The sequence below is a fragment of the Sipha flava genome, unplaced genomic scaffold (genome assembly GCF_003268045.1).
Source record: "Sipha flava isolate LNK unplaced genomic scaffold, YSA_version1 176_pilon_pilon, whole genome shotgun sequence".
Taxonomy (NCBI): domain Eukaryota; kingdom Metazoa; phylum Arthropoda; class Insecta; order Hemiptera; family Aphididae; genus Sipha; species Sipha flava.
The window spans coordinates 590164-647675 of record NW_020272062.1 but is presented as its reverse complement, the minus strand read 5'-3'; the positions used below and the strand labels follow the sequence as shown (position 1 = coordinate 647675).

Genomic DNA, 57512 nt, shown 5'->3' with positions numbered 1-57512 from the left:
CAATTGATTCGAATGTATATTGAGTTGCCGCAGTCGCCATAGTTACAGCCCGAGGCGTCGCAGCGAGCGAGCTTATGAGCATGTGTATGTGTGTATGCGCGCGCGCCCGCGTGTGTGTGTGTGTGTGTGTGTGTGCGTGTGTGTGCGTGTGTGCGTGTGTGCGTGTGTGTATTGCCTTGTGCACCCCGAGGCTATGCACCGCGCCGCCACCCGTTATGTTTTTCTACTCGTTTACGCACACCACTATGTGTATATGTATACGAATATATACACACACACACGTATATGGGTACGTTATGTACGACACAATCGACATTCCTCGAAAATAAACCGTTTTTGATTGCTTTTCGATTGTTTTCACGTTATTTTTTCTTCTTCCGAAAATGAACGTATTCTTTATCGCATTTCTTTTTTAAAATCGTAAAAACAATAATGACGAAGATACGTTCAAGCCTAGAAAAAAAATCACTTTATATTCAGAATTAATAATATATGCCACTCGTGTAGTTTTACGCGACTCCGATTGATCCATCCTATAATCATGTTATTCGAAAACGCAAATACTTAATATTATACACACATACATGTACAGTATATATATATATATTATACTTTCCATTCATTTCTATGTTGCAAAATTATTCATAAAACTGCAAATATAAATAAACATATATACATTAAAATATTGAAATTGTAGTCGACCTTGAGTCAGTTAGAGATGCGTTCAGCTTTTATGGGTATTATGGTCCCTAGTGACATAATAATGTATATAGTACATAAGTGTTATACTTTACATGTGTGTTTGCGATTTAATATAGGTGATAATCCTATATTATACTCTGTTTATCACGTCACGTACATCGCTGTAAATTATCATTAAAATACCATTTAAACAAAATACATTTAGATTGTTAGATAATAAATAGTAAAATCTGATGCATTTAATTTTTTCGAAATACTAGAAAAGTCGAATTTCTATTGGGTGTTAAAAATTAAGAATATACCTATAATACAAACATTAGATAATATAAACACTCATAAAACTTTAATTTAGGTAAAATCTGAAGCCTTTTGTACTATATACAAATTATATTTATATAACATCATAGGTACCTACTCAAATTCTAAACTATATATATATATATATATATATATATAATTTTATCGTATTTTCGTATAATTATAACCAGTGCTAAATCTAGCGGAGAGTATGCTTGCCGCAGTCGCTGTTGATATCTGTCAGGGCGCTTTTAGATTTATGAAAAATAAAATAAATCATGAACATACATACATATATACATACATAACTGTTCCTACACTAACCTAATCTGTGAATTACACAGTACTTCCATCTACTTATGGTCAATGCATTTTTATTAGCCCCTAGGTGTCAAATTTCCTAGATCAGCATTGAATAGAACAGAGATACAATTTTTATACTCTTATGATAATTGAAAATTTAACATTTTAACCGAAATCTGCGAAAACTAAAAACAATGCAGCATGGAGATGATCTGCATGATAGACACTTTGACCGTGAACTGAGTGATCCACATTAGTATATTACTAAAAAGCCAATCATAAATAATGTCCTATGTTTATATATTTTACTGAAATGAGACATGAGTAGATCTTTATGTGATCTTTATATTTATGTGTAATAATTAAATATTCATAATCTATTTATTAATAGACCTTTTTTTTTAATGGCCATCCAACATTTTAAAACCGTTATAATATTATACTATATTTTTAGAAACCTAACAAATCTGAGTTTATAGGAAGATTGAGTATAGGCTGCAACCTTACTGGAGTGCTTAAAAATGTGTGATTGTTTAACGATAAATTTAAAAAAAAAATCATAAAATCGAATTCAATAAAACTCAATATTGTATAATATAAGGGAAATCCGGAAAACAATTATTAACAAACTTTGCTACTGTTTTTTAAAACTTTTTTAAGAATCTTACAATTAATGAAATTATATTTTTTAATAAAAAGATTATAAAACAGATACAAATTTAATTTTGACCATTTTATAGTGATTTATAAAAAAATGTATGATGACACCCCTTTTTTCACGCAAAAAATTGTTTGTAAATACGTCACTGGATATAGGTACACTGTAAATCTATATTTTTTATTCATTCCAGATTTGCTAAATCCGAAATTTATGCGGGAAAAGTGTATTAAGCAAGCTCTATCTTGTGTATCATAACATTTTACACAACCATGCAGATTTTAACTGCATGACCTCACATAATTATTGTTAATTATTTCTCTATTTTTCTATTATCAATAAAAATAATGACACCTTTCGTTTTTCAAAAATATTAGTAGGACAAATTATAAATGAGAATATTAATTAAGTATAATGACTTGGAATTTACTGACAAAATATTCACTTCCTCTAAAATACACAATAAAAATAAAATTCCATGAAACAAAAATAATTTCAAAATTCGACAAATCTAAACAATGCAGAATATCCTAGGTTTAGCCGATCAAACTGTTAGGATCGATCGGGAATCGAGTTATAAATATCTAACGGCATAATACAATTATTTGAACATAAATATATATTATATTAAATTTTATTATATACCCGCTTAGCGATAATCGATTGATTATATTTGAAATTATGTCATCATGCAATCATAAATTCACAACAAGCGTTATAAGCAGGTGTGTATTGGTAAGTAAACGAGGATATATGCTGTATACCCGTCAGCAGATTTTCGATTTTCGGCGTACAGCTAATGTAAAATATTATTATATTATAAGCCTCTAAAATAACTCGAGAACAAAAAAATATATATATAAATAAATAATTTAATAGTTCGTTGGAAAAAATTGGTATGAGCTAGTTGAATGTAGAAATTGAATGAAATATTCATCTGTTGAAGATTAAATGTACGCTGTGTTTAATGTATCTTAAGTTAAATTTAGTGAATAACATTGAATAAAATAATATGGAGTATGGAAATTCACCCCATGGTTCTTAAATCAGCATAATGCAATTTATAACTCGTGGTAAATGTATATTTTGTGGTGTTATATTTTATTGTCCTATTAGAAGTTATAAGCATGTATAAATGATTAATTTAATTTATTTAAACGCAGCAAGAAAAAAATTTTCGAGCAAAGCAATACAATTTTTTTAAGATAAATATCCATATTTATTTAGTGCGTTTACCCATAAATATATTCACCAATACACCACTGATTAAAAGTATAAATTTATTTAAATGCAGAATTTAATACTTCATAACATAATCAGGGCTATATATTATTGATAGGATGGAAAGGGTTATAGATATACAAATTTCACGACTTCTTTCTAAAACAAAATTCTACAATACGAATATTACTTAATTTTTTGATGATTGTAGACTATATCAATTGGTCATTCATAGGTAGAAGTATGTTTAGGTATAATTTCAGAGTTACAATACAATGTCGAAACAAAAGTATTGTATTTGGTTAGTTTTGTTTCAAGTGTATTACAGATAAACGAATGTAGGTACCTATAATCGATGTCACAATTATTGTTATAAAAGTCAGTAGTTATCGGATTGCGTTCAAATTGTCCCGTTGCGAACTTGGATAGCTAGGTCAATGGCTGAAGTATAGTTTATAATGTTTGAGGAGAGTTTAAAATCAAAACTTTCACGAGGCTAAGTCGCGTGTACCTATAATGGCCACCGACAAACATTTTAATCATGAAAACTGACAGAATGTTAATTAAGCTCGCTTGCCTCCAGGCTCCGTGAGTACAAATCGGACCCCGTCCGATTTAAAAACTATACTCATTTTCGAGAAGCATGTTTTGCTCCAGTAACTGTCAAAACCACACAGCTTAATATTAGTCTTGGAATTAAAAATCGCTTATCAAATCTAATCATCAATTAAATACCAAGAACAATAAAATACAATATTTTGCATTTGACATGGTTACATACAAGTATGTAAATGAACGTGCACTTAAGTCTGTATACTGTAAATATAGTGTACCAGTATACGACTGACTGCCAAAATAATTTCCATGCGTGGTAAATACACTTCTAACAAATATTTTGTTGCATAAATATGAATTTTAATAAAATTCATTAAAAATGTTCACATCTAATCACATAAGTTACGTATAATTATTATCTTTGCTTTTTCCATTTATAAAATACATATAATGTGGAATTCTCTCTAATTAAAAAAAAAAAGTAATAAAAAATAAGTTGAAAAAAATTAAGTATAAGTAAAATACAGTACATTTATATTCCCACAGCAATAATAGTGTCATCTCAGCGCAAGTCATAGATTATATCAAATTGTACATAATATTAATTGTAATTATATACATAATTGTCTACTTTATATTTTAATGTATACTAAAAAATAATTACATAATATATGTAATATAACGAATTTGTCTCATGAGACAAAGGTTGTCAAGTTTTCATAAAAACAAATACGGCATAAATCTTATATTTCTAGCTGTTTTATGATACACACTGTATGTTTCATAAAATAACAAAAATATAAAACTATTAAGTATTACATATTAGAAAAAATACTTCTTTAAACTTTATTCAATTTTACAATATACGTTAGAGATGAATAATTGATGGTAGACATTTAGACCCTTATAAAAACGTTATCTAGAATAAATACAATTTAGGGAAAAATAATGTATATCATTATAAAAAATGTTTAGTTATCTCGTTTCTCTCGGACTCTATTATAAATACGGACTACTACATAGATATAATACGTATATATTGCGTACCTTATATTTCACTATATTTCACAGATATAGTAACTTATAAATTATAATAAAATATATTTTATTGTCAAGTATATTAAAGTATGAAACTTTGAATTTATGTTAATATTTATTTTCATGAAACCTAATGTTTTATTATGTGTAATAATATTTTAGTATTAATTTAAAATAATTTACACAAACATGTGACGAATAAATACTAAGTGACAAACTGACAACAATATAATAATTAATAATCACAATCTATCCAAAACATCGTAGACAGATCTGTTAATATTGTGATAAATTTATAAACAGAACTTTTTGACTGTTGAAGTATTTTTAAAAATTATAATATCCGATCGACAATACAATATCGCACGCGTCCACCGGTATTGTTTAAATTCTGATATGTAAACAGTATGTAAACGCTCAGCAGTTTCCGACCGTCTCCGCAAATACCTGAAGTGGGGAAAATTTAATCGAAGTTTATTCGGGCACGAAGCTATTTTTAGATAGTGGCTATAGTATATAATAATAATAAATTCTATACTGTTGTTATATAATATATGCCTTGTGGTGATGAAAAATTAGAAGCTTGCGTATATCCATGATAGACGAATTTTCTTAAAGGTATACGCATAAATCCAAAAATAGGGATCCGGGTATATAGCGTATACTCGCATATACCCTCCAATACACCACTGACCATATGTTCATAGGTCCTGTGAGTCATATTTTAAAGTTATTTTTAAAGGTTATCCATAAAAGAATATACAAAAAGTGCGAAGAGCAAATTTTGCCAACTCAGTTTGATTTCATTAAAGCAGTGGACACAAGAAAGGCATTATTTGGAAAGCAATCTTGATACAAAGATGCAGACACGTAAATTGTGACGTTTACGCATATCTGATTGATTATGAGAAAGCCTTCGATAGATTCAAACATGATATAACTATGAATATACTTAAAGAAGTCGGTCTTGATAGCAAATATTTAAGGATAATAGGCAACCTAATTAAGAATTAGGTTGTCTATTATTAATTTAGAATCAGAGAGCTTGCTTGAGACTGTATAGAGATACAACCGAGGTTGTAAAAATATTACGACTTGTTAGACAGATTGTATCTTTTTACCCATAATTTTCAATCTCTATTCTGAGAAAATATTCAATGAGGCTCTATAATTTTAGCCAAAAGTTTTATCGGACTACAAACCTTAATGGATCACATAGCACAACAGAGTCAACGGTTTGAATTCAACATAAATGTACATAAAAATAAACAAATGGTCATTAGCAAGAACATTATAATTGAAGTTCCCCTTTATGTCAATCAAATCAAAATAAGTTAGTTTTTCTTAAGTTATAATTATATAAATTTTTTATTTATATTTATATTTATATATATCTTCTTCTTTATCTTCTTTAGTTTCAGCCCTTAAGACCATCCTGAAAACGATTAACTTTGCCACCTATCCCTGTCCTCCGCTACTTCTCTCCATTAGACACCAGGCTCTATCCTTTCCACTTCTCTTTTCACACCATCTTTCCATCTCAGCCTAGGTCTACCTAGTGGTCTTTTTCCTATAGGGTCTTCTTCGATTACCCGTTTTACTTAAGTACCCTGTTTGCGCCAAGCATGTCCTGCCCAACTTAGTTTTCGTTTGGCAATCTCCCTAACTATACTTGGCCTCTGAAAAATTCTTTGGAGTTCCACATTATGAAATTTTCTTCATTCGATTGTCTATCGAATATGGGGCCGAAAATTTTCCGTAGAACTTTTCTTTCGAATATCATTAATCTTGATTCTTCTGTTTGTCTCAATGCCCATGTTTCCGAGTCGTTTAGAACAATTGGTTTTAGTAGAGTCATGTACATTTTGATTTTTAAGTTTTTGGATAAGACCTTCGATTTCAAAACTTTTTCAAGCTCATAATATCCTCTATTCGTTAGTTGCATCCTTGTTGACACCTCTGTCTTGATGTCATTATCCTTCGTTTTCATTGACCCTAGATACTTAAATTGTGACGCTCTTTTGAACTTGAGCTCATCAATTTTGATATATTATTCTAGACCGCCATTTCTATTTCTTCGGCTAGCAACAAGGTACTCTGTTTTTTCCTCATTGACGGTTAGGCCCACTTTTTTTTGCCGTATTTATTAGTTTGTTTCCTAATCTCTTTATCATATCTAGATCTTCACCAAGGAGAGCGACATCATCCGCATATGCTAGCATTCCAATTGTGATCTGTCCTAATATAACTCCCTCTGAAATGTTCATCTCGCGTATTACCCTCTCTAGTACTAAATTAAACAGCACTGGAGACAGAGCATTCCCTTGCCGAAGTCCTGTCGTTATTCTTGTAGGTTGTGATGTTACGTTACCTATCTTGACCTGTAATCAGTATGATTGAGACTGGCTCCAATGAGATTAATAATTTTCTTGGGGAATTTGAAATCTTTGAGAATGTTTAAAAAACTTTCTCTGTGGATAGAGTCGTATGCCTTTCTTAACAACCTTGTTCAGGATACAATAATAAACTTGCCTCGGACATGTGGAGCAATGAAAAACAAGATTGGAAAACGGAAACCTGGCTAGGCTTGCAGGAGCTTAGATGGAACGACAAAGGTACCTTGGATCTTCAAGACCCGACTATATTCTACGGAGAATGTAATGATCGAAGATAATTTGGAACGGGTTTTGAGGTACGCAAAAGTATAGTCTCTTTGGTAACAGAATTTAAAAGTACTAACCCTTGGATATCAACATTGACAATTAAAGGGCAATATTTTGATATCACTTTTCTGAATGGTCACGCACCTACGGAGGAAAAATCACCATAGGAAAAGGACGAATTGTATGAGAATCTGAAACAAATCCTAAATGAAACCCCTGGTAATAGGATTAGGATAGTCTTAGGCTATTTTAATGCCAAATTGGGAACGGAAAACATATTCAGAGCAACCATTGGTAATCATAGCATGCATGACATAACTAGTGAGAACGGACTTAGGCTTATTGACTTTGCAAGTGGTGGTGGACTTTTTGTGAAAAGTACAATGTTCCCACGCAAAGATATCTACAAGGGTACTTGGAAAGCGCCTAATGGTAGATATACCAATCAAATAGACCATGTCATAATTAACACAAGATTAAAAACTATATACATGATGTCAAAACAGTCAGAGGAGCTGACTGTGATTCAGACCACTACCTGGTAAAAGGAAAGCTAAACGTGAAACTTAAAAAATTGGCAGTTAAAAAAGGTGCAATTGTGAACAGTTATAAAGTAAGTAAATAAATAAAACTGTTAGCGGTTAATGTTAATATATTTAATTATAGTAAAGGCCGTGGCACTGTGTGGCCCAGATTGGTTACACCGTACCACAGCCCTTCCCCCCTTTTTGCTCCGGCACGCCGAGCACGGCGTGCGGGTCGGCATTTTCACTTTTTCCCGAATCAGTCGAGTGATCAGATGTATTTGTGACCGTTCCGCAGCAACCGACGCTGATCAACTTATTATTCTTTTTATTTTTTATATATATATATATATATATATATATATATAGTTATATTCTGTTTAATATACACCTATATTCCTGACCGAGCGTTTATTTAATTTAAATGCTAACAAAACTATATGTGAATTTTTTCAAACAATGGATGGATGAAGCAATGTCTAACATACAATTAATCAATTAGTTACAATAGATTGCAAATGGAAGACAATTAAGGAAACCTTAAAAGTAGTTACAGATACGACGATAGGTAAACAAAAAAAAAGTGAAGAAACTTGGTTCAACACTTCTTGTGAGGAGACACTTAACAGAAGGAAAGACGCTAGATTACAATGGATCAATGACCCCTCCAATAGAGAGAAGGAATCTACTTATAAAGAACGCCAAAAAGATGCAAATAATATATTTAGATTTGAAAAACGTAAATTCACGAAAGATATATTGTGGGAAGCCGAGACCAACCACAGAGTTAACAAAAATCGTGAACTGCATCAGAAGATTAATTCAATTTGGACTGGGTATAAAAAACATGAATGATTCTTAAAAAATGACGATGGCTCTATAATTACGGAACAAGACAAAATTCTAGAAAAATGGAGAAAGTATTTTAACCAATTGCTTAACTGTGAGAACCCATCTGAAATATTTACGTGGATAACATCAAACTTTAACGACGTTGAATGCCCACCTCCTAGTAGAATATAAATAATAAATCAACTAAATAGACTAAAAAACAATAAAACACCAGGAGAAAATGGAATTCAGGGAGAAATTCTAAAAAATCTGAATGAGGTGGTAATAAATAGAATACATGATATCATCGAAAATATAAGGTCTGAGAAACATCTATCGAAAGACTGGGGTGCATCTTTGATTTGTCCTATTTATAAAAAAGGAGACCCGCAAAAATGCAGTATTTACAGAGGTATTGCTTTGTAAGATACGACATATAAAGTCTTAACATATTGTTTACTAGACAGAGTAGTACCCAGAGCTGAAAATATAATAAGTGACTATCAAGGTGGGTTTAGGCCCAATAGATTCACAACTGACCAAATTTTCATTCTAAGACAAACTATCCAAAAACGCTTAGAATTCGACAAAGATGTACACGTATTATTTGTGGATTTTAGAAAGGCATATTTATATATATATAATTAAGTGTGAAACAATATAGTTACTTAGGCACCATGATAAATGAAAATTGGAAAAAAACTCAAGAAATAAAGAGCCGTAAAGGTAAAGCTAGGACAACATTTAAAAAATGAGTGCTTTCTTCAAAAGTCATAAGTTTTTTCTTAAAACAAAAATGAGACACATAAGATGCTATGTTCTCTGTGCTGCTCTACAGTGTGAAATCGTAGACACTGAATGATGCCTTTAAAAAAAATAAATAAATGCATTTGAGTTATAGCTGTATAGAAGGGCTATTGTAAACTCCGTCAGAATATCGGTTAAGATAAATAAGTAATAAAAGATCTAATGTAAACGCCACCAGTTTTTTTTTCTTACCCGTAATGAGTATATGTAATTGCTGTCAGTTTTTTTTTTGAGTTTTGCATGTGGATCCTTTCATAATCATCTATGAAATTCATTTTATAAAAGTCAATCGAATGTTCATATTTTTAGTAAAGTTTTTACCGAATTTCAAACCCATACTTAAATAAAACTAAATGGTATATCTTAAGTAAATAGGTACATTAATGGAGTGATACAAGACTTAGAATATTTACAAATTGTATCACATCATTTTCATCAGTTTTCTGTTCAGGATCTAATAAACATAAACATGCTCGGATACATGGAGCTTTGGATAATAAGACTGGAAATCAAAAACATAGCTTATTGTTTGGGACATGGAACGTACGTATTCTTTTCAAACCTGGAGCGGCCCAAAACATTGTTAAAAAAATCAAGAAATACAAGTTAAAAATAGTGGCTCTACAAGAAATTAGATGGGATGATACTGGAACGATAGATATACAAGAAACAACAATACTTTATGGTAAATCTAATGATCAACGCCAGGTTGGAACTGGTTTTGCGTTACACAAAAGCTTAATACCAAATATAAGAGAATTCGAAGATATCAATCCAAGAATCTCATTGTTGACAATGAAAGCGCATTTCTTCGACATAACTTTCATAAATGTGCATGCGCCTTCCGAAGACAAGCCGCAAGAAGAGAAGGATGATTTTTATGTGTGCTTGGACTTAACATTAAATGCATTACCTCAGTACAGAAAAAAAAATAATCTTAGGTGACCTAAATACAAAAATTGGTAAAGAGGCTGTATTCAGACCAATAATTGGTAATCACAGCTTCCACGAAACTACAAATGATAATGGATTAAGACTTATCGATTTTGTGATTGGAAATGATCTTGCAGCGAAAAGTACAATGATTCCACATAAAAATATTTATAAGGGAACATGGATGTCACCTGATGGAAGGTATGTTATTCAAATCGACCATATCCTAGTAAGCGCAAGATTCAAAAACTGTATTCAAGACATAAGAACGATGAGAAAAGCCGATGGTGATTCGGATCACTATCTGGTTAAAAGAAAAATTAAAGTCAAAATAAAAAAGGTTACTCGGAAAAAAGGAACAGTGGTAGACAAATATGACACAGCTAAACTAAACAATGTGAATACACGTAAAAGATTCAAGTATCTGATGTCGGAAAAAATCAGAAGGATAGATACAGGTATAAATAACTCAAATGATGCAAAATGGAAGAAAATTAAAGTTACTATAAAGGTAGTGATAGAGTCAGAAATCGGAAAATTAAAAAACTGTAAGAAAACCATGGTTCAACGATATGTGTGAAAATGCTCTAAATCGGAGAAAAGAAGCTAGAAACCAGTGGCTCAATGACTAACATAATATAGAAAAAGAAATTGCGTATAAAGAATGTCAGAAAAGCACAAGTAGAGTATTTAGAAATTAAAAACGAAAATATACTCGGAATTTATTGGAAGAAGCAAAAGTAGATTCTAGAATGAATAGAACGAGACAGTTGTACCAAAAAATAAACAGTATAAGAGGAGGATACAAAAAACATAATAAGTTCTTGAAAAATGAAGATGGTTCACTGACAACAGGACAGTAAGATATATTGGAAAAATGGACGCAATATTTTGGCCAACTGCTCAACTGCGAAAATCCAGAAGAAACTTTTGAATGGGAACTAGTAGAAACCAACGATTGCAAATGTCTACCTCCTACTAGAAATGAAATAAACAACAAATATTAAGGTTAAAAAACCAAAAATCTCCCGGAGAAGATGGGATTCAGGGAGAAATATTAAAAAAATTAAATGAGGAAACAGTATCAAGAATACATAGTGTTATTGAAATGGTATGGCAGAAGGAAAGACTCCCGGAGGAGTGGAATACTACGCTAGTATACCCTATCCACAAAAATAATGACCCCCAGATATGCAATTATAAGGGAATTGCACTATTAAACGTAACCTAAAAAATTCTTGCATATTGCTTATTTGATAGAATACTACCGATTGCGGAAGAAATAATAGGGGATTACCAAGGAGGTTTCAGACCAAACAGATCGACAACAGATCAAATATTTGTAATTAGGCAGATTCTTCAAAAAATGTGGGAGTTCAATAAAGACGCGTATATATTATTTGTGGACTTCAAGAAAGCATATGACTCTATTTACACAATGATAAACTACAATCCCTTTTTCAGCGACCGGATATACTGAGAGATAAAAAAAAGGAGGCTAGTTTGGGCAAGACATGTCTGGAGAAAGCATGACTCATTAATAAGAAGAGTAATAGAGGAAAACCCAGTAGGAAGGAGACCTCTTGGAAGACCGCGTTTAAGATGAGATGATTGCGTTAAGAAAGACGCTGAAACAGTGGAGCCGGAGAGTCATTGGCAGGAAGTAGCAGAGGATAGAGATAGGTGGCAGTATGTTTATCTAGAGGTATGGTCTTGAATGGTCAAAACCAAGGAAGAAGAAGAAGGAGAATCACATCATTTTAGTTTACATATATGACATAACTATATATTTTTGAATTATTAGGTATAACGGTTATTTATTATGATTTTTTTTTTTACTGTGATTCAAATATTTAATGAGGAGAATTTTTAATTATTATTATGAAAAATATGATTTTATTTTATTAGTTATAACGATTATTCATTATGATATTTTTATTATGATTTAAATATTTAATATGAACGATGTGATATGATATCATACTATAATTTTTTTTTAATAATCTTGTAATCTATTATATTAATTTTATACAACTACTTGATTTTCTTCACTGGCGGAATTTACATGAATCCAATTTTACCTGTTTTTTTTTCTGGCGGAGTTTACATGCACCTGTATAGAAGAATACTGAAAATATCGTGAACAGTTCGGATTACAAACGTTGAAGTTCTTAGAAAAATGAACAAGGACACTAAGCTAGTAAACACCATAAAGATAAGAAAGCTTCAATACCTATAAAATATAACGCGGAATTGAGAGTAAGTATTCAACACTCCAATTCATTTTGCAAGAGAAAATATTTAGAAAAAGAATAAAATTATGGCTTCATAATCTAAGGGAATCGTTTTGAAAGAGCTCATCAGAGTTGTTTCGCAATGCAATCAACAGAGAGAGCATTACTAGAATGCTAACATTTGAAACCGGATAGGCACCTGAAGAAAAAGAAAAGGTTGTTTATTTTAATATAATATAATATAATGTTACTTTTAAATACGTAGTTTCTTGAAAATTAATTTGTTCACAAGTCACACTGTTTTACAGAGATTTTCATTCAAATGGAATGTGCAAGTAAACTTAAAAGTGATTTTAAGATCCAAAAAAAATTAAGAAACATTGCTCTAATATGTTTATTTTATAAAAATGGTTTTAATTAAGTATATTCTAATCAATAAAAAAAAATGCATGGTTTAAAAGTGTTAAATGATCATAGAGTTACCATATATCCATAAGCGTGAGCATGGGGTAGTTAGAGTAAGCACTTGACTACTCTATAAACCTTCACTCCCTCACCAAAATATTCAATATTATCCACAATCAGTGCCGGATTACCAATTAGGCGGAGTAGGCGCCCTGTGAAAACAGAAAACTATATTTTTTTTTTATTTAATACATGTATTTTATTTACAAACAAGGGCGTATTTGAGGGGCCGAAGGGGGCATTGTCCCCTCCATGGCTCGTATTTTTTTTAATATAATACATTGATTTATTTAAAAAAATGTAATGTATTTGTTATATAATGTAATGTAATGTAATATTTAGGAATATAAATTACTAGTCTATCATTATAATATAATAATAAATTCAATATGTCAATTTGGTTACGGGTATCAATTTTTGTTTATCTTCTTATATCATAACATTTTTGGTTCTGGAACGAACAGTAGTATTATCTTCCACGGATATTGCCACGGTTATAGATATTTACAACCATAATCGAGGTATTTATCAGATAATACAAAGTAATTTAAAGTAACATTTTTTTTACCATATATTTACTAGTTAGTCTTTTTTTGGTGCATTTATGCATATTGTATATTTTTGTATTTATTAGAGCAAGAAGCCCCTAACCCTAATAATAATCGTTATAACTAGGAACCGAATTTATATGCTAATGCATATACAAGGTCTAATCAAAAATTATCGAGACTGATACGATTAATCGTAAACCGGTTTGAGTATGAACTTGCACGTGCTATATTAATCTAACTTTATATGTTGGGAAAATATATTAGACATAGATTAGATTAAAATTGTCTCAGTCGGCTTCTAGATGCGATTAAGTCAATTGTGTTTTTACATCCCGTCGGATTTCATAATGAGCGAAAATACAGAACAACGAGTGTGCATTAAATTTTGCCATAAACTGGGAAAAACGGCTACTGAAACCTACCAAATGTTATTATTAGCTTATTGAGATGAAACCATGTCCCGTGCTCGCGTTTTTGAATGGTTTAAACGATTTAAAGAGGGTAGAACAACTGTTGAAAGTGATGAACGTGAAGGGTAGCTCCATGTGATTTTTTTTATTCCCAAAAATAAAAATGGCACTTAAGGATAAACGTTTTCAAGATGTAGATGAAATAAAAAAAAAATGCGACGGAAGAGCTACGAAGAGTTTCTAAAAATGACTTCCACAGGTGTTTTCAAAAAATGGCAGGAACGTTGGAGAACATGTGTGGACTCAGAAGGAGCATACTTTGAAGGAGATTGAATGTAAATAACTTTATCTAATAAATATTTTTTTTTTTTTTTTAAAAGTTGATACTTTTTGATTAGACCTTGTATGTATTGGAATAAGCTTTTTGAAATCTGATGAGCATTTTCCCCGATTGAGATTTTTCTTATTAAAATAACACTAATTTTATTTTGCATATTTTGCATATTTCAACGTTTTTACCTATTAAATGCATATTCGATGCATATTTGGTAGTTGTATAGTGCATATTATTATTAATAGCACATATATTCGTTTTCGTCGTATTTTTTACGATCACAACCACATAATATCAATAAAATTGCGACCGGTCGTTATTTCCAAAGATAAGATTATATACTCATATCATCCATTGCAATAAGGTAAAATATGAATTCAATTTTTGTTTTCACTTTTTATTAATGTGGGTATTTATACTTTATAGATTGAAGATAAAGAATGTTAAATGGCGACAAAGACGACAAAATATTTTAAAATCTTTTTTATACTTTTTTTAATACCATATTAATTAATGATTATTTTTACATTTATAATACGTTTCACATATTCGTACATAATTTTAAACAACAATTTAATTGAATATTTAAGTATATATTTAAAAATAAATACATATTTTATAGCATATTACAGCATTTTTAGAAGCATATTTTGAGGATTTTTTGTGCATATAAATCCGGTCCCTAATTATAACTGACAATATTTGTTTCCATATTCTTTAACTTGAAAATATTGGCCAAAAATACATTTTTATAAATTGAAAACATGATTAAGATCAAGAATAGGCCAGCATAGACTAACAGATTTGACTTTGCTGCATGTGCATAAAAATATTATTGTATCCATTGATGAAACAATCAACAAATTTGCCAAAATGAAAAAAAAGGAAATTTGGAATTTATTATTTGATTAATTACCAACCTTATGTTTTCTACTTAGATATTTGTTAAATTAAGTTACATATCTTAATTGTTTTTTAAAGTTTATAAAAATAAATTAATAGGTACTATTACAACGATAATTATTTGTTTTTTTTTTTCATATAGGATTCAGGCTAAAGGTACAATTTTAATATAAGAACTATTTGTGTTGTCATTATTATTATTTATTTTATACGCAGTAGGTTTTAAATAAATTTTTAAATAAATATTTGATTCAATTTGGTACTTGTATTTTTATTTATTCACTCGAATGAACAACAGGAACATGAGCTGTAGGTAATGAACCAGGGGCGTACCCAGGAATATTTTAGGGAATATCCAAAATTTTTATTTTATCTGTTCTCTAATTATAATTATAGTTTAATTCAATACCAAAAAATTACAATTCATAACTATAGTAATAGTCACAATAGTTATACACACATTACACATATTCTTCACAAAGGTTTACTATAATAGGTAGGTACTATAATTTGAAATCAATTTTTATTTGGTAGTAAGATGTTATAAAAAAATACATTATTAAATTAACAATAATAAATAATATTAAAAAATCAGTATAAATTAAACATGGTTTATACATTATAGGTATATTATATAATCTATAAACTTTTTATATTGAAGATAATGGGAAATTAAAATACACTATGTACTATTAAACCATTGAATATGTAGAAATTTCAATGGGGGGTCCGGACCCGAGTCCCTCCTTTGGGTACGCCTCTATAATGAACTATAAATTATTTTTAAGTTTGTATTGAAGAAAAATTAGTTTCGCCCCCTCCATGGCCTCAATATAATGTGTTGTAATAAATTAATTTTTTTTTTAAGTATTATACTAAGGAAGAGAGGAGAAGAATCCCTCAATCAAATTTGTTTTAAAAATTAGCTGAACCCCCCTACAAGAAATTCCTAAATACACCACTATCCTCTAATGCAGGGATTCTCAACCGCTGTGCCGCGGCACATAAATGTGCCGCGAAATTATTCAGGTGTGCCGTATAATTTTTGTAATTTTATAATTTTTTAAGCATAACTAAATATGATAATAAAAATTATAATTTTTATTTATGATAGCATTGACTTCAAAATTCCCTTGAAAATAAAAAAATGATAAAATGTCCTGATAAAACGTTTATAATATTATATGGGATCCTATACTACCCGATACGGGTATTACAAGCAGTTGCGTTGACTTTTACCACATACTAAAATTACTACATGAAAACATAGCCGGTACTCATTATAATGAAAATTGAGCGCGTGTAATTTGTTAAGCAATATACTGTATAGGTATTTTGATCAAGAAATATTGTAAGTTAAATTTAAAAATGGATAGATGTTTAAAAAAACATAAATTAACAGATGACAGTGATGTTAGTGTAAATTACAACAATTTAAATATTGAAATTAATATTAAACAATCAGCTTTAATAAGTGATAAAAGTTTAAATTTAAAAATTAAATGTAAATATGTTGATAATTATTTATGTTTTGGATTTACGTGGAATGGTGACATTGATTATCCTTTAACAGTTTGTATCGTTTCAACTGTTTCACCCGTAATAGAGGAATTATGTAAAAAACACCAGTCTCAAATGTCAAATTAAATTTGTATTATATATATTATATTAATATAATTATTTTATAGTACATTATATATAATTATGATATTATGTATATTCATTATTATTTATTTAAGTGTGCTGTGGAAATTTTTAAAATGATCAAGTGTGCCGTTAAGTAAAAAGGTTGGGAATCTCTGCTCTAGTGTCATGGTTAGAATTAAAATGTGTATGAATTCATATCAGAACATCAAAAATAACAGTTAAAAGCATAACAGCTTATATTTTAGTTTATTACTAAGATCAATTTATGGAAATGCCAAATTTATTAGAGAGATAAGCTACAAATCAAAATGTTTAAGACTCAACAATGCGTAACTAATATCAATCAAAATGTACAACTCTTAAATATTTGATATTTCATAGAGGTTAGTGAAATACTGTTAAATGTGTTGCGTCTCTAACTGTTTTTTACACTTATTTACTAGGTACTTGGCCATTAATATATAGGTTGTATTTCGGCAAAAAAACTGCCTGTATATTAAATATAAGGAATATCTTTGAAGGTAAGATCTTAGGAAAAATAATTAGAGGTCAACCAAGAACTTCATACTTTCAAGGAAAACGAGAGTTATGTGGTTATTGCGACGAGGAGCAGCCTGTAGATCAGTGATACCGAACCCGTGACCATATGTGGCTCGTTATAACTTTTTAAAATAAAATAAACATATAAAAAAAAAAGTAAAATTATAATAAAATATGAATATTTATTAATTTATTAATTTTATTTTCGGACAAATAGAAATTTTACGATATGACCCGTACTTAAAAAAGCGTACTGATTAAATTAATGGGTAGGTAGATATCTAAAACCGATGATACCGTATCTGCTCTTGCTGGACGTTAACAAGTCCGTATCGGCTCCGAGTCGTTATTCCTTGCCGTCTGTTAAATGGCCGTATTAGGCACGCTCCTTTAGGAGGTGCTAGCCAAATATTTATATTGTAAATTTCACTACCTTATATTTATTTTTGGATTGTCAATAGTTAACTTATATTTAAATAATGAAAAAAGTTTTATTGGGTACACAAATAATTTTTTTTTTTTTTGAGGATGCGTGACCCAAATAAAGTTTGAAAACCACTGGTATAATTTATACTTCTTATGTTCACCTATGTTTATGTTTCATGTAATTTGTTAAAAAAATAATAATAAAAACAATTCACGAAATAATACGATATACTTATGTAAATAAAATAAATAATACAAATATAGAATCAACTAAAATTGAATTAAACTAAATTTAAAACTGAAAATTAAGTATTACCTAACTATTAATAATATACTTAATAAACAATAGATAACAAAAACAATGCATTAAAAGTTTAAATTTTAGACATTTACAATAATTTAAAAACTCAATTCCTAAAGTGAAATGAAAATAATATAGTCACTGTTACGGAATACAGAGATAGAACTACCTGTGTTTAATATAATGTACTCGTATACATTTATGACTAGGTACATCAAATTTTTTTTTATGAATTTGAAATGTTCATCTTTAGTTTTTTCCAACAACCTTACTATGTAAGGGAAGTAACTTACGGATATAGTTTTGGTGACTAAAAAACAGAAAAAACAAATTGAAATTTTCATTTGGTAGTAAGTTCAGTAGTTGTTCAAGACTTACCCATATGCGCAACTAGAAGACGCAATAGGGTTTTTAGCAGTGGCGCACGCAAGGGGGGGGCCGAAATTTTCTCCGATGTCTAGGTTAAAATTTACAAATTTTACAAGTTTGAAATATGAAGAGTTAGTATTGAATACCTAGTATCATTAATTTTAGAAAAGTCTATTCTATTATCAATGCTATTATTTAGGTCAAAATGTATTAAAGATTTGCATAATTTTATTAATTGTAAAATTTGTTATATTTTTACCATGACACCCCCCCCTCTCCCTGAAAAAAATCCTTTGTGCGCCACTGGTTTTTAGCACCCCTAAGTTCAAATGTGGTACTCCTGTTTTTTTTTTTTCAGATTCATATAATCTATAGTAATTACAATTAAATCAGGCACGTAACTAAGGAAGAGCCAGAGTGTGCCTAATCCACCCAAATATGTGTCCGGCCTTAGGACGACCCACCCAAAGTATTTAAAGGGTCCCATTATTATATGATGGCTTTTAATTTTTAATATTACCTAAATATGCCACAAATACAACCAAATACCTACAGTCAACTCGCGGTTTAACGAAGTTCGATACAACAAAAAACCTCAATAAAACGTATAAAACTGTCGGACCCTTGAAAATCTCGAGATATAACGAAAAATTAAATGTATTTTGGTTCCCTTGATATAACGAAGATTTTTTGGCTAAAGTTCACGCAATGTACCTAACGAATTTTTACAATTTTGAAGATTGATATTCCACGTCTTACGAGTTTATTTCGGCTATTATTATGAGATAAAATGTTCATACATCGTTTATATGATACACGTCTGTTAAATGTAAATTTTATTAAATATAAACATAAATTTGTTGCTATCCACAAAGATTTGGCTACCTGTAAAGTTTTCAATAATGATGAGATTTTGAATAAAACTGGTGACGAAGAGCCCCCGTAAGCTCGAGTGTAGCAAAATTAGGTTGTTGCGCCGTTTTAAATTGTTTACAAAAACATGATATTGACGGCAATGTATTTTGTAATATTCTAAATTTGGACATCACTATTAATCATATAAGCGCAAATGGATACACACACACAAAAAAAAAAACTAATTTTTTTTTAAAAAAAAAAAAGAAGTATGTATGTAATAAACAAAAATGTATGAATGTATCTAATAAAATATTTAATAATAATCTAATATTGTATGTCGGTATGTTATTATAAAAAATCTAATAAAATTTAAATTTTCTTTTAAATATCGTTTAAACAAATTTTATTGATCTATGCTTATGATATAATGAATTTCGATATAACGTACTTTTTGCTCGGTCCCTTGAAATTCGTTATATCGCGAGTTGACTGTATATCGGGTTTTAATTGGAATCTAATATTATAATAAATGCAGAAATGGCTGAAAATTAACATTAATTTCATCAATAAAAACAGTTTTTCAATGTTTGAGAGATAATAACTTGGAAATTATTATCAGTTTCAATAAACTTTATTTTGAAGATACTAATATTAGTTAAAAAAAACAATACAAAATTACCTATTCATAAATCAAACAAGAACAATAGAACAAAAAAAAATTTAACTTAGTTGAACAAATATTGAAGACATATTTCAAGTAATAAGTGACAAACAAGGCTCAAATTGAGAAGGGGCGCAGTACAGGAGCGTACCCAGGAATTTTTTATGTGGGGGTCCAACATTTTTATTTGATCTGTTCTTTAATTATAATTATAGTTTAACTCAATACCAACAAATTACTGTAATATACTATAGTATGGTTTATACATTATAGGTATATTATATACCTAACATATAAACTTTGTATATTGAAGATAATGGGAAATAAAAAAAAAACTATATACTATTATTATACTAGTTACTATTAAACCGTTAAGTAGGTATGTAGAAATTTCAATGGAGGGTCCGGACCCGAAACCCTCTACTTGACGTAGTACCACAACTAATTTTCAGAAATTTAAACGTCCCTATACTATTATTGTTGATTAATATGTAATAAAAATACAGAAACATGTACATATATGTAAGTATAATTTATAATATATGTGCTAAAAACATCCAAATATGTAGGAAAAAAATTTAATTAAAAAAAAAAAAATTATAATTATTAAATCATCAAAATGATTTGTTGCATTGAATTATTACAATATCTTTTAAATTATCAAATATTATATGTCGCCTATTAGATTTGAAAATATTTTTAAAACGGCTAAATGATCGTTCCACAGCCTACATCGGTTGATTGAAGCATATTTTAGGCACATAATATCAGAAGGCGATAATTCTAAATTTTTAGAAGGGTGTCTGCCACTCATTATGTCATTGATTGATTTAAAATCAATATAGCCTGGAATTTTTTTCTGTAACAGCATCTCCTATTGATTTGCTTACGAGTTTTCATTTTTCAATCGTTGATTCGACAGTTTGCATACTATCATTTAAGGACATATTTTTTTTCTAATTTTGTAAATGTATGTGCAATAAAACTAAAATTCACCGAGATGAAAATTAAATTAGTTTTCAATGTTTCATTTTGCATAATATTTTGAGCTTTTCTAATAGCGATAGAAGTTACTGGATCTAAATTTGAAATTTCTTGTATTTTCGTACGAAGAAGACGTGAAATGAAAAAATATGTAAAATAAAAGTAGAATCATATTAATAGGAATGATTTAAATCGTGAACATTTCTTATCGTATCTTAAATATCTCGTTTTAATAAAAATATGCATTTACATATAAATCCGTTCCCTAGTTATAATGCTTAACAAGTTTTAGTTACGTTCTTTTTTTAAAGTAAACAGTCCCTTTTTTAATTTTGCTAAATCGAGCACTGGTGACAACTATTGTTGATTATTTGTATTATCAGTAACTACTACCAATATTATAAATTACAACCCTACAGTAATTTAGTCTTCCTTTAGCAATAAATAATTTAAAAGAACCAATTTCAAACAATTTAAATATACGATTGTTAATTAATAATTCATACTAAATATACGAAACATCTACTTACTTTCATATTAATCACATAATAATTGAATCTTATTTGCAAACAATTGTCTGAACTAAAGATTAGTTTAGTAAACAATTTTCAAATTGTACGCTTATAATTGGTAAAATAAAATATTTTAATGAAAAAAACATATTATTGAAATAAAATTTGTTTTTTTTTTTTTTTGTGTGAAAATCACTGAACCCTATTAACTTTATTGATTATAATAAAAAAATATATACATTATACAAAATAATATAATGAGTGCTCACTTATATCAGGGCATAACTTACAGAAAAAGAATGAGTAACTTCTTTTTTACATAAACAAAATATTTTTTTTTAACATACATGCTCTAAAAAATACATTAGTGTTATTTACAATAAAAAAATACATTATCTTTAACATAGGCTTGATGAATGCCATATTTGATACATCGCATAAGTTTTTTCTCTGCAGTCAATTTATGTTTAACATGAACATGGTCCATAACCTCCATCTTGTTATAATGTTTCAATTAACAAAAAAAAAATAAAATTAACAGAAAATTGAAAAAAATAATTATACAACAAAAATTAACAATTTTGCAGATGATTAAATAAGTCTAAAATGGTATTCAATAATGATTTGAATTAGTTCGACAATGTGGCAGAAAACATAGTCAATATGACTAGCCAGCTGCTTCAACAAGGAACGGCTACAATGACAATTTTACGATATATCATTTCAAAAATGGTTTGAACATGAAATTTGACTTTCTACGAATATCCTTTTCTTGTTCAAGTACAAAAAGGGTATCTCGCATTGTAACACGTTTTATCCTTTGTCTAGGTATCTGTTGAAACAAAGAAATTTTTTAATGAAAAAACTGTTTAATAAATTATTATAAGGTACTTACTGTTTGTCTATTTGTTAAGTTTGTACTAATACTAGAATTTTGGTTCTGAAAATAAAATAAAAACAATTAATTATTTTGGATTTGTTAATAAATAAATATATAGAAATAAGTTTTTATTTATGTGACTGAAAAGCACTTTTGTTATTGATTAAATTATTTGAAAAAATTTCATTATGGTTAGAAAGCTAGTGTTTTAAGTCAAACCCACTTTTTAATGTATTTAGTTTTAAATTATAATAACAATGTACAATATATAATTATGATAAATATTACTTTTGGTATCTATGAAAAATACACTGGTCAAATAATTAATTTCCATAAAATAATTCTATTTAAACTTACTATTGTGGAAATTATCAAATAAAAGTTGAATAATTAAGTTTTAAATGCCAATAATATAAAAAAACTTTTATATTTAAAAATATGAGACTTAACATTTTAACCATTATTTTAGTTTCAAATATATAGCTAACCTGTAAACTAGGACTTAATCCAGGTTCTAATTTAGGTTTTTTCCTAGGTCCTATTGCATTTAAAGCAGTGAGATTAGCTTCTCTTTGTCGTAGTTCTTCCATTTCAACCCTTTGCATCTAAAAATGAAAATATAGTTACCATGTACTTATCAATAAAATTATCCTCATTAAAAATACCTCTTTGGCTTTAGCTTTTAATTTTGCTTGTTCTGGATCTTCATTTTTAGATCTACTTTTAGCTGCTCGTATCAAGAGTTCACGTTCCATTTCATCTTGTTTTTTACGCTCGACCTTATCAATTTCTTCAAGACATTTGATTTGACCTCGAACATTTCTGGTAATTTCATAACGCTTATCCGCCTTAACAAAAATTATTTTTTTAAAAATATTAACAGTGATAAATTAGCTATTTATGGAAGTATTACTTTGTTAAAATCTAAACGATGCTCAGCAACAACAGCAAATTTTTCTAAAAGGTCTTTTAAACGTTCAGCAAGTGCATGAGATACTAATGCTGGAACATCAGCAGCAGCATCTTCTAAACCTTCCCTATTGACTACAAAAAAAATGATATGCATAATTTATATATATATAAATATAATAAAAAATATTAATCATGCTATAAAATAATTTAAAACTACTATCCTCTTCATTTAAAATAAAAGTATCAAAATATCAGTTAAAAATAATAGTAAATTTTCTTGTACATAAATATCATAATCAGTTAATTTAAATATTAAAAATTAATTAATATTATGAGTTTTGTAAATTTTCTATACATAACAGAAAAAATCAAAAATATCTTTTAATAAACAATAGTGAATTATTATAAAACTAGACATGCATACATTAAGTAAACATTTAACTGATAAGGTAGAATAAAATAATGTCGCATTATGTATATTTGTATAAATATTAGAATATATAACAGTAAAAATTAAAATATTGGTATTAAAACATAGTGCAAATATTTGTAGTCTATATACTCCGTTCCAAAAGAGAAGACAGGTTTTCTGCGCATTTTTCCTCTTCCACCTGGCTTTGTTTCACACAGTGAACATTACGAAGTCTATTTCTCATCATTGCAGACGATGTAAACACAATAATTAAAATGTGGCACACAATAGTCGCGGGTGGGGGATACGCACCGCCTAACGAAAACTGGTTACCGCTTTGTTGCCTCTTTTGGAACGGACTATACGCAGATTTTTTGAATAATAGATGAAATATCTTAGGTCCCAATGCAGGTAAGTCATGAATATTTAAATAAAAACGAAATTAACACTTAAACATTTATATTAAAACTATTACTTTAATTTAGAGAGGAAATAGACCACTTTTTATTTGTTTTATATATATATATATATATATATCAATTATCTAGGGTTTTACTTATGGAAAAAATATATAAATATTTTAAACTAAAACTAAGTTGAAGGTTGAACAATTTAAAGATTATGATCAATACAATAATAATAATTCATTAAAGTATTGTACTAAGTGGAAGAAAAAACAAAAAAAATTTACTATAAATTACCTATTTGCTTAATTTTTGCTACTAATGGATTTTGAGGTAAAAGTATTTCATCTTTACATGATCTAATTTGTGTTCCAACAAATTCAGTAGATCCTAATATTCTTTGGGTTTCTTCAGCTAAGTTAACTCCACCCATAGCAGCAACATCATTTATGTCATCGTCTCCACTAATGAAGACAAAAATGTTGACAATTAACATAAATTGAAATTATAACATTACCACAAACATTTAGTAATTAAACTTACACATATGCTGCTGATGATGAAAACGATTTCTTTTCTTTTTCTTTCAAAGGAGGTTTAGGTGGAACAACAATTGTTGAAGGTACACTAGTAATGGGTGTTAGAACTTTGTTTATCATTGTTGGCTGACTTATCAAGTTTGGTGATGGTGGTATTCGAGGTTGAGGCATTGTTATACTACTTGTTTGCACTGTTGAAGACGCTAAAGTAGTATTAATTTTTATATGTGATCCAGTAGGTGTCTTAATAGGTACTGCTTTAACAAGCATTTGTCGACTACCACTCATGGGTCTTGGTGATGAGGTTGATGTAAGTGGTGGAGGAAGAGTACCAGTTTGAGATGCAACAGGTGGTTGTATCCGAATTGAACCCATTTTGTTAACAGCCGTTAAGCCTGTTGGAGTTTGTACCCTGACTTGTTGCTGCAAAGTCAAATTCAATAATTTAAAATATAAAGAATAAATCTATAATTTAAATCATATACATATTTCATCTAAGTAACTGATAACTAAATAACATTTATAAATTCAACAAAATCAAAAAATATTTGCCTTTTCAATAAAATAAAGATTATAATAGGTAAACTGTTCATACAATAGAATTAACTTACAGAAACAATCCTATGTTGATGTTGCATATTATTAGACCTTGCTGATGTCAAGGTTGGTTGTTGGGTAGTCATTATTCTAACTGTTTGTTGATTTGATGCAGCATTTATGATATTTCCCATAACTTGTGTATTCTAACAAAAATTAATTGTTGATTAAAATAATACATTAAATAATACATACTGAATTGTTAAATATTATATGGACAGCAAAAGACAGTTATGAACTATTTATTATAACAAAAATTATATTTCTTGCAAATAATAAATCTTTTAACAATTTTATGAACAATTATTTACACATTAAAATAGATATATAATAATAGGTTATATAATACTATTCGAAACAGTCACTTTAGTTTTATGAAGTATTAAGTTCTAATTAATATACAATGATCAGAGCTTATTCCTATGATCACATAATTATTTGGATTTTATATAACAAATGGTAAAGGTAATTACTCCAATATTTATAATACAATAATGATTAAACACATCAGAAATAAGTTATATATACATAAATAGGAGGCAGGAAAAAGAGAAACTTGGGTCCACAAATAATTATCCTTCCTCAAATCAGTTATATATATTTTTTTTATAGCCATTTATTAATTTACTATACATTTGGTTTACAAATTAAGAAATATTTTAATTATCCTCAACATTTAGTTGAGCTAAATTATAAATTGAAATTATAAATAAAAAATAAAACAAATAAAGGAAATAATATTATAGAAACATAAAAGTTTACATTTAATTTATTTTTAAGATTTCCATACTTTCATGTAGTCTTTATATTTTATTTATGAAATAAAATAAAATCTACATACAGTCCACATTATTATTATACCAATTATAAATACTAAAAAAAAATGACAAGTATGATTACTTTCATATAAGTTGGACAAAATTAGGTAAATACTTCATTCAAATGTATAATTTTTGACCATCTTATTTACAATATTTCCAACATTTTACTTCATATCTGGGTTTTAGTTAAATAACATATTATAATAAACATAAATGATACTAATATATTTGACGTTTGATTATCAAAATTCTTTTACTGAGAGTATTATTAATTTAAATCTATAACTTACTTTAAAAACATTGAAGTTCACTCCTAACATTCAAAATTTGTAAAATATTTTATACCTAAAGCTTTATTGAAAAGATACTTCTTTTAGAAAAAACATTATGAGTTAAATAATGTATAAGTACTTATTTATTTAAGTAAAAAAATAATAGTATCACTATATCATAATAATTACTGAATATTAAAAAAAAAAAATCTTTTTTTCACCAATATTTTGAGTTACATTGTTTTATCAATTATAAATGGCATTTAAGTGGCATTCCACATTTAAGATTAAAAATTATTTTAAAATATCAAATTTTATTTAATATTATGTTACGAATTAGTTGTTATGTATGGATTACCTATGGATAATAAAGTTATTAATTAAGCACCATCTAAATACAAAACTAATATACTACTAAGAACTATATAATTTGATACTACAGAAAAATTAAATATAATAAAAAATTAAATGAAAAACAAAAAATAATATTTTAATGTTAAATTCAAATAAAAATGTACTTCATAGTTTTAATGTGATGTGTAAAAACTGGAATAAAGGAAATTTATGGAAATAATTAGTAATAATTAAAATATTTTCATATATGGATTTATAAAAAAAATAACAAAATTTTTTTTCATGAATCCTATAATTTTTTTTTAGTAAAACAACTGTGTGGATAACTGAGAATACTAATAAGTACATTTTACAAAACGAAATATGATAAAAATACATTAAAGTTTTTTTATAAAAGAATTTAATTTTATTATTTTTAATAATTATAATTTATACTTTTTAAATCTACAGTATAAAGTTTATAATATGTAATCAATTTTAACATAATACTATATTTTATAAAATAATATATATGAATACATTATTTTTTTCATATGGAAATTTATAAAAATTAACAAAAACCAATCTTAAATATATAAAACAAAACAAATAATTAAATAATTTTTACCGTTGTTTGCTGTTGATTAGCTAAAACAACAGTGGGTTGGGTTACAGCACTAAGTAATGGTGGTCGAATGCCGTCAATCACCATTTCTTTAAGCATAAGTGATTGCCTCAAGAGTGGTAAGCTTTTCTGTAGGCAAAAATTATTTTTTTTTTTAATTTAACATCAATATTTAATTAAAAGTAAATGTCAATTAAATATTTGTATTTTTTTGAATATTAATACCTTGAGGAAACCAATAAGGCACGGCTGTGGTGAAGCATTTAAAAGTTTTTCTAGTCGATCACAAAATTGCTCTGGCTCCACCTTAGCATCAACTAGTTCTTGTATAAGAGTACGTACACTTCTTTCAACAGGTTTTGGTTCTTTACTTGACAATTCAAGCAAATTGGCTAAAAATTTCCGGCACTTTTCTTTGGTGTTATCTTGTTGAACTTTTTGATGTGCCTTTAAAATAAATATTTAATAATTAAATTTAATGGTTAATTATATAATTTAATAACTATACCTGTTGAGGTTGAACTATTGTTTGAGTTGGTGTTGTTGTTGGTGTACCAGCAATAGAAACATTGCTCTGAAATTGTATTCCTTCATTCAATTTTATACGCACTTATAAATTTCTCTATAAGTTCATTTAAGACTTGTTCTAAAGTATTTATAGCAAACCATTTAAAAAATAAGTTAGAAAGACCAGTTTATATTTTTATTTTGTAAATATTAATGCCTGATTGAACTGAATAATAAATCATTTATATGAAAAGTAAATAATTTTGTTATGTTATAATGTAAACTAAAGTAATAAGTTAATTAATTTAAATAATTGTTTAATTAAAAACTATATAAATACTAATTAATCAACTTAAAAAATGAATTAAACTTGTTATATACTAATCAAAACTACAATATTAATTAAAATTTGGCATTACAATAAGGTCACAAATTAACTTTACTAAAATTTTTAATAAACAGGTACTTAACTGTAGTATGTAACAGGTTAGAAAAACTTATAAAGTTAACAAATATATAACTTATATTACTAATGAAAACCATTTAAAATAATATTTCAATTTAAAAAGTATATAGCGTATTAAAAAATAAAAAGTTTGATACTTATCTATAAAAATAAGAAGTTTTAATATTTTATAAGAAAAAGAATCTTTTAATAATTAATTTAATTTAAGAACATTAAAATAATTGTTTAGTATGAACTTACAGTTGCAACTGCAGGAACAGATTGTACTCTAAAGTTTGCATTATTTTGAGTTATAGCAGTTCCTTGGCCAGGTGCAGGGCCAACTCGTAATAACTGATACTGGCCATTTTCAGTCTTTAATAATATGTGTCCACCTTGAGCTTGTTGAAGAGTTTGTAATGTAAGCTAAAATAATCATTATAAAACATTAATTATATAATCGATATAAAAATAAATCATTAGATAATATGTATAATTTGGTAATATTGTGCACAATTCTTGAAGATAAATGCATGTACAATTTTTAATGAAATATATATTGTCAAACTTTTAATTTGTATATGAGGTTTATAATTAACAACAAGCAGTATTAGATATATATTTATCTAATATTTTTCTTTAATCTCAACTTACCCCTGGTGCACCGGGACGACCACCAACAACTTGAGGTATCATTACTCGAGACATATTTTTGTTAACTCCACCTTGTGAATTTTGTGGTCTTAATGCATTTACATTCAGTATTTGCACATTTGCTGGCAAAATTGTTTGAGGAGAATTACCAGAAACTACACCTTGTGCTACCTGTTTAGAAACAGTTATGACATTAGATGTAACTGGAGATTGATTGGACGATACTTGTCCAGTTAAAGTCATAGTAGAAACTGGAGGTGAACTTTGTTGCTGTTGATGAGTAGTTGATTTAATAACAACAGCCGTTCCAGTACCTATAAAAAAATCACATTAAAAATATAAAATAAAATAATTTTTTGAAGAAAATTCCAATAGTTCCTAAGGTTACAATTGTAATTCAGCAATGAATATAAAAAAAAACAAAAAATATTTTATTTATTTATTGAACTTCTGGAAAAAAAGTTTAAAATTTACTTAAGACATTAATAAATTTCAAATAAGTACTAAAATAATGAAAAATACTAACTATTGAAATGATAAAATTATTTAGGTATATTTTAACTCAATTAAAATCAGATTTAGATAGTGAGTTACCAAAACTTGATTACAGTTGTATACATAATATTGCAATTCATATATTTGATAAGAGTGAAACTGTAAAAATTAAAACTAAAACAAAAATGGAATACCTGTTTCTAAACTATTCATGTATCAGAAATTGTGAATTATTTTTTATTTCATAGGTGGGTTTATCTTAATTAGGTCATAGACTACCCAATAATTAACTGGACACTGGTAATATGAATAATCACAATATCAAAAGAGCATTTCAAACCAACAGGTTACGTGAAAAATAATAAAAATTCTTAAAAACTCTATATAAAGTAAGCAAAAATGGTTATACATCTGAATTTGTTGTTGATGTCCTACTTGGTACTGTGAATAACCTACACAATTAAAATTCAACATTTTTGAGCTGTTATTTTCAAGTATTTGACTAAAATTAAGTAGATAATTGACATTTTAAGATTTAACACTGAATCTGAATGATTAATATTAAATTTAAGTGCACAGACAACAATTGACTTTCTTCAAACTCTAACCTGTACTGGTAGAATTGATAGTGCCGTTTGGCAGAGAGTTAACCGGAACGTAATTACGGTTATTGGCCGAATTGGAATAGACCACTTTGACCTGATCTTGAAGTTTTATGGGTTGCGGTGCTGCATAGTTGTGCGCCAACGTAGGGTTGACGACATGCTGTTGCTGTTGCTGCTGCTGCTGCTGGTGTTGCTGGTGCTGGTGTTGTTGTTGGCCAACAAAATCTGGTTGACTTATACCCGGCATTAAACTGTTGTTATTGTTGGAAGTTACGGAGGCGGATATGCACTTGTTCATCGAGGAGGCGGCCCGGGTGCCGTTGACCAAGTGCTGCTGTTGTTTTTGCGGCGCGGCCGTGGTAGCTGCGATTGCATTGCTGATGTGACCAGTCAGTGGGTGACTCCTTTTGCCGGCAGATACAACCGATGTATTGGTGCTGTTGGTGACGAGCTCGCTTTCCAACGACACCACGATTGCACTGAACGCGTTTTCGTCCACGTCCTTACTGAGTACTTCCTCCAGAAACTTGACTGACGCCATTTTCTGACCAACTCAGATCGCAGACTGATGTGCGCATGCGCACGCGACGTTACCCCGCGACTCCGCGCTCGACCATCACAACCGCTGCGCGCGTACCCGTACGTCCGTAGCGCGCGCGCTCTTTCGCCCCCCCGCGCGTTTTCGCCGCTACTAATGCACGCACGCGCGTACCAGTAACGCAACGTTTTATACACGTTAACGTACGGGTTTTTCGTTCTCTCTCTCACTCCATCCTCGCTCTCTCAATTTTTCAAAAAACGCGCGCGCCCGCGTACTACAACATGCCGCCGTGTACATGTACCGTACTACCGTATACGACGTATTGTTGTTTTTTAACAATACATATATATATATATATATATTATATAAGTTTTTTTTCCGCTACACCACGTTATCTGCATAGTACTAACTTCACTGAACGTACCAGACGTCTCCTCCCCGCTCCCCGCCCGCTAATACCTATTACTCGGCGACCGCATCCGACTCCCACTTGCACAACTGCCGATGACGACGTTCGTGCCGTCGCCACCGCTCCCGTCATTCATCAGCCATCGCGTACGCAGTACTACGCAAGCACGCGGCGCACAACGGGGGGAAGAGCGTGCGGTCGACGTATTTTTTCGTACGCTCATCGAAGCACACCGCGCCAGTGTTGCCAAGCCAACCGTTCCGTCGGTCGTTGTTTGCGACGGATGAAATTGCGATAATTATTTCAACAACACACAATATATATTGAATATATTGTTATCGTATTCAATAATGCAGTAACAGTAGTAGTACACGCATTCGTTTCGTGCATAGTTATGAATACAAATCTATGAGTTAACTGTACAGTCGTATCGGACCGTAAACACCATTATAGAGAGTAGTATCTCAATACCACGGTACGTCAGCGGTGGCGGGTGTCACGGACGGGTTTTCACGAGTTGTCGTTTCTCATGTCGGACACGTGGCTATTCGAGCGCACCACGATATTGCACACGTACGCGCAGTGAGTACGTACACGTAGTTGGCGTTGGAACGCTTCTTTCGAAGAATTCTGATTGATAACGCAAACACGCGAGTAATGGTCAATTTCTCTCCGATAATAATTGAAATATGATTTGTGTGCGGTACCGCGTGGAAAATTTTAACTGCCGTAATTATCCTTCATTATTATTTATTATTAACATAGTAAAACACCATTGATAATATTATTTTATTATCTCGCGTTCCGTTTATTTTCGTTGAACGTAGAATCCGTCAATCGTTACGCGGCAGTTTTCCTCGTTTTTTTACTTTCCAACATGGACGCACGACATATTATGTATGTTTTTAAACTTTAAACAATGCAACAGTTGTACGTACGCGTGATAATTATCACTGTAATATCGTACCGTTCAATAGTCGTGCCGTGATAAATTATTAACCGGCTACGATATCATCAGAATGTATTGATGACTACCATTAATAATTCAAGTATTTACATAATATCGCGCTCGGGGTACTGTGTGTACGTTGAGGGACCGCACGCGCGATCTAACACACTTATTTACATTTATAAAGTGCATTGAAACGTGATTTGTCCTCCATTTGACATTTCATTCATTCGAATTGTTATCGCGTACCATCAATATAGGCTAATAATACAACACCGTCGTCGCGTATCGCAGCACTAATCCTAACTCTTCAATTATTATCGAAGTAATCATCGCGTACGACTCACTCGTTTGAACGTTAATCAGAAAATGTACATGACCAGATGACGCGGGCGACGATTACGCGTGTTCAATAGTTGCCAACACAAGTGCATTAATGACCGTAATGCACATCGGCGTCGATCGAATTCGCATTGTCGAAGTTTATGTCCCGAAGAAAGATGCGGACCCACTCTTTTCCGGCATCAGGTATTGAACACAAGTCTTGAAGATGCCCGGTTGAAAATCAATGAGAAAAAAAATCATAGTTACAGTATCGAAAAAAAATAAGAGACAGAGTGGGTTAAATCTCGAAATACGATTGAACGTTGACTATTGGGTGGTACACACAATCCTGGCCGAGAGGAGACGATTGAAACATACGTTTCGGGAGGGGGCTGTGTATGTGTTGCTGTTCCGTATTTATTTTGCGATGCCATAATATTTACTGTTTATATTTTACTTGTTAGTAGTGATCGGCATAATCGAATAATTTCAATAATCGAAGTACTAGTAAGCGAGAGATGTCTTGAAATAATCATTTGAAATGTTCAATAGAAATATTAATAATCGAGATACGAGATACTGTAATAATCGGGAGGTCAATCGATCAAAATAATGGGAATTTTTTGAACGAAATACTGAATAATATCTATGGAAATTATCGAATTAGTAAAATTAGTTATCAAGACAATGGCTCGAAACCAAATTTTTAAATAAAGTCATAGGGCTTCTCAATTGGTAAGAAATACAGATTATTTGTTAGTTCTTAGTTGTTACTACTTTACTACAGTAAATTGTTAGTTATTACTAGGGCTGAGGACTTCTAGTTTTTTCATATTTTTTTAAAAAGATCTTAGAAAAATTCTAGTGATTAACAAATGTATTTCATAACACCAGGAGATCAAATTAAAAATTTTACTTTGCATATTTTTGCATATTTTGTCATTATTGCATATAAATGCATATTTGAGTATATTAGAAAAATTAAGAACATATTTGGCAATTTTCGAAATAAGTTCTTGAATTAGCTTAAACAAAAAAGAACAAAGTGGTAAATTTTCCATTTCAAATTAATATTTTTACTGTCGGTTAAGTAATTTACTATCTGACCGATAAAATATACCGATTAGATCGATAAAACCGAAAGGCTACGTTCAGACGACGATATTTTTCTCGTATACCGTATACGGGATTTTATTGAAAAGAGCAGTGGCAGCGAATGTTATATTTGTACGTTCACACGAAGCCCACGTGGGAAAATTCCGTATTCGCGAAATATTTTTTCCCGTATATCGTATGAACTTGTCACTAATACCGCGGTTACATGCACAGTTAAAACCGATTTAACTCAATTCGAATTAGTTAACTCCTGGAGTTAAATGCATGTAAACGACTGTTAATTCAGTTTTATACCAATTCGGTTTACCTAAAACGGTTTAGTTAATTTACATTTGAAATGCGCATTGGAAATAACTACGGGAGTTCAAAATGCATATAAACGGATGATACTACAACAACCGAATCAGGATTGCGGTAATTTGTTGTGATAAGGTATAATACACGTTATCAATTATTAAATTTATAATCAAGGTGGATCTATATATAGATTATATATATAGATCCACCTTGGTTATAATCTTCGTGGTTATAATAAATGATAATTTTCATTAATTTATTGATTATTCTGTATCTGTGATAATATTTATTAATTAGTGAGGGATTAAGTAGGCAGTCAATTTAAATTCAAGTCAAATTAAAGAACTCGTAAGTACTAAATTATAAACTACTTAATATAGGTACTGTACTTATTATAATATATTATTACTATACAGTATACATCATGAATCAAATAATTAAGAAAACTCGCACTAACTGGCCCGAATCAACCGTTTTATGTATGCTGGATATATTTAAAGAAAAACATATTTTAAGTCATTTGGATCATTCAAAATATAGGAACTCTGACATATTTAAAACAGTTGAAAAGTCCCTTCGCTTTTTTATAACTAAGCGTCTCAGTTTGTTACGTCTTTTATTTTGTTGTTTTAAATTCATTCGTAGTAATTCCATCATTTGTAACAATTGTAAATAGTTAGAAGAAGACATACTTCATAGAATTTTACAAAATTCTACACATTAAACAATAAAACAAAGTTCTAAAAATGTTTTACTTTAACGTCTTTAACTAATAACTATTAATAATAAATATTAAATTATAATAATATTATCACATAATTGTTATCAATAGAATATCACTGAATAAATTGGAGGGAAAAAATGAAATTATTAATTCGAATATTAAGGTAAATCGGTTTAAACTGTGCATGTAAACGTTGCCACGTAAACTGGTTTGGTGGAAGTGTATTATCCTAATACGGTATTACTATAGTATGTATACTTGTGACCTAATTCGAATTGATTCAATACGAATCAAATTAATACGAATTAATGGATGCATGTAAACGTAGTATAAGATTCGATAAATCTCGAATGTATTTTTGTCGTATACGTGATAAAGTAGCGCTTGTCTTTATACGTAGTATGTCAAATAAATACGTGAACTTTAAGAATAAAATCTTTATTTATCATAATTTATTATAAATCAATTTTATTATAATTCAAAATACTCTCCGTCCATAGCAATGCATTTATCCCATCTTCGTTTCCATTGATCAAAACATCCCTCAAAGTCCTAAGAAGTTAAGCTTCTCAGCTGTCTTGTCGTTTCGCGCTTTATGGTTTCTACATCGTTCCTATGCTGCCCCCTCATGACTCATGACTATTTTACATTTTGAGAACAAAAAAAAATCACAGGGGGCTAAATCGGGAGAATATGGGTGTGATCAAGAGTTGTGATCGAATTTCGAGCCAGGAACTCACGGACCAGCAGAGACGAATGAGCAGGCGCATTGTCATGATGCAGAATTCACCCGTTCTCTTTTATCAAATTTGGTCGTACACGCCGTACACGATCTCGTAAGCGCTTGAGAACTTCCACATAGAAAATAGCATTTACAGATTGCCCTTCAGGAAGATATTCATGATGCACGATACCACGGTAGTCAAAAAAACAATTAACATAACTTTGATTTTTGCTTCTGCTTTTACGACATTTTTTCGTTTGGGGCTCATTTTTTTACTTCCACTCTATACTTTGGGTTTTAAGTTCAAGATCGTAGTCATAAAACCACAACTCGTCACCAGTGATAATCCATTCAAGAAATTAGGTTTGTGCGTCGAATTTTTCCGGTCAATGCAGCACTCTTTTCGCCTCAACTTTTGATCCGGTGTCAGAAGCTTTGGGACAATTTTTGCACATAATTTTTTTAGTCCTAAATTTTCCGTCAAAATTGTGTGCATGAATGATTTTCCGATACTCAGCATATCAGCCAACATCCAGACAGTTATCCTTCGATCAAAAAGCGCAAGAGACTGCACACGTTCTATGTTTTTGTCGTCACAAGTGGTTGAAGGACGTCCTGGTCTTGCATCGTCTTTGCATTCTTCAAAATAATGCCGCGGCCCTCTTGTAAATGCTTAATCCAATTAAAAAGAGCTGTTTTCTTCAAAGCTTTATCTCCATAGACAGTACTTAACATTTCATGAATTTGTACCAAAGTTTTTCCAAGTTTCACTAAAAATTTAATGACCACTCTATGTTCAGTTAATCCGTCAATCTCCATTTCGACACAAGAAAAAAAACTAAATACTAAAACTACACGTGTGCTGTTTGTATTATATTTTAACGATGGGCCGGTAATTTTCGCATTATCAGTTCTTGTAAAGTGTGCTCAGAATAGTACGATGTCGTACTTTGACCCACCATATACTGTAGATAACCAGTTCGCTTATTTATCGGACATACTACGTATTGTGTCGTTCACACGAACAAAATGCCATCGAATTCGTTCATTACGTTCATCCGTTCAGTCGTATATTTAACGCATATTTTTATTATTATTATTAAGCTCTTTAAAATGGAAGGCGATAGTATTTCAACATAGTAGAATCCTTTTCTAGTCTTGATAACAGATTGTCAAAATTAGCCATCAACATACGAAAATAATTATAAAATTTTTGTTCTCTAGTCAGGTTTAAGTAAAATTTTTCAAAACGTTTTTCACTTCATGGACCATTCTCTAAAAGAGGATGTACCCAGAATTTTCAATGTACCAAACGTTTACAGTGTATATCTTTGCATCAAAACCCGTACCTACGTAAAAAAATCGAATCGAATATTGTGCCTGTGTGAATTGCCGTCTCGTATTCGATTAAATTCTATACGTGAAAAAATCGAATCGAACAGTCACCGTCGAACGTAGCCAAACGCGTATAGGTAGTGAACTTCAGTTATCCATCATATTTCGTCGCGTACTGGTAATATTGTGCACATTGCGTGAAATATTTTCGTCGAATAATTATTTCGTCTCTTTCAATTTTTTTAGTAATATTTATTTATTTTTATCAAATATGCCAGAAGAAAAATAATCATTGGCTTCTTGTTTAAATAGTTATGTGTCGGAATTTAGTGAATGTAATAGTCCATTATTTTCAACTGATGGCAAAATATTGTATTGTAAATTGTGCGATTCAAAAGTTGGAAGTGATAGAAAATTCAACGTTCAACAACACATCGACACAGCTAAACATAAGGCAGCTATTAAACGAAAACAAAGTAAAAATAAATTTGATTTACAAAAAACTCAACAACTTTTAAGTAACACAAAAAAGTCTTCTTTTAATAAAGATTTATTTGATGCTTTGTTATCGTTAACATTCCATTAAATAAATTAAATAATCATAATTTTAAGTCATTTTTGGAAAAATATACTTCGAAAGAAATTCCAAATTAAACTACACTTCGTAAAGGTTATGTGAATGACATTTATGAAGACACTTTAGTGAAAATTAGAAGTTTTATATTTGGTAAAGAAATTCTGGGTTTCGATCGATGAGACGACCGATTCTGCAGGTCGTTACATCGCAAATGTCATTATTGGAACGCTCGAACTTAATGGCCCTGGGGCCTGTTCCACCAATACACTTTGCAACTTTTCACTTTGCACTTTTCAATTTCTGAAAAATGCAAAATGCAAAGTCTTTTCATTCCACATACGAGAATTGTATACTTTTTAAATGTGGTAACGTTTTGAAAATTACGTTACCACTTTTCAATTTCTTATATTATCTAACAGCTGTTATCGCTTTTTGTCATTATGTTGTATTTTATATTTTAATTTTTAAACTTGCTCGTCAAGCGTTATTATACCTACTTAATTTTAAATTTTATGTTTTGCTAAAATAACGAAATAACTAAAAAATCAAAATAAATTGACATTATTAAATGCAATACGAGAAAAGAAAGACGTGCTGTTCAGCAGTTTCAACTCTACAAACAATGGTTCAAACATGGAAATCTTTCTTTAAGAATTCCATAACTACACTCTATTAATCGACGTGTAAATTTTTGTTTGCGGTTGAACCGTTGTTCGGTTTCATCATTCGAGTTTTGATGACGTGGCGGAATAAGTTATTCTTTCAATGGATATGCATTATCTCCTAATAGGACTGCCTCAGGAAATGGTCGCCAATCACTCTCAAAAGCAACAAATATATTAGTGTTTCTTAATACTCTGGCATCGTGTACGCTTCCAAGCCAGTTTGCATCTACTGCATAAAATACATGGTTTGAATCACAAACCATTGTCACATTGAATAGTTGCCATGTCTATCTATAAATTGTTCATCGTTTATACTTGGTGTATCAATATTTATTAACGTGCCATAAATACAGCCAGCTACATATATATGGAAAGCTACAGCTAGTGAAAACTTAGGCCTAAATTTAAATGCCCGAAAAACCAAATATATGGTAATTGATAAAGAACAAAATCCGACAAATGTCCTCAGACTCAAAAATGTCCCCCTTAGAAAAAGTACAAAAACTAACTTATCTTGGACAGTCATTAATAGATAACTGGGATCATTCTCACAAAATAAGATGTCGTATAGAAATGGCCAGAGCAGTCTTTGTGAAAATGAAAAATATTTTCTGTAGTCATCAACTAAGCATGAATCTCCGAATTAGAATGATTCGTTGCTATGTATTCACCGTACTTCTTTATGGAGTAAAGACTTGGACTCTATCAAAAGTTTCGATTAATCGAATTCAAGCATTTGAGATGTGGATATACCGCCGAATATTAAAAATTAGTTTGTGCGATCACATAACAAATATCAATGTACTAGAAAGAATGAATAAAGAACTTGAAATAGTGAAAACAATAAAATCACGAAAACTTCAGTAACTAGGACATGTTATGCGACATCCAGAAAAATATAATTTACTACAATTAATAATTCAGGGTAAAATAGTAGGAAAAAGGAGCCGTGGAAGACCTCAAATTTCTTGGTTGGACAACCTCAGAAAATGGTTCAATACATCAACAATATCTTTATTCAGAACAGCCATTAATAAAGATAAAATTACTAACATGATTGCCAACGTTCGTTAACGAATATGGCACTCGAAGAAGAAGATACATGGAAAACCACCTTTGTCAAGGAACATCGTAGGTATTTTCACGAGATTATTAGGCCACTTAACAATATTTGAAAACATGTGGGTAAAAACTGCATTAACAACTCTTTGAACACATCTACTAACAGATGAAGTTGATATTCCATGTGTAGCTCCTATACAATGTTGTAGTGCACCATTTCAGAGCCAGTTAATGTCGTCAAAAGTTGATGTTCTGCGGTGATTGCTTTATTTCGTTTACTCGTACGAGTTAGAATACGTTCAATCTAACTTAAAATAAACGCTATTTGATTTTTTGTTAGTCTGAAACATTGACGGTACTGACGGTCACATAATTCAAAGTGTACTCGATCTCTATATACTCACTGAGATCGCCTTTCATCATAAATATCATCATTTATGAGCCATTCTAACCGTAACATAATTGACAATACTACTTAATCTTAGTTAAGATTAAGTACTACTAAAGACTCAAGTGAATCTTAATAAATTTAATTATTAAAAAAATTATAACTTTGCAAATTTTTATAGAGTAAAATTTCTGTCTGCATTTTTTATCAATGTTTAATGAAAAGTCTTAAAGCTTTTCATCAAAAAATATAATTGTGAAATGAAAACATAGAAAACATAATGAAAAGTGGTATACATTTCACTTTTCAGTTTGCATTTTTCATTTTGACTTTTTGGTGGAACAAATATACAAATGAAAAGTGCAAAGTGCAAAGTGAAAAGTTGCAAAGTGTATTGGTAGAACAGGCCCCCGGTCACTTGTTTTTATTAAACTGTGCAGAACTAGAGATATCAAATCACATTCTTCTTCTTCTTAGGCGTTTACAGGCCATTCAGGCCCATTGCCGCAACAACCACTTGCCTCCACCTGTCTCGGTCTCTTGCCAGCTCTTCCCCATCCTCTATTCCAAGTTCCCTCAAGCCCTTGACCACTCTATCCTTCCATCTTTGTCGAGAACGTCCTCTAGGCCTTTTTGTATTTGGCTTCCATTTCGTAGCCTGTCCAATTGGCCCCTCCGATCTCCACACGTGCCCGGCCCAGCTCAGCCTACTACTTTTTAAAATTCCGTTAATATTCGGTTCTCCGTACAGGTCTTGGATCTCCTGATTTGTTCTTACTTTGTATTCTCCTTCGTTATTTTTTTTTTGGACCATAGATTCTCCTTAATATCTTCCGCTCGAAGGTGGCCAATTTTAGTTCATCCGATTTTGTAGTGGCCCACGTCCCACATGCATACAAAGCTATAGGTCTTACTAGTACTTTATAAAGGGTTATTTTTGTCTTCCATGATAATATCTTTGATTTAAATAGAGGGACCAATCCAAAATAACATCTGTTTGCCGCTGCTAATCTAATCTTTATTTCCTCGTGGCTATTTGCATCCTTGTTGATGTCCACTCCTAGGTATTTAAAATCATCTACTTTTTCGAACTTATATTCCCCAATATCCAGGTGTCCCCCTCTATGATTATTCCTAGTTACTACCATATATTTTGTCTTATCCTCATTTATAATTAATCCTATTTTCTTTCCATTTTCCAGTAAATTTCATGTTGTCTCCTTTAGATTTTCTTCATTTTCTGCCATTATCACTAAATCATCTGCATAGGCAACTAAAATTAGTTGTTTGTCAATTCCAATTTTAATTCCACTTGCAGTTACAAGGATATCTCTTACGACTGATTCCAATGCTAAGTTGAAAAGAGCTGGGGACAAGGCATCACCTTGTCTAAGCCCTGTCACCACCTCAAAATCCTCCGATACGGCATCTCCGAACTTCACTTTACACTTTGATCCTTGTACACAAGCACGGACTAGTCTTACAAACTTTTCAGGTATACCCAATTGGTACATAGCGCTCCATAGTTTCTCTCTATTCACCATATCATATGCGGCCTTAAAATCAATAAAAAGGAGGTGTATATCTTTGTCAAATTCATGGCTTTTTTCGATCATTTGCTTAATAACATGTATTTGATCTTGGGTTGACTTCCCTATCATAAACCCTCCCTGGTAATCTCCAATCATTTCTCGTAAATAGGGTTTGATTCTAGTAAGTAGAATATTAGACAGTATCTTATATGATGTGTTCAAAAGGGAGATTCCCCTATAATTTTTGCAATTCATGGGGTCTCCCTTTTTAACCCTTTCGGTCCTGACCTACTCGTATAGGTAGGCAACTTTCGATAAATTGTTTTAAATAAAGTTTTCATCGCAGCAAACCAAATGTTATAAAATAATAATTCTTAATATATGGACATTCATAAAAAATAATAATATTCATCGATATTTCAGTATAATTGTAATATTTTAACTATTTTCTTGAAAAAATAAAAAATAAATATAGTGATGATAAGGTCATTAATAATATATATATAATATGACTCATTATCATCATAATTGCATTTCCCGCCAAAACTATCTAACATATGATTTTAAAAATCTGGGAGTTTTTAAATCAATAGTTAACATGTTTACATATAAGTAACAACCATAACCAATATGTTATAATCAATAACTCAACAATTTTACCGCCAAATTCTATCAGTCTTATCACCTACTGCTACGAGTATGTCGGGCAACAACGGAGTACAATTTTCACCATGAATAATGTTGTAGGTACTATACATATATTTCTATCAACATTATATTATATTTTAATAAAAAAGTGAAAAGTCATCTAGGAATATTGTGATTATTTATTTTGATATATTTATAGTTTGTTAAAAAAAATTATTATTTGATTAAAAAAAAGTTAATGTTGTTTATTTTGTTTTTTATATACTCGTATTAAAAGGTTTTGTTATTATTTTGTTTTACTATTTTATCTTGTTATACTCGTATTAAAAGGTTTTGTTATTATTTTGTTTTGTTTTTTTACTAACCTACTTGTAGAAGTAGGTAATTTTTTTTTTTTTGACTCCTATACAACCCGACCTACTTGTAGAAGTATGTGATGAAAATTTGCATATAATTTGGTAAAAAATAATTTTTTTTTTCTGAAATTGCGTGAGTAAGTTATTTATGGCTATTTAACCAAGGAAAAAAATTATGGATTTTTTTCCTAAAAAAAAAAAAATCAGGACCGAAAGGGTTAAGAATAGGACATAAAACAGATGTACGCCACGGTCTTGGTATTTCTTCATGTTCCCAAACTTTAGTAATTAAGTTATGTAGCTGGTTTATTAGTAGTTGTCCTCCCTTTTTAAGGCATTCAGAAATTATCTCATCTTCTCCCGCTGCCTTACCGCTTTTGAGCATTTCAATACCAGCTTCTACCTCTGCTCTTGATGGTGGTTCTATGTTTTGTTCTACTGTTGCACGTTCTTCTATAATTGTCCTTTCACTAGGATGGTTTAAAAGTGTATTTAACATTTTTTTGAACTCATCTGCTATTTTTCCGTTATCGGTCAATAACGTTCCATTTTCTCCTCTAACCATTGATGTTTTACGTTTAAACCCATGTTTAACTTCATTCGCTTTCCCAAAGAAGACTCGAGCATTATTCTTTCTACTACTTTCTATGAGTTGTACTCTTCCTTTTTCCCATGCTCTCTTGTTCATCCTAATTTTCTTCTTTACCTCTCTCTGTTTCATGGCTAATTCTCTTTTATTTTCTTCTTTTGGGTCCTGTAGCACTTTTAATCTCGCTTTATCCCTTTCTTCCGTGGTCTTTCTACACATTTCATTGAACCAGTGCTTGTTCCTTCTCTATGGTTCGTAACCCAAAACTTCTTCTGAGGTTCTTTTAACCGCATTTTCTATTCTTCCCCATAATTCTTCTATATTTGCTTCATGTTCAGCGCTTAAAATGTATTTGTTCAATTTTCCCTGATATTCCTTTGCTTGGTTTCCATTTAGTAGCTCTCTATTAATTTTTTTGATGCTCTGTTTCTTCTGCCAATTCACTGAAATTTTTAGTTTGTACCTTGCCTTTACCAGGAAGTGATCCGATATCGCACTACAACCCTTCATACTTCTTACATCTTCAACGCTTGATCTTATTCTCCTGTTAACAACTATGTGATCTATTTGGTTTTTTATCCTTCCACAGGGTGATATCCAGGTCTGTTTATGGATGTTCTTGTGCGGAAACATTGTACTGCTTATGACCATGTTTCTTGCTGCTGCAAATGAGATCAATTTGTTTCCATTTTCATTGGACTCACTATGCAAACTGTTTATTCCAATAGTTGGTCTGTATATCCTTTCTCTTCCGACTTTCGCATTGAAGTCACCAATGATAATTTTTGGCTTCCCCTAAGATAGCCCATCACAAACTCTGTCTAGCTCATCGTAAAAAGCATTCTTTACTTCTTCGCTTTTATCCTCTGTTGGCGCATGACAATTTACAATTACTATGTTAAACCATTTGCATTTAAATTCTATATAGCAGATTCTATCACTTATTGGTTCAAACTTGACAACATTCGGCAAAAAATTTGTCCTTAATAATAAAGCCTACTCCTCTTTCGTGTTTTTCTCCACCGCTATATAAAATTGTATTTCCTTGTGACTTTATACTACCAGATCCGTCCCACCTTATTTCTTGAACTGCTGTTATATCAAGTCTGTATCGCTCAAGACACGATACGACTGTCGTCAATGTTCCCGTCCTATACATTGATCGCACATTCCAAGTTCCAATACATAAATCCGTAATCTCCACGTTCCGAGGCAATATTAATCGTTGTTTCGTAATCATATTGTTTTGCGTGTAAGGTGATTGGCCTTACGACAACCTCCTCTTGGAGGGTCTGATTACTCCAACCAATTAAGGTCAGAGTAAGGGTGGAATGAACCAACTAACTAAAGTAAGTTCAGTCCACAGCTCGGGGCCCCGGGTTCGCCACACCCGTAGTGTTAATTGCTTAACACCCCCCTGAGGGGATCAAATCACATTACAATCGCTAAATTATTTGATAATTCTATGCATATATTATATGGCCTGAAGGTGTACGACATGATGATATTTTATTATTTTTAAGCGACAAGGCATCATACATGGTTAAAACAGGAAAATATATTTTATCGAAAATGATTCACGTTACATATATTGCTCACGCATTTCATCGAGTTGCTGAACAAATTAAAGGGCATTACTCAAAAGTTGATAAAATTATAGCAAACGTGAAGAAAGTATTTTGCAAATCTCTATATCACATTAATTGTTTTAAAGAAAAAGCACCACTCCTATCAATTCCCCCACAATCAATCATAACAAGACGGGGAAGCTGATTAACATATTTCTCAATATATAAACAACATCGTTAGCAGGTAACCAACATTCGTCTGGAGTTGAAAATATAAGGAAATAACTTGTCGTTCAATGTAATAGTAAAGATAGGTAGAACAACATTTAGTTAACTAAGTACATATTCGAGATAAAAATTAATTTTACAAAATAGATTTTTATATTTCCAGATGAAGGAGGTGAAAACGAACAGATAAAACAAAAAGATCAAGAAGACGACGATAAAATGTAATTTTTAAATACTTTTAAATAAACTAACCATAATGTAATTTTTACTAATTTTTTTAGAGCGTATTTTAAGTGCATATTTTTTGATTTATAAGTGCATAAGTGCATGCATATTCTTAGATTTTTAAGTACTAGAAGTCCTCAACCCTACTTATTACTTATTATGACTACCTGCTAAATTTTAGAAAACTTTTAATACGTTTACTGTTTACACATTGAACATTTTAGATTATTGAAATATGAACTATTACTATTAGATTCATCTAAATTTTCAAATCGAAATCAAAGACAAAACACAGAATAGAATAACAACGGACGGTAACCTAGGTCATTCGATGGTTACATAAATAATAATTATATATAATATATATATTAAGGTGGTTCAAAAATTTTAACTTAAGATTTTTGTAACCAGCACACTCTTATTTTGTTAAGGGACACAAAATAATGAATCTGTAAAAATTTGGACTTGATAAGTCAACCCCTTCACGTGCCGCATAAAGGTTGAAAATAACCAAATGAGGAAGTTTTTTGGTTTTTGAATATAGGTTAAAAACTGTGACACTTAACATAAAAATGTGTAACACCTAATAGAATCTATTATTTCTTATGAAAATAGTATTTACTTACAAAATTTTTCATAAATTCATTTTAACACAATTAAAAAAATTAAATACAAAATATTTCCTCTATTTAGAATAAATTGTTTTTTTTTTTATGATTATTATAATATATTTATTGAATAGATAAAGATACCATGAAAAGTTTTAATATACAAATTATATATATTACAGTTTTTCGTTTGTCTTCAACCGAAATGTTCTCATCAAATAATGAAAACATAACACATTCCTCATTTAGGTACCGTAAATGGTTACAAAATTTCTTAATAGCTATATTTGAAATTGATGGGTTGATATCTTTATAGGACATTATTTTTTTCAAAAAAATGATATCGTTTAAAGGAGCTTCAATAAGATCTATACAGGTAAACCAATTCTGTGCATAACACGTAACAACAAAACAACAAATATCTTTAAGGGCAGTTTCTTCTCTGTGATTTAATTGTACTTGATGTCTGAACAACTAAATTTTGGAACAATAAATTTCTTTTGCCATCCATCTGGCGAGATGATAAGCATCAGGTTGACTAAATATTATATCCCTTGAAGGAGTACCTCCCAAGAAAATAATTATAAGCTCCAAAAATTCTCTGTAATCATTACGCGGTAAATCTTCTTTTACTTTTTTTTCAGCAAAATCCAATATATTAAAAGCAATGTCTCCCAATTTGTCATAAACATAAATGTCTGTCAAACACGTGAAAAAGTTTTTTTTATTAATATTACTCCAGTTCTTTTGAAATTTTATGAAAATTTTTATATCTGGACTAGACATAACATAATTTTGTCTCGTGGAAAACACCTTGTAAAACAACTTCATATATATGGTGTCGGCAAACAAGTAATAAAATATTTTTGTTTAGTTTTTGTTCTAGCAAGACACAAGCACCGTTTAATCTCCCTGTATTTGAAGCGGTGGTATCAACTACAATGGTTTGTATCTTATCTAATAATCCCCAATCATGTAAATTATCGTACACAGCCGACGATATTTCTAATCCTGTACCGCCTGTAAGCCCAGGGACTCCAAGAAGTTGCTCTAAACTTGGAGCTATGGCGACAATTGGGAAACGGTCTACATTTGCTTTGCCAATTATATCAGGTAATATTTTTGAGTACCAATGAATAACAACAAAATCTAAGTTTAAATCGAAAATATTTGATTTAATTTTATTATTACCCTCTTTTCTCAAATTTTCCCTTGCTCTTTTGATTGAAGATCGACTGAGCATAAAAATCATCTATACTTAGTGATACAGCTTCTATGCAGGCTGTTATAATATGAATGGCATTTCGGTCACTTATTTTACACTTATCTAACGCAGAAATTGGACGAGGAATCATTAAATTCTTTCTCGTTCTTTTACGCTTTGACCGGCCTGCGTAAGTCTCATTTTCAAAATCATCCATGTCTTGTATTTCTTCATCTAATCTTGTAGAAGACTTAGTTCCTAAAAAAATAAAAGTAATGATAAAAACATTATTATATAAACATCAACATCATACGATTAAAAGTAAGTTTAAAGTATTAATTATTGTTTAATAAGAATGCAAAGAGAAATCATATAGTTATTCATTTATATATTTTATAAATAACAATTTTACAAACCGGATTCAAATTCTACGTAAGTTTCAACGACCGTTTTTTCTCTTGATTTTATTTTGTTTTAAACTCAAACTTTGTTCCTTTTTCCCAATGCATCTAGTTTTAGATCTAGACCCAACATACATCCTGGACGACCATGTTGTCTTTGCAGTGTTAAAAATTCTTTGTCTTCATTGATTTTTATAATTGATATTGCATTCACATGTGCAATATCAAATAAATCATTTAACCCATGAATAAAATCTTGTTTTCTCTGTTTGTTTAAGTCACTATTTCTACTTTTGTTTTTTTTCAAGTGTTCTCCAGAAATTGTACAACTTTTTCAATTTTTTGAAAAGTATGAAGGATCATGTGTAGGAAGTCGAGCTTTTTTCCAATATATTAATCACACATCGATGACAAGACTTAAATTTTCATTTAAATTTAACTTAACAAACCGCATATTTTAAAATAAAACACTCCTTTTTAGATGGTAATTTACTTTCCGTTATTTGAGTTTTTACCAATTAATTAAATAGATATTTCGATTCGGCATATTTAAAAATAATGGAGCACACTTTAGACTCGAAATCAATAACAACCGTGATGGTGAACTGTCATTACGATTATTGAAGAAATATCGTTATTAGAATTGAGGCAACATACTCGTAAATAATGAATAATAAGAACTTTTCGGTTTTATCACATGAAATGGTTAACTAATTGTCATGGGCTCCAGGAGGGGGGGGCAAGAGGGGGCATTTGCCCCCCCCGCAATTCAATAGATTGTTGAATATTTTAACTTTTATTTTGATTTATCAACATTTCATCGATATTTTTACTTTAGTATGTGCCGTGTGGTGTTGTTGATCGTAATGACAATATATTATAAGGCGTACCTACAAAATAATGCATATTACATTAATGGCGCAAAATTAAATACGTTTCAATTCTGTGAATTGATATCAATCGCCTAGTGTGTAAACCACTTATGACGATCGACGCACCACGCACACATACGCACACGACGTCTGTCAGATAACTGAGATAACTAAAAATAAATCGAATGTACAATATCACATTGGGAATTATTGTAAAATTTAATTATTTGTCAACGGGCCGTCTACTGAGAAACACGGATCACGCTGAATTACGTACGTATTGTATTTAGTATATTTAATATTTTGTTTTATTGTTAATATTGTTATGGACATCAGACATTTTTTTAGAAAACCTAAGCTTTGTGATTCTCTTAATGAAGTCTCTACTGGCTCTACTTCAATTGAAATAAATAATAGTACAATCAATATGGAGTCGTCGGAATTGTGTGTAGTTGAAAGTGCTTCGGTTACCATGAATACAAAAAATAACCGTGGTCATATAATCTTAACTTATGAAAAACATATTGAAAACTATTTGAACGTCGAAAATATTGACGATTGTTTAAAACATGAACTTTTACGTAATCCTTGAGTACCGAATACTACTTATGATTTTAAAAGTGATTTGAAATCAGGAAGAATTCGAGTATTTAGACATACCGAAAACGGTTCATGGTTGACATATTCAGCTCTTGAGGGTGTGAAAGGAGCTTTTTGTAGAATATGTGTGTTGTTGAAGTCATCAATTCATAGAGGTGTACAAGGTGGATTTATAATAAAACCTTTTACTGAGTATAAGGATTTTCATGCATCTTCTAAAATACATTTGTCTTCAAATTGGCACACTGAATCAATGTCAAGAGCAAAAGATTTTATGGATATTATGAATTGTAAAAAAATTAGTGTTGTTGAATAAGTAAATTCTGGATTGCATAAAGAAATAGAAACTAATAGGCTAAAAATAAAACCTATTATATCAACTATTTTGTTTTGCGGAACTCACGACCTTCCCTTATGAGGGAAAAAATCAGATTCTGGTGTTTTTCATGATCTTTTGAATTTTTGTATTGAATCTGGCGATGAGATATTGAAAGATCATTTTTTAACTAATGTGGGAAATACTAAATATTCATCCCATAGAACTCAAAATGAATTAATTACATTGTGTGGAAAAATATTAAAAGAAGAAATAGTATGTGAAGCTGATGCCGCGAATGCGTTTTCCATTATTGCTGACGAATCAGCAGATATTTCTGGTGTTGAGCAGCTAACAATTGTAATTAATTTTTAGACAAACAGTCAAAGATTCGAGAAGAATTCCTTGGCTTTTTACCATTAGATAAATTAAACGCAGAATCAGTTGCTACTAAAATTTTATCATTTATGGAAGATAGTGACCTTAATTTAAGTAAATTTTGTGGACAAGGTTATGACGGCTGTGCTACAATGGCTGGAAAAGTAGGCGGTGTTGCTAAATTAATTCGTGACCGATATAATAAAGCTTTATATTTCCATTGTGCTAGTCACCGATTAAATTTAGTAATTAACGATCTAAACCATAGGCGTGCGCAGACTTTATTCGCAGGTTATGCAATAAGAAATATAGGGCCCCTCACAAATAAATTTTCTAATCTTCCCTTAATTTATTTGCATTTTCTTTTAACGCATATAAGATTCAAGTCACAATCTAAGTTTTTGCATATATACTACGTAGCTTCTTTACTTCCCTTAAAATCTAAAATTACACATAATTTTACAGTAGAATATTAAACAATGCACTGTAGAAATAAGTAGTTTGAAATTTTATTTATATTTATTAAAAAAAAATTTATTATTTATTTAAGATCAAGTATGTACTATATTGAATGCTTTTGAATAATTTTAACATATTTATAATGTTGTTATTTTATGGAGAGTACTTAAAATCTAAAGTTCAAGTCTTCTTTTTATCGGCACACATGCTTTGAATTCATCTATTACATCTTCAATATTGATTTCTGATGCCATCTTTTGCTCGATAAATATTAACATCAGTGAAGGCACGTGAAGGGGTTGAATTATCAAGTCCAAATTTTTACAGAATCATTCTTTTGTATCTTTTAATAAAATAAGCATATGCTGTAAGAATATAAATTAAATTTTTACCTCTATAAGGTTGGACCACCCTAATATATATATATATATTATATATTTATTATATTACCCACGTATAAAGTATTTTGAATACTATTGATATCATTTTATTTATAAACTTTCTTAGTAATTTTTGTTGTTTTTAATTGAGTGATATAAAATTATAGCTTTAAATATATTTACATCAAAGTTAAGAATATAAATAACGAAGAATAACCGTATACCCATGATATAATAAACTTATTATATCATGCAAATACCCATAAACAAATGTCTTACGACCAGCCCCGCTAGTTGCACGAGTTCAAAATACAAAGGCTCAAAGTAAAAATTATTATTTATTAATTCGATTATGAAAATTAAAAATAGTATTTTTCCCTCGTTCCATGAAAATCATTCGAAATATTTTTTTCATTCGATATACATTTTGAGATTAAGAATTGATTGTTTTTAAAACAAATGAGATATTACTTAAAATAATCATTCGGTTAAATAATCAAATTATTATTTTGTTAATCGAAATATCTACATTATTTTCATAACCAAGATATCTCGATTACGCCCATCATTACTTGTTAGTTTTGCACGAATCTCGGTGAGATTTACAGATGGCAGTACAGTGGCGTATTTGAGCTTACTTCTAAAGAGGGGGGGGGCATTCAAATTTTTTCTTTAAGTCAGGCTCTAAATATACAAGTTAAATTTTTGGTAATATTAAAATCAGGCAAATCTTTAATATTTGTGTTTTTTTTTTTAATCTAATGCCGGATCCACTTCGAATCGACTTTTGTGTAGTTTTTTTTTTAACACCTGTCTGTGTTTTGAAAGTTACGCTTATGTTTTATTTGATTTTTTACTAAGTATAGACCCTACAAAAAGCCCTATTCAGTATTCACAGCGACGTGTAATTTCATTTCGTTCTAAAATGATTCACATTAAAAAAAATTGAAATGTGTATCTCACATATAATCAATTCCTTAATTCACCCTTTCTCCCTAAAATAGGCCCACGTGGCAGTAGTGTATTTAAGATTTTTATTTTAGAATTTTAAATCAAATTCTTCAAGATTCAAATCAATACCCAAATAATAGAAATGTTTTTATAGTTTAATAATTAAAATTAAAATTGAATCCTAACAAAATTATAATAAATGAGATGAAATATCCGATTATATACTCGTATATCCACGTATTCACATATCTCATCACCCTGAATATTACGGCACTATAGTTCATTCGTAACGCATGGTAATAAATAAAAAATCATATTGTTTACTATTAGGTTTTTAGGGTTTAACAATTGATTTGTTGATTAGATTATATATTTAAAATAATTTTGTATTATATAATTAGTGGTTATACTATGCATATGAATATAATTGTTAAATTACACTCCTTTGGATGGCCATCAGTAACGCTTCAAATATTTTCAGTAAAAGGCTTATTGTAGTTTTTTTTTATTCAATTTTAATGTTTACAAATTCTAACATTTTGATTAATGTTGTTCAATATACTCGGTACATTTTATGCGACGCAGAAAATACAAAATATTGTAAAATAAAAACCAGCTTCCCGATCAGATATAAAACTTTAATTCATATGGAATTGTTATTTTTGACCTAGTGGAATTTCAGGAAACAACTAATTGTTATCAACGTAATAATTTAAATATTATAATATATTGCAATGTTATAGTGACAATTAAAAAATAGTAAATATGTAGGGAAAATAATCTCATAATCATTATTTATTAATTATCTACATATCATAAAGTGAATGATTCATTTGAAAACCCATGTAATAAATTAATTTTAGGGGAACGTGTATTGTATAAATTATTGGAAAAACGGAAAACCATTTTTGATACCATTTTTTTTCTGTTTATGTCTGAATCGATATATTTTAAGAAAATCGTTACATCAGTTGTATAATTTAAACGGTACCCACGATTTTCAAAAAATTATACTGAACAGAATACTTCTAAATGTATTGATTCTGTTTCTTTTATGCTACTTCAACATCTCTCTTTATTAAACTACGAACCATTAATAATTGTTATCCATCTAATTTAATGATTTAAAACTATTATATTCTGAAATTATTGATTTTTTTATTTCCCCATGCATTGGACGTTGGACACTTAGACGTGCGTTAATGTGTATTTAATTACCGATAATCAGTTATAATAACATTAATAAGTAATAATGAGCTGTTCCTATCTAATCTCCACGGGTTAGCTGATAGTGTTAACACCAACGAATTCATTTGAGACACAAATATATAACCCATATTGTTATTATATATACACAATTGGAGTTGGAAATAACATTTCGATAATTATGTATTTGTGCTTGCTAACAAGCGCAATATTTCATTAAAACCATCCTTATTTTATAATTACTATTACGGTTAGATAAAATTTGATTCTATAATTAGTAATAATTACTAAATTACATTCCATATTAACTGGAATCTATGTAGAACCGTTGACTGGTACAAAAAACATTTCTGCGACAGTGTAATATTCTAACCTAATCATTCGTGTAGCGGCTGTGATATTTTCTACAGATTCATATTGCTATGAAAAAAATGAAACAAAATATTGGTCGAGAACTTAGAAAATGTAATGCGTAACTCTTAGGTTAGTGATTCTTCGTGATCCATATTACATGGATAAATCGATGACATAATATAAACCCTTTGGTAGGTGTAAACTATCAATAATACATTTTCGTATATAATTCTACATGGAATGAAAATACACCGAAATTTCGGTTTAATATTGTCAAATCGTATTCTCCATTAAGTTTATCTAATATCGTTTTTATAACTAATATGAGGGATCATTATAAATGTTGAATACCACCGCTAAGGCGTAATGTTCTTTTATTGAATGTGTTATCGGTTTTGGTTGTAGATCGATTATATATTAAATAATATATTATGCATTAAAGATTATTTTATAAATGTAAAAACAACGACAACGCGTGTCCTCGATAACATTATCCAAACATTTTAAATAGATAAATATTTTTGTATAATACCAATTACAATGTCAGTGCTGGTAACGTCTCACTTTTAGTCACTTATTATTCGCTTTTATTTACTTTTCCGTAATATGGTATTTTTTCTCACTTTTTAAGATTTTAAGTCCGCAATGATGTTAAACCGCGTCCAGACCAAGAAACATTTGTCGCAAACATGTGTTATCGACAATGTTGACGACAAAAATTAGAACTGTTTCTAAAATTTTTTCACCGACAATTGTATCGGCGACATTGTTATCGACAAATTTTTGTTTTCCATCCGACGTGGGAAAAATTCGACATAGTTTCTAAACATTATCGCTGACAATGAATTAACACTTCCAGACTGGTCAAATTCTGTCGTTAAACATTTAGTAAATAAATCATATTTTATTTATTTATTTGGTTTTCGTTCAGTTTTGCTTCGTCCATTACACCTGCATAAGAAAATATTTAAAAATGTTTCAAGTTATAATAAATTCTATTGATAAAATATTATTTTAATTTGTAAATTTTATATTCATTACTCATATCTCAATTTTCCAGAGGCCAATGTCATCACGTTTAAGATCAGTCATTAAATCATTACCACTATATTTTTGCTTTGCCAAGACACTAGGACGAACCCAATATCTCTTTTTGGAAGCTTTTTTTGCTTCTAAACTTAAAATTACACTAGCAGATGCGGCAGTCACCACGTCATTCTCGTTCCACATTTTGTCCAAGACTAAAATGTTTATCAAATATGTTGCTTTGGTGTGGACGCGCTGGTTTTAAATTTTGACGGCGACATTTAAAGAAACCTTTTGTCACCGACATTAGTGACAAAGTTGGCGACAAATTTTTCTTGGTCTGGACGCGACTTTAGCTACAACATTCATGCATTATACTATGAATAATGTTTGTTCTTATCACTTAATAAGATAAATTTTGTATATATTTTATGATGGGCAAATGTTCTGTTCTTGACGATTGATTTTTAAAATATGACAAATGTGAAATCTAACGGCATTTTTTTTTTTTTTTTTGTCAAATTTTGATATATTATTAGATACATGTTGAAGTTTATATTTTAAAAAGGTAAATAATGATAACAAAGCATGTTAATTTTTTACCTTTCCGGGTTCACTTTTTATCCAATTTTTTTTTTCTCAACTAAGTATAACATTTTGATAAATATGTTTAATATAAATTTGTATGAAAAATTAAAATCATTCTTGACACATAAGGCTGAGTTAGCTCCAAGTTTTGGTTTGTATTAGTTTACACTAATCATTTTTATTCTGTGATCTAACTTTTAGATAATCAAATAGCCCTAAAAAATTGCATGCAATATCCATTAAACAATAAAATTACAATCGAATATCAGACAATAAAGATATTTAAAAGAAATTTTTAAATGTTCTCAAGATATAGGCTTTGGAAAACCCAAAAAATACTTATTATTGGAGTAAAGTTAACGTATAATACAATTTTGGGATTTAAGTTTTTTACAAATCATTTTAACCAAAGTCAAAAATATAAATTGTCTTTGTTGGATGAAACCAATAACATTTTATAATGGTGATCGATGAACACTTGAACTACATTATATAAGATAAAATATATTCACTACGTATAATTAAATTACCTCTGTCTTATGCTTGAAATCTTTTTCTAATGCGATGATTCATTATGCTATAGGTATTGAATTAATTTTCTCGTGTAAACAAATAATAAAACTGTAACTCATTATATTTATACATCTGACTTAGTAACCTATACCAAGTTAAAATTATACCCCTTATCCAATTGAAATATGTCTTAGCGCACAAACTGTATATTTTCTCCCAGAAACAAAAAAACAAAATTTATCATAATATGGACTTTTAAAAAAAATTTCAATTACGATTATATCGTGCATAGAATATAGATTTAAATCATTATGTGATCAAGTTAAAATAAATATAAGATATCATAATTATCGTTATTATACTAAAAATAATTTGCTTTGAGATGAATTTTTATTTTTATTTAAAACTTACCTATAAAATATAAGTATAATGGTGTGTTCTCTTACAGTATTTTTAAGAGTTTGAAAAATCTAAATAGAAAATTTTATGAAAAACCGAGAATACCCGTTTAAAAGTTTTAATATTTTATTTTTAAAATTCAAGCATTGAGTTGAACAATGTTTTAGAAAGCCATTCTTCATAAAATTGAACATTAGTGTACACTCCTGGATTGTTGGCTCGTCCACAGCCATAACCCCAGCTCGTTATGCCCATTACTGTTTCACCTAAACAAAAATATATATCTTATTTCTAGTAATATATCTTATATACATATCCGTTAAGGGAGAGAAATTGCCTTCGGGATCGTAGTTTTGTAACAGTAAGGGGGCGCATTTATTTGCGCTTAATATGCTACCTGTGACTAGGGTTGCCAACAATTATTTACAGATAGGCGGGAAACCAGATATTTATATGCGGTATTTGACAAAAAAAAGCGAGACATGCTTAAAAATTTACAGAAACAAGAAAAAACGATTTTAATAATTTTTATCAGTTTTATTTAAAATTTGAAATATTCATATAAAATTAACAGAATAACCGATATTTTAAAGTAATCATCACAAGTTTTTTTTTTAACATAAATTAGTAAATAAAACACTTTGCCCAATTGAGAGTACCCTATCACAAGACAATTATTTTTTCTTTTTGATAAAGAGTGCTTGTATACTGAATACCGAATTAAATCTATAAGTATTACCAATTTTTGATTAAACCGGTACGTACAATCGACTCTGTCGGAATTTCGGATAGAAAATAGTTTTAAATGCACACAATAAGAATATAAGGCTTTCTATATAAAAATACTTATACAGGTTTACCAAAAGCGGGATAATTAGCGTCCCGCGGATACGCATCGTGAGACGCATTATTTGAGCTCTGGAAACGGGACGTCCCGTCTCACGCGGGACGGTTGGCAACCCTACTTGTGACCCCGAAAATCAAATATGTTATAATTTTATAAATAATAAACAAAGAAAACCGTGGTGAACGATGAAAAAATAAATCTAGCATTTCTCATCAAAAATCCTTATAAAATCCATTAACGACCGTGGTCTACTGACTACTAACAATTGTATATTACCATTGATTATAAATACCTACAATATTTTAAATATTTATAATCAATAATAATACGAACTACAAAAATAAAATATGGATTTATAAAATATATCTATTTGTATTATAAAGTAGGGATGGGCAAAAAGTTTAAAACATCGATGTTGATGATCGATATTTTCGACAAAGACATCGATGTTTATCTTAATAAGTTTTAAGAAAAATTTTATCTATGTTATATGTATGTATGTTATGTATAAATTATAAAATGTTTAAATAAATACGTTATTTAAACATGGGACTTCGGATTAGAAAAAAATCGATGTATTTTGCCCATCTCTATTATAAAGTCTGTTTCAGAATCATGCATAATATAGTAGTCGGTGCCAAATAGATTGGTACGGCGATGACCGGCGATAAAGAAAAACCCTTTTCCTCCGTATTTGGATATTATCACCAAATATAACAAAATATTTTAAATTGATATTAGTGATATTCGCAAGGTTGGGCAAATCAATGATATATCTTAATCACAGGCGAAACTAGACTAGACTAGTCAGGCAAAATGAAAAATATAAATAGTATTATTACGTAAAATTAATTATTATTTCCTATAATATAATTATAAAAATAAACGTCAAATGTCTAAATAACAAATATAACTAATATATTAAAACATATTTATTTAATAATACCATAGACTATGGAATACTTTTAATAATAATTGTAATCTATAATCAATGATAATATGTAACTATTTTTGTAATATAGATTTACGGCCAATTTTCATTACAATGGTAATGTAATTCATGGTGGCATGGCTATTTTTATTCAAAAGTCTTAAGATGGTTGAGTACTTTTTCCGAGACCGGCGGGACTCCCATAAATAATTAATACCATGATAAAATTATGGTCTCATTTAAAAATTCTTCGAAATTTTTATTTTTATATTTTTCTAAATTCCATGAACTTGTTATGGAATGCAGTACTTTACAAAAATATTTTTCTGCTCTTGAAAATCAAAATTAACTGGGATAAATGAAAAAATAATACGTTCATTTCAAGTGAATCCGTAAGGAAATAAGTTAAATTAACTTACCTTTTAACTTATTAACTCGTTAATGCCCAGGCTTGGATATTAGTATCTTAAGTTTTATTTTCAAGTAATATAATTATTATTATTGCCATACCATTATTATATGCCATTATTATCAACCATGATCGTTTATTTTTAAGCATTTAGGTTAATGATAAACAAGACTGCGAGACTGAGATTTAACATTACCAGCAAAAGTTTGCAACCTGTTAATATAGATTTATCATTTGTGGTAAAATTATACAATTCAATTAAATTATATATTTTTGAATTAAAGAAAAAGTTTTGAAACTATATTAACCCTTAACTTGGTAATGTATCCTAGGAGATACATTCACTTTTATCATTTTTAAATAATTTAAATACTAATTTTTTTTATATACATTTTAACGTTGTTAATAGTGCTACACTGTTTGATTACTATCATATTTTCATTTCCCGCGTAAATTTTAACATATCTTTTCCGTTAAGTATTTAAAATCGAGTATTACGCTGTTATCAAATATACAAGAAATTGCATATTCGAAATTGTCAAAAACCGTTATTTATTAGAAAATTCCACAAAACAAGGGTGAAAA

At 29.7% G+C, this 57512-nt stretch overlaps 5 protein-coding genes across 7 annotated transcripts in view; 3 read left to right on the top strand and 2 right to left on the bottom strand.

The window, feature by feature from the left end:
• The first annotated feature begins 7313 nt into the window (after positions 1 to 7313).
• Positions 7314 to 8816, top strand: LOC112680398. Its single transcript, XM_025550483.1, has 4 exons — positions 7314 to 7431; positions 7675 to 7869; positions 7944 to 8050; positions 8487 to 8816. Exons 1-4 carry the CDS (start codon positions 7314 to 7316, stop codon positions 8814 to 8816), a joined length of 750 nt encoding a protein of 249 aa, XP_025406268.1.
• Positions 8817 to 9469: 653 nt separating this feature from the next.
• On the top strand, positions 9470 to 11112 carry LOC112680397 (craniofacial development protein 2-like). Its single transcript, XM_025550482.1, has 3 exons — positions 9470 to 9518; positions 10051 to 10516; positions 10602 to 11112. Exons 1-3 carry the CDS (start codon positions 9470 to 9472, stop codon positions 11110 to 11112), a joined length of 1026 nt encoding a protein of 341 aa, XP_025406267.1.
• Positions 11113 to 21945: 10833 nt separating this feature from the next.
• On the bottom strand, positions 21946 to 30863 carry LOC112680291 (transcription initiation factor TFIID subunit 4). The gene is made up of 14 exons (XM_025550331.1): positions 30232 to 30863; positions 29129 to 29442; positions 28736 to 28900; positions 28031 to 28096; positions 27748 to 27969; positions 27526 to 27651; positions 25486 to 25617; positions 24879 to 25297; positions 24633 to 24799; positions 23521 to 23651; positions 23273 to 23455; positions 23096 to 23212; positions 22623 to 22667; positions 21946 to 22559 (listed from the first exon to the last, which is right to left on the bottom strand). Exons 1-14 carry the CDS (start codon positions 30767 to 30769, stop codon positions 22446 to 22448), a joined length of 2739 nt encoding a protein of 912 aa, XP_025406116.1. The 5' UTR covers positions 30770 to 30863; the 3' UTR covers positions 21946 to 22445.
• Positions 30864 to 31104: 241 nt separating this feature from the next.
• On the top strand, positions 31105 to 53674 carry LOC112680292. 2 transcript variants are annotated; one of them, XM_025550333.1, is made up of 4 exons: positions 31105 to 31907; positions 44424 to 44481; positions 45968 to 46206; positions 53275 to 53674. In XM_025550333.1, exons 1-4 carry the CDS (start codon positions 31868 to 31870, stop codon positions 53307 to 53309), a joined length of 372 nt encoding a protein of 123 aa, XP_025406118.1. In that variant the 5' UTR covers positions 31105 to 31867; the 3' UTR covers positions 53310 to 53674. The 2 variants fall into 2 exon arrangements, with proteins under 2 accessions (XP_025406118.1, XP_025406117.1); XM_025550332.1 differs by having other exon boundaries at positions 31105 to 32655.
• A 1168-nt stretch (positions 53675 to 54842) lies between these two features.
• Positions 54843 to 57512, bottom strand: part of LOC112680434 — a 17282-nt gene continuing 14612 nt past the window's right edge. Inside the window, exon 22 of one of the 2 annotated variants that reach the window (XM_025550524.1) lies at positions 54843 to 55006. In XM_025550524.1, the coding sequence (XP_025406309.1) occupies positions 54873 to 55006 (134 nt within the window). In that variant the 3' untranslated portion in view covers positions 54843 to 54872. Of the gene's footprint in view, positions 55007 to 57054; positions 57141 to 57512 lie in introns of those variants that run through there. The other variant, XM_025550525.1, reaches the window with a different exon arrangement.

What these genes read in the sequence shown, in the direction of transcription:
- LOC112680398 (XM_025550483.1), top strand. Translation starts at nt 7,314, where the DNA reads ATGTGGAGCAATGAAAAACAAGATTGGAAAACGGAAACCTGGCTAGGC. An exon ending in GACTATATTCTACGGAGAAT is followed by an intron (nt 7,432 to 7,674) that starts GTAATGATCGAA and finishes GGATTAGGATAG; the next exon opens with TCTTAGGCTATTTTAATGCC. An exon ending in CAATTGTGAACAGTTATAAA is followed by an intron (nt 8,051 to 8,486) that starts GTAAGTAAATAA and finishes TGCAAATGGAAG; the next exon opens with ACAATTAAGGAAACCTTAAA.
- LOC112680397 (XM_025550482.1), top strand. Translation starts at nt 9,470, where the DNA reads ATGATAAATGAAAATTGGAAAAAAACTCAAGAAATAAAGAGCCGTAAA. An exon ending in AGAAATAAAGAGCCGTAAAG is followed by an intron (nt 9,519 to 10,050) that starts GTAAAGCTAGGA and finishes TTTTCTGTTCAG; the next exon opens with GATCTAATAAACATAAACAT. An exon ending in ACATTAAATGCATTACCTCA is followed by an intron (nt 10,517 to 10,601) that starts GTACAGAAAAAA and finishes TGGTAATCACAG; the next exon opens with CTTCCACGAAACTACAAATG.
- LOC112680291 (XM_025550331.1), bottom strand. Translation starts at nt 30,769, where the DNA reads ATGGCGTCAGTCAAGTTTCTGGAGGAAGTACTCAGTAAGGACGTGGAC. An exon ending in CAATAGTTCAACCTCAACAG is followed by an intron (nt 27,970 to 28,030) that starts GTATAGTTATTA and finishes TTTATTTTAAAG; the next exon opens with GCACATCAAAAAGTTCAACA. An exon ending in GCCTTATTGGTTTCCTCAAG is followed by an intron (nt 27,652 to 27,747) that starts GTATTAATATTC and finishes TTTTGCCTACAG; the next exon opens with AAAAGCTTACCACTCTTGAG.
- LOC112680292 (XM_025550332.1), top strand. Translation starts at nt 32,613, where the DNA reads ATGTCCCGAAGAAAGATGCGGACCCACTCTTTTCCGGCATCAG. An exon ending in CCACTCTTTTCCGGCATCAG is followed by an intron (nt 32,656 to 44,423) that starts GTATTGAACACA and finishes TTATATTTCCAG; the next exon opens with ATGAAGGAGGTGAAAACGAA. An exon ending in CAAGAAGACGACGATAAAAT is followed by an intron (nt 44,482 to 45,967) that starts GTAATTTTTAAA and finishes ATTTTTGTTTAG; the next exon opens with TTTTTGTTCTAGCAAGACAC.